This window comes from Bemisia tabaci, chromosome 10, assembly GCF_918797505.1.
Source record: "Bemisia tabaci chromosome 10, PGI_BMITA_v3".
Taxonomy (NCBI): domain Eukaryota; kingdom Metazoa; phylum Arthropoda; class Insecta; order Hemiptera; family Aleyrodidae; genus Bemisia; species Bemisia tabaci.
The window spans coordinates 33,890,574-33,962,662 of NC_092802.1; the positions used below are offsets into that span (position 1 = coordinate 33,890,574).

General features: G+C 41.6%; 1 protein-coding gene across 1 annotated transcript; it reads left to right on the top strand.

Annotated features, from left to right (window-relative positions):
• Positions 1 to 329: 329 nt before the first annotated feature.
• On the top strand, positions 330 to 49,908 carry LOC109037663 (homeobox protein E60). Its single transcript, XM_072304816.1, has 3 exons — positions 330 to 378; positions 15,949 to 15,954; positions 46,621 to 49,908. Exons 1-3 carry the CDS (start codon positions 330 to 332, stop codon positions 46,959 to 46,961), a joined length of 396 nt encoding a protein of 131 aa, XP_072160917.1. The 3' UTR covers positions 46,962 to 49,908.
• The last annotated feature ends 22,181 nt before the right edge of the window (positions 49,909 to 72,089 follow it).

The following is a 72,089-nucleotide window of genomic DNA, read 5'->3' on the forward strand; positions in this document are numbered from 1 at the left end:
GTCTTACTTACCTCCCTTGTCCATTGCAACCACCCGCTTCCACCAATAAGATCGCCCCATTTTGCCAATGCCTTTTATATCTATCATTTTGTCTATCAATTTCAAGTATCAGTTCGCAGTACTACACCAATATTATACCGAAGAGGCAAGTGGCCTGCGCGGGCTGATTATTGAAATTGATAGACAAAACAATAGACAAATAAAACAAAATAAACAATATTTTAATTAGTAGTCCCAGGATTAGAATAAACCTATATAAATAACCTAAATTAAGTGTATAAAATAAAATAAAAACAAGTATGACTAAAGAAAAATAGACAGATGGCAAAATGGGGCGATACTATATGTGGAAGCGAGTAGTTGCAATGGACAAATTAGGTAAGTAATAGATTAACTGACGGCAACCTACGAGAGACCCTACAGTTAGTCTATCATTTCCCTTTTGTTCTATGAGGAACACCCGTTTCAACCAATATAGGATAGCTTCATACATCCTCACTAGAAAAAAAAACACATTGAATCTAGGGTCCAAACTCTTGAAAATATTGACAAGAAGAAGGACTCTTGATTCAGTCAGATTTAAGCTTAAATCAAAAGGAAATCCGCTCAAATTAAGAGGCTTGGTTCTTGATTTAAGCTTAAATCTGATTGAATCAAGAGTATTTTTTCTTGTCGATGTTTTTAAGAGTCTGGACTCTAGATCCAATGTGTTTTTTTCCCAGTGCTATGTCTTCTTTCTCTATTGCTTTGTCTATCAATTTCAATGATCAGCCCGCTGCTATTATTTCTTTTCCCCACAAAATCGAACCAGAAGGGTACGATCCAGCGGCATGCGCAATCGCACCATTTCAAAACCCACCCCAAAAGAAGAAAGAACTCTTGACGAAAGAAAGTCGTGAAAGACCTCATTCCTACGAGACTAATGTGATCCGTGGACAGCACGTCCCTGATTACCACCGATACGCACTCAAAACTCATTAATTTACTTCATTCATCCAGTGGCGAGGTGTGAATGATCGATTATTATCGATACTTCTCCATTTGAAATTATGGTAAAGAATCGATTACAACGGTGTTCGTTGCGAACACCCTGTCTATCGATCCTTTTCCATAGGATTAAATGGCAGTTCAATCGATATATCGCGAAGCACGCCACGCCACTGCATTCATCTAATGATCCCCTTACTCGGCATGTAAACAGCGCTATTGCAGCTCCGCCATGAGCGCGTCGCAATTGCGAAATGATCATAATTAAGCCTTAAACACTAATGACCCAACAAAAGGAATGCGAATATTAAAAATTATCTCGTCGCTATGGTAACGGCAGCCGACGAGTGGTATTAAAAAGGATCGCACCTGATCGGCCTCCAGATTCCGCCGATCTAGCGGTAGGTCGCGTGCTGGAATCGAGCTGTAAAAGGCTGAAACTCATCACGAAAAATATGGTTGGAGGCCTCCTCTTGCAACCTAATCATCACGTATGGATTACAATGTGCGCGGCGCTGAGCGCTGTTTAGTAGATTCCAGTTAATCATTAACTTACAGGCCTGATGCCCCTAAATGATGGTTTTATGTGTTGATTTCTGCCGTGATAGCGAAGAGAGCAGTAAGTGCAAACATGAAGTTTTGAGTCAACGGGCTCAGAAGCTCTGATTCTGATCGGAAAGTTTTTTTGAATGGAGCCTCCGTTCTGTGTCAAATTGCCATTAATCGTCCGAAAGACTCCTAGAAATCGTATGTATGATTAAAAATCGACTGATTTTATTTCAATTACATAAAAAGGGTAAGGGTCCAGCCCTACCTGCATATCGACGCCAAGCGTAAAAAATCCGTGCCCTCGCATGGATTCGAACCCGCATCGCAGAGATGGTAGACCAGCGCGGTACCACCAGGCTACGAGGCCTCGATGAATGAGGCAGCGAATTTACGCCTCTTGAGTGCAATTCCCCCTCTCGGCATATCAATGACACCTGATCATACGGGCATCAGTCCTCAACTGGCGTTCAGCGAGAAATGACGGTATTCGCTACTCCTGCGCATGCGCGCGCATGCGCAGTAACTAAAACCTCAAAACCCAGTCGGTGGCAGCGTTCGCAACTAGCTCATGGAGGTCTCGTGCCTATAATCTGTAGGGACGTGAGCTACCTCTCACTGCCCTACCTCTATTTTTCATTTTCATGCTAGGGTATTATCAGGAAAGACAGTCGTAAGTGCAATTTCAGTACTTTCATCTAAAAGATTTTGGACGAATTTTGAAGGAAACTCGATTTCGAAAAATTGTCGCTTACTGCTCTCTTCGCTATCAGGGCAGATTCGTCGGTTCTCAGATGAAAAAAGGATAACTTAAATTCACCGTTTCAAATTTTCCACTGTTCATGTTTGTTTTTTCCATTCTGTTAATTAGGGAGAATTTTGTTGAGCGTGTTGAAGTAGCAATTTTACTACCGACTGCTATATACCCTTGGAAAGAGCTCTTGTAGAACGAATTTCGGATAGGGGAAAAAAGGTCCAACAAATATTTTCCGTTGCAGCCTCCAAGTGCTTGCCCTGAACTTTTGAAATGTTCTGATTTATGTGCGTAAACGAAAAACTACTCAACGAAAATTCTTTAAAACTGCCGTGATTTTTCTCCTCTGTGCGAAGAAAATTCTGCAAAAACTTCAAGGAATGATGTCGATTTGTTTTCATTTAAAAAAAATGATATAGAGGCGGAGATTTTCAAACACCGCAAACGAGATACGTGGTTCCAGACTTACACCATCGAAGTGGACGTATTTCTGCCAAACGGAAGTAGGTATGCGCGTTATAACGTGAGCCCTGTTATGCATATACTCTTATGGATCTCAGGGCTCATGTCTTAGCGCACATAGTTCTATTTAGCAGAAACACGTTCAAGTCTTCACGGCTCACCCTCAATTTTTGACTGCTTGAAGTTCAATGTCTCATTGCTCCACTTTGATACTCCCTGAAAGCAAAAGCAAACCGCTAATATGCACAGCATAACAACTGCACGTGCTGTAACAGCCTCGCGCATCGGCCCGACACATGTCACTGTCACATTGTCACACGTTGTCAGGCCCAAATACACACTTCGGAAGAGAATTTGCTAGCGCCCTGAAGCCAGCTGCATCGAAATTCTTCTGCTACACTGTTAAGGAATATGTTGCCAAACTAAAAAGTCGGGAACATATGGACATAGTCCAAGCCTTGTGCTTTTTTCAGCATTACTCTTTCTACATTTTGCAATATGGAACCACACATACTGGCTTATTTTAGAAACAACATATAGACTGCTAAATTCTGAAAACACGTTACTCAATTATCACATGTCAAAATTCCTGTTCATTTAATGCATTATTTTAAGGGTAGAAGCTGTGTAAGTAACGACTATGAATACAGCCCTGTATGTCATCATGCTAGTTTTCAGAGTGTATTTCTGAAAGCATCAAATCCATCTCATTAAGTTCTAAGCCGAATCACTTAATTTCGGATCATTTGCGTTACCTCCGACTTAGGTCACCGTAAAAGTTTTTGACTTTACAATGTTATAGTAATAACAGCACGCACAGTTGATGAACTCTATTCAGAGGTACCAAGCAGTGTCATTGTAAGTTACCCCTGGATGCAACTATTCCTTCTCTGTGCACGTCCACATTGCATATCCAAACATTTACGGGTGCTTCTGATTTTTCCAAGGTGCTCTTCAATACAAATCCTTGGATGCAACTATTACTACTTGATGGATTTCCATGTTGCATACACTGAAATTTGAGGGTGGTTTTCAATACATGCCTCGATGTGACCATACATGCTCGTGTTTTTCGCGTGTTGATTTTTTACCACCAAAAGCTATGATACCTCACTATACCTTAGAGTTACCGGCTCCACCCAATCCAGACGTCCATGGTTTTAAGTACATCAAGCATTGTCAGGTCGTCTCTTTACAGCGATTAATTTCTTTTTTAAGCAATTTTTAGTTTTTCATTGATTTTTCCCCTAGTTTGAACAGAAGTTACATTTTTACCAGTTCAACAAGAGGACTAGTATTTTTTTTACTTTGACCTGTAGCCCGTCAGTTTTGCTGCCTTTACCCCCTATTGTGCTGCCTCTTCTGGAATAAGCAGAAAAAAAGTAAATAGTGATTTATTGGTGCAAGATACCCTTCGAACTCGAAGTAAAAATAATACCTCAATATTTGACGATTCCGAGCTGAAGATTGGCAACAACACGACTTAAACTCCTGGATGCTCTCTCGACTCCTAATTAGTCGGAGTGTCAAAGTTCAGGAACTGAGAGTTGGCACAGAGCTGGATTCTTCACTTCTTCAGAGGCAATCGCTTACCGAGCGATGAGATTGTTTAGGTCGAATTCAGACGCTATGCGTGCGGCGCAACCCGTGATGTCATGCTCCTGTTTTGAGGGAAAACGTCGTATGAACATTCAAACGTTGCCAATTTTTCCATAGTGAAATGTTCAACTGAGAGTAAAATTATGAATATTTTCCTGTGGGATTTTCAAATAATAAGGATCAAGTTGCGAGCAAAATCCCCTAAAAAAATCCTTGAAAAATATTCGAAGGCGTCCCTTGAAATTCATACTCTATCGATGGAAATTTGACAACGCCTGAGGGTACATACTGTGTTCTTCCTAAAAACGGCAGAGAACGATTGTTTTACGATAGGTTAGTTTTCTAAGCGCCACGGCACCTCGAAACTATTCTATTCGTGTCAGACAGACGCGTGTCGCGTAGTTTCGAGTAATCTGTCTGTCCTCTCGCGGCTATGTGTCCTTCATCGAGGGCCTTAAAAGTCCTGAGAGGGGGGGGGGGAGGGGGGCGGCAGGACCGAGAGTAAAAATAAGGTAGCAGAAAGAGGGTGGTAGACGATCTGTTTCCATCGTTGTTTGATACCTCAATCTTGATTCTTTCCCGGTAACAACGGCCCGTAGAAGTGATTTTCGTGAACTCTTGGAGAACGGTTAAAAATCATGTGTGAGGAAGGTTCAATGCAGTGGCGATTCTTACAAGTTTGCAACACTGTTTGTCCTCCATTTAAATCCATTGAATATTATATATATCCGTGGCGTGAATTGCGATCTATCGATTGTTATGTCATTTAAACCTGTGGTAAATAATCAATTATTAAGATATTCGCTGCGAACATCCCATTTATCGATACTTTTCCATAGGTTTAAATTGCCGATCAATCGATGTATCGCAAAGCACCCCATTCCACTAGTTCATAGGCTCTTCGCACGCGGGGGGCGAAAGGAGGGTTCAGGGGGCTCTCCCGAGAAAATTGTTGAAATTTGTAAGAATGTAACATGCAGTTTGAGTCAATTTTGTTACGAATGATTACCAAATTTGGCGTCCTTCCCTCTTCTTTCTTCCGTTGCTTTTCTTCTTTCTTACTTCCGTTTTTCTTCCTACTTTTTTCGGGCGTACGGGTAGGAAATACACCCCCAACAGCCCCCCTCCCCCTGAATCCGCCCTTGTTCGCAGGTTCAATCCACTGTACCTATTACACAAATTTGCTAATTTTATGAAAGCCAGCGTAGGAAGTGAAAATAGACACCGACGCTATGCGTAAAATTTCAAGGTGTGCCAACCGCTTATTGAATACAATCTTCAATCGAACTGGGTGATTTCCAACAGCGGCGATAGTAAAGACCGCAGCTTTGAAGCTCTCCGAGACGCTCATTAAGAAAGTTACTCGTTTCGGGGCCCTCTAATTACGGCTAACCCGGTAACAATAGCTACGTGATAAAGGCGCGCAACGCTAAAATTAATGATCGAGAGAAATTTTTAGCTTCAACAACTTAGCGAGAACGCAAAGCGGGAATTATTATTCCGACGTGCTGAGGAAAAACGTCGTATGAGCCCTTCGACATTGCCAAATTTCATATCAGAAAATACGAAATATTAGGGGATACTGTGAATGTTTTTCAAAGAATTTTTCAGAGAATAAAGCTCGTGATCACTTCACAAGTATTGGGAAATATAAATGTAAAATATTCATAACTTTGCTGGAAAATACAATTTTTATTGGGGGAAATTTGGAAAAAGTCGAGGGTTCATACGGCGGTTTTCCCAAGCTGCGAAGTCGGCAATTAGTCGCTTGGCTGTCAGTGAAGTTGTAAGTTGGCAGGCGTGGAGGGCGAGAGAAAGACGGGGGAGGATGAGGGTGTAAGGAAGTTTAGGGTGGCGGAGAGACACGGCGAGGATTAAGTTTAAGAGAGAGATAAGATGGAAAAGGGTTGGAAGGGGTCGAAACGGAGGGCTACGAAGATGTTCCGGGCAAAGTCGTCGACTTCCCGCCAAAAAAACGTAGACACATCTCGCGTTGAGCCTTGTCGTCCGTATAACTCAATGCTTTTCCGGGCTCATCTCGAATTGTAATCACGCGCTTTTGTTAGCCAAGCGACGGAGTGTTGTCTTGTCTTAGAGCTTAATTAAATGAAAAACGCCGACACCTCCGTGCAGAAGACCCGTCAGTTCCGGCGTCTTAACATACCGAAGTTATTAATCTTCGCTCATCATTCGAACTTGAAACTTTCGACTTTCGATATTTTACGAGCTTTCGCTCTGCTCGCACGATAATTGTGCTTTGAGCCTTCGTTTGCTTGCTTAACACCATGCGATCCGCCTCATGGTTTTGCCAAGTGTCTTATTCTCAGGGTGTCTACAATTCCGGAATTTCTGGAAATAGTACTGATTTTTTAACAACGGTCCGGAAGTGCTGAAAAAGTGCGGAAATTCCGCAAAAAGGTCCGGAATTTTTTTAACATTTTTTGTCATTTTTGTCGAATTTTCAAATTTTTTAAATTTTTCGAATATCGTCAAATGGAGGTACCGAAAAAGTACGGCATTTTTCTGTTGGAGGAGGTACTGAATTTCTTGATGAGGTACTGAAAAAGTACTGTAAAAGTACTTATTTTTGATCAGCCTGTTTTAGTAGACACCCTGTATTCTGTCGTGCTGAAGAAGAACGCCGTGTGAGCTATGAGGTATTGCCAAATATTCTTTAAAAAAATCACGAATTTGCAGCAAAATTTGTGAATATTTCTCTTTGATTTTTCAGAGGATTTCGTTCGTAATTTGATCTTAAAAGTCTGTGAATATCAAGGGAAAATACTCATAACTTTCTTCGAAAATTCTTTTTTTTGGAGAGGAAATTTGACAACATTTGAATGCTCATACGGCGTTTTTACCTAAAACGGCAGTATTGGCTCTTTGCTCTCGTAATAATGTTGCGGTGCGCTGTTAAGTTTCGAGCTTTGAAGTTGATTACAAAGACATCCTCGCTTTGATCTGTAAACGTTTGTTGTGTGAAGCACTTTATGATTGGCGATTTACACCTCAAACGAGAGCTAAGAAGAGCTAAGAACGGGAGCTGCCATCAAGCTGCTATTAATTCATACATTTCTAAACTTGAATTTTCTGTTTGGCTCATTTTGCACATCAACTGTGAATCTACCAGACCACGTAACTCGGTTTGAGGCGTTGCAGACTTCCTGTCATATTTTATTTTTAAAATGAAAAACTTCTTGACATCAATTCTTGAAAAATTTCGTAATTTTTCTTCTCAAAGAGAAAAAAACTTTGTGTAAACTTCAACGAATGATCAAGGAGTTGCTTGAGGTGAATCCAGGCTTCGAACTTCTCGATTCGGCCACCACGTCGCGCTGCTCAAAATAGCCGTATATATTTGCCGAAATAATAAAAACCGTAATACTTATTCAAGATTGGAGATCCAGGGGATATAGCAACATACTTGAGGAACACCCAGTCATAAAATCTTCTCAAAATTCCCAAAAATAAAGTCGTAACTACGGCGGAAAGTAATTCCCATTGCGGCAATGGGAGAAAGAGAGACAGAACATAAGGGATTCGGTTGCACGCTCGACCGCCGCCGCTGAGCTGAAAGTTTCAGCCGCACTTTCCCTGCGCTTGTGATTCTAACTGCCAATACTTTTCGCTCAAAAAATCAAGCAAAAAAAATCTATATCTTGTGGATCTGCTTTTTGTAATTCGAGGAAGATTATTTCAGTAATCGTCGAAGGAAAGTGAAATCCTCAGAGGTGACTGGTGGCGCTATCTCTAATCTTGAATTATCCCTAATCGAACCCTGGATTCACCTTGGGGAACGACTACGTCTACGACCCTGAGCGTTGACTTTCGATAGCAGCTTTTACACTACAGGGTGCGGGGTTCCTAAAATATACAGAGTTATTCAAAAATCACGCACCACTGGCCATAACTTTAATTCTGATTATGATATCGATTTGCGGTTTAAGACGTTTTTCCTTAAATCGCGGGGGAAACTTTCTTAGGTACTGACCAGTTTTTGATTCCCCCAGGGGGAGGGGGGCGGGGGGCAACTAAAAAATTTCAAATGGCCACCCCCTCATGGCCAGTGGTGCGTGACTTTTGAATAACCCTGTATATTATTGCTGCATTCGTTGAATTCCTTTTTTTTGGGCGATTCAACAGAGAATTTGGCAACGAGGCCTCTAAATACTTGTTATATCTGAACAGAAGCCAGATCGGGGCTCATTAGGCGACAGTCAGACAACCCTCCCGCACGGGGGGCGGGGGGTGAGGGAGTCGTCGGGCCGACAAACACCTCGCAAGGCCGGAGCGAGTTGAGCATGGACGTGGAGCAAGACATGGAACACTCTCAACCTGGGCAGTCGCTGATAACTCAAATGACCCAGCTCCCAGGATCAGGAGTCGGGAATCAGGACTCGATCGCCCGACACCTGTCCGCGCCTCCGACGTAAGGGCGTATCTCGCTTTTCACATGAGCCCTGGAAAGCATTGAGTCATATGGGAAACAAGGCTCACGTGGAAATTGAGATACGCCCTTACGTCAAAGGAGCGACGACCTGTCCGCGCCTCGTTGTCCGCTCCCGGGTCCGGACTGATTCCTTCCTTGATAAGCCGCGACCGAACCTCCGTTTTCCTCGCCCGACGCGTCGTCAGCCCGCTTGACGCCTCCCGAACGGGTTCTCCAAGGGATTTGTCCAGGTAACTCGCAAGGGAAAGGAGCCCAGTCTTAGTCGGTCCACCAGTTGCGGAACCTGACCTCTAAATTTGAGCAATTCGGAATTTTTTAGCCAACGTGCGTTTAAAATTCAGCATGAAGTTGAAAATCACAATACAGAGGGAAAAAGCTCCCAATGACCACCTAAAAACCTATGGTACGAGGCAAGAGGGGAAGGGTAAATGATTTAATTCCCCAATGTAACGCTACCCTTCGGAAAATACACACATGCCGCGGTAAATGCGCGGACTACAAAAAGAACCGTCCCCTACTTGCCGGCAACCCCACGGAAAGCGGCAGGATTTTTTGGACTACGTTTTGTAATTAGAAATTACAATTTCTGGCTCATCCGTAGAAATACTATTGTGCATAGGTAAAATAATGGTGCGTAGTTTCTAAACTGATCTAGATATTGCAATTACCAATAAATTGCAAAACGTAGCCCATTTGTGGTGGTGCTTCACGGGCTATGTGAGCAACACAGCCGAAGACATGATCGGACCCTGTGTTTAATTCCGAATCCGGACGCCTCAGTGAAATAAACATCGCGAGTTCACGCCTCGCGCCCAGCGCGCCTTCAATTTTGCTGATACTACACAGACATCCATCAAGCACGAATAGTTGTATCACTGCGCCGTCATCAGCTCACGTCCTCTTTAGTTATATTTCCATGTTGCGTTGGTTTCGTTTGTCTTACTTGCAGTGATGCTTCAAGGGGAGCTACCTGAGCAACCCAGCCGAAGACTGAAGTGACGTAATCGGGCATTCTTTTTTAACTTTTCTCCCGAATATGAGCGACACCGTATTGCCAGTATAGAGCGAAGCATTGCGAGTTCACGCCTCGCGCCCAGCGCGCCTTCAATTTTGCTGATACAACACGGACATCCATCAAGCACGAATAGTTGTATCACTGCGCCGTCATCAACTCGAGTCCTTTTTAGTTATATTTCCATGTTGCGTTGGTTTCGTTTGTCTTACTTGCAGTGATGCTTCAAGAGGGGCTACCTGAACAACCCAGCCGTAGACTGAAGTGACGTAATCGGGCCTCCTTTTTTAACTTTTCTCCTGAATATGAGCGACACCGTAGTGCCAGTATAGAGCGAAGCATTGTGAGTTCACGCCTCGCACCATCGCGCCTTCAATTTTGCTGATACAACACGGACATCCATCAAGCACGAATAGTTGTATCACTGCGCCGTCGTCAACGCGCGTCTTTTCCCGTGCTCTTTTCCCACAAATTCCACATCGTTTGTTTCCGCATATCTTATTTGCAGTGGCAACGGCTTTGTGACCAACACCAACACATCCGCAGTTAGGAGAGACGCAATCGGGTCTCGTTTTTTAACTTTTCTCTCGAATCTGCAGAGCGACGCTGTATTGGCAGCATAGAGCAGCGCATTGAGGGTTTAGTGTTCATTCCTCGCATTATCATCGCCCCTTCAATTTTTTAGACGCAATACGGACATCCATCAAGTACGAATAGTTGTATTCTTTCGCCGTTATCAACGCGCGTCCTTTCCCTTGCTCTGTTCCTATATGTATTGTGTTGGCTCCGTTTGGATTATTTTCAGTGGGTGCTGCAAGTGTCTTACCTTAAAATTCTGTCTTCCTGAGCATTTCTAATTTTGCTCTGCGTTAATTGACGAATTACACCTTTTCATAGAAAGGTTAAAGATTGGTTTCGGGGAAGATAAGCAGCGAAAAGGGTGTAAAAAGGTATGAGAAGGCTAGAGTGAATAATTGATGCGTTGGGTGCAGGAAGGGTACTTCTTGGTTGCCGTGTTTCAGAATCTCTGCTGCTGATTTATATTTTAGAGAGGAAACTTTTGGGTGAAGTTTCTGAATTTTTTTGTTTTAAGCGGTGTGAAATCACATAGAAAATTCAATACAAATTCAAAAAATTCCATACACGTCCTTAATTATAAAGGGATGAAATGTTAGTAGAAATTCTGAGACTCCGCAACCGAAGGACGCTCTTTTTGCACTCACCACTTCAATGGAGAATTTGCACGCAAATTTTGTATTGCTTCATCTGAAGGTGCTTCAAGAGCTGATTTCGCGGAATTTTTTATAATTTTTTTTTTTTTTTTTTTTGATGGGAAATAGGCTAAAAATTATTTTAAAAGTGAGGAAATGCACCGCCTTGTGACGTCATCTGGCGGCATTTCCCATTAAATCGCATACATGTATTTTAGCAAATTAGATATTTTCGTCACATCTCCTTCAACAATTGCTCGATTGATAAGCCAATGGTATCCTCCCGCTTAGTTCACTCAGTAGTTCCCACTTCAACAGGAAATTCTTCAAATTTCAGACACCTGTTGAGCAATTTTTTTGACCCTAAAAAAATTTACTGAAATTTTAAGGAAAAAATTCCGCCGAAACGGCTCACATGATACTTGAGCTGCACGTGCCACACACGTCCTATCCTACATAATTTCTCGGAAATCAAGACGAGCGACAATAAGATGCAAAACTGCGCTGCTTAAGATCGGCTTGCAAACTTTCGAGAATGTTTTCACACTATGAGATCATGCTGGATCCGAATGAAAGACAATGTTCGCGTCAAATCCTTGCATCATAAATCCGATCCGGAGAGACCACCAAGGGATTCTCGGAGCTACAAGCCAAGCGGGGGGGGGGGAGCAGGGTGGGGGGGGGGAGCGTGGAGAAGAGTAGTTCCGGGTATGTCCACGTCGGGAAAGCGGAGCGATCCAAGTGTCGGTTCTCGGTTGATGCCTTTAAATTCTCATTTCGTTTGGCCTATAAAACTCTTGTGACCTATAAAATTCAACCGCGAGATTTATATCGGGGCGAAAACATTGTTGCGGATGCAGTATTGCAAACGAGTACCCTGCCGTCCACAGGAAGAGCACCGTAACTCCAATCGAGACTTTGCATTTTTCTTCAACACATACTGTTCTATTACGAGGAGCCCTCATCATAATCCTTCATTTTTTAAATTTGAATTCTCAATGGTATGTCGCGGTTATGTTTAAATTAAGAAGGATGAATAGTCCTTTCCCGGACGAGGAAACGTAACTCTATTTTGAGGTTGCAAAGTAATTGACTAAAGAAATTCAATTTTTTACAAGAATATACCCGTGTAATTTCCGTCTATAAAATTTGTCTGATTCTTGCATGAGTCCTTCGTCGAAAACATACAAAATTTTGCAAGATATCAAAACTTGACAATCTGTCGAGTAGTGTAGAGGCATTTGATAAAATGCTTGATTTGACAGTTTGCCTGCGCCATAGTTACGATCTTTCAGCCATCATACGAATTCCTGCAGACTCACAAAGCTGCAAGACTTCGCAGTAAAATCTTTAACATACTTTACCTTCAGTTACCATACATTATTAGCGTTATAAAATAAACCATGGCTTTACGCATAGCTTAGCATTACTGCGCCAAGTTTGAATTTTTCAAGATTTATCGATTAGCCCACGAGAGAAGCGAGGCTCTGAGAAATGGACTCTTCGTGCAAAAATGTCCTTCTGGACAAATGAGCCGATAATCGGAGTGTGAGTTGTTGCGGCGACGCAAGCAACGCGACAAAAGAGCGTATCCCATTCCCCTTTGAGCCGTAAAAAACATTGAGACATACGGGCGACGGAGCTCATCTCCGAAAACAGTTACGCTGTTACGTCGTTACGAGGCATGACTCATAGCCGGCGACCACCACGGGTTTATCGAGACATCTCCCGCGTTTATAATGAATGAAAAATCGGGGAGGTAAATTGGGGGGGGGGGAAGGGGGCGATGGAGACGAAGAAATTTGAGACTGCCGTCGAAGGCCCAAGGTATCACTTCGCATGTACCGCGATACATCGCGGCTCAAAGTCGGATTGAATCGAAACTGCACCCTGCCCCGCTAAGGGAAAAACGCCGTGTGAACACAGGAACGTTGCCTTTCTTTTGATGAAATACGAGTCTCTTCTGAAACTTGAGAGAGGAGTCTTTCAATTTTCCATCCGCGATTCCGTTTGTTTCTGAAAATCTCCAGAAAAGTGAGTGTCCTGCTCTGAAAACTGTCCAACTTGGAGAAATGAAAGTTATGTCTTTTTGTGGAAGATCACGCGCATCTTTTTCCAAGTAATTGTTTAAAAATGTTTTTTTCAATTCAAATTGAAAAGTTGAACGCGACTTTCACGTGCTTCGCAACAAGTCCAAATATAAAGTTTAGGAACGTTAACATTAAACCATCAAAGGACCTGAACGTTTCATATTTTAGGCTATGCTCCTCTTGCTAGTGGCGTATAAATATAGGGCCTCAGAGCCCACAATGCGAGAGAAGCCCATGGCTTTAAGGGGCCCAGTCGTCCGCTTGAACTTTTAAAATTTGTTTTAAATTTAATCCCATAGTCGAGCGCAGGGAGTATGAGGGGTGGGGCTGAATTACAGTCTGGGGGGTGGGTTGCGCTCACGAGCTACGCCATTGCCTCTTTCAGGGAACTGATTTTCAGCAACACACGCTGCAGACAGTTTTCCTTTCTACGAAAATTTCCCCCGACTACATTTTTTCGTTTGTCTTCAGGATATTTCCTCCCGGAAATTCTTCTCCAGGAAATTTCGCAACATCGGGCCGTTCATACGGCGTTCTTCATCAAGGCTTAAAAACCCCCATCCGTCCCCAGGGCACGGGGGGGGGGGCATAGCTCGAGGGGGCAGCGAGAAAGCTATGTCAATAAAACCAGCGAGGAACGCGAAAAGAGAAAAAAAAATAATACAAAATAAAATCAAATGGACGTATTTCTGCCAAAGGTAACCATACCCGTTAAGACATGAGCCCTGAGACCCATAAGAATATATGCATAGCAGGGCTCACGCCACGATGCACTTAGTGCCGTTCGGCAGAAATACGACCAAATGTGAGCGTACGAGTACTTAGTTTTGCGTAGGTCCCGGTTGAGCGCGGTGTGTGGTCCGGGGTGTGTAATAGAGACATCAGATCCTTACGACCTACCGCAGATGCCTGTCACAATCCCCCTCCGCCCCCGCCCTGCAGCCCCCCCGTGCCCCCCGAGCCCCCCTCTGACGCAATCTCCCCCCCCCCAGCTCCGGCGCACGGAGGGGACATCGACGAGCCGTTTTGACAACCTCCTCAGGACCTCATCATCCACCCCCCCCCCCCCGCGACCCTGAAGGTCTGGTCCTCCATCATCACGTTCCGCTGATATCTCAATCCGTGCCCCGGTGGGGGGGGGGGGAGGGGGCACTCGCGGGCCTACCGTTCGGGGCCCTCGTCGCTTTTATTTTTTTAACAAGTGTGAATAGGCCCCCCGACAACTTAATCTGGGCCCATTATCGTTTTATGGCCGGAGTGCTGCCTTGTTAACAGCCCCCCGCGCCGCCGTGAACGTGCGTTGCCCCCCTCCCCCTCGGATTCTCACTTTTCGAAACCCCCCCCCCCCCCCCCCCGGCTCGGGCGGTTTATAACTATAATTATTGTAAAACATCGAATCTCTGATTGGATGAATGCCGCCCTCGTGCGAAAAGTTGCCGGTCCAGTCGAATGTCGTTCTCCGGACGAAGGAGCGTAACTCCATTCCGAGGTTGCAAAATTGGCTCGAACAATGGAGATATTGCATATGTGAGGAATTTGCGATTTGACTGTTGATTCTTATGTGAAAGTTCACGAGAAACACGATGGTCCCACTGGTTTTCTCTGAAATCAACTCCCAAGCTCAAAAAAAGCTCTCAAGTCGAGGCCAAAATGGAGGGGATATCCCACGCAATCCTGAGAGTCCACCTCTACATCAAATCAAACTTTCCATGCAAAGATAGGGAGCAAAGACATTAGCAGGGTTGCCGTTTATTCAGTTTTAGAGTCCCCAAATAAAGTGGCAGCTCTGTCAATGTATTTGCTCCCTATCTTTGCATGGAGAGTTTGTTTTGATGTAGAGGTGGACTCTTAAGATAGCGTGGGATATTCTCTCCAGTTTGGTCTCACTTTGAGAGCTTTTTTGAGCTTGGGAGATGATTTCAGAGAAAACCAATGGCACCATCGTGTTTTTCGCAAACTTTTACATAAGAATCAATGATCAAATCGCAAATCCCTCGCCAATGCAACATCTCCATTCAATTTTTTAAAAGAATGTACCTGTGCGATTTTGGTCCGAAATGTTTCTGATTTTAGCATGGAATCAGAGGAAAAATCAGTGAAATTATCAGGTAGTAATGCCCAAGATTCTCCTGATAAAAATGAAATTTGCGAAGGGAAATTAGGCAACATTACAATTTAGTTACGTTCTTTCATGAAGGAAACGACGAACTGCGGGGAGTTTACCGGAGAGCCCGGTCCCCGTTAAAGGGTTGAAATACTCCTTTATTCAATAGTCAACCTTTTAGGAAGAATACAGAGCGATAATGTTGAATAAATTCAGATCTTAATTCTTCAGTATAATATGAAATAATTGTCAGTGCTATCAATAAGCTAGATATTCCTCTCCTCTCTTCAAGAATTTCAAGATATCTTCGGCATCCTTGTCCCAAATTGCCTCACCGGACGTGGATCAGATGCCTCTGTTTTTAGTTGGACGACGTGATGATCTTTTTTGCTGAAGTTATGTTCTGCTATTTTTGTGCGCTACTACTTGTCAATTTACGTGACGGACAATTGCGCTGTCACACTCTTTTTTTTCACACGGGAAAAGAATAACAGTCTTAGTCATAGTCCTCACGGTTTTCTCCTAAAATGGTGGAAGGATCTGTGTTGTCAGTAAACGCATTTTCAAAGTTCATAATGTTTATTTTTTTTTGCAAAACTTTACCTTGTAAAAATGTGTGTAATGTTTTCATTTTATGATAGTGTGTTTTTGGTGAAAAACGATGCAATCACTGCAGTGAGAAGTTTTCTGTGTGAGCTTAAAACCTAATTTTGTCTTTTTTGTCTGATTTCAGGAAGAAGTAAGTACATCCAGATGAAGACTTTATTTCGTGAGATACCTTAATTTTTTATCATTTGATCAATGCCAATTACATCCGTATCTTAGTTTTCGTATTTTCTATATCACTCTACGACAGTTGGGGTGCACAGAGATACATTGAGGCGTATAATCGATTGGACTATATATTTTACAATAAGGAACTTTTATCTCTGGCTCAACCATAAAAGCACATATCTGCCTAAGAACACATATATTGTTCCTGAAATGAGCCATCATTGCGAAATGTAGCCCAAATTTCTGCTTGAAAAGCACTGACAAAAATTGAAACATTTGGAAATAAATGCGGGATCTCGAAAATACAGGGTGATCCAGGGTTAAACGGCCAGACTGCAGGAGCCGAAACACCCTCAAACCCCCTCTTTAAATTGAGATTTCGATTTTTTTTAGATCAATTATGAATTTAGTGCATAAAAGTCCAGGAAAGTACAAATTTTTATGAGATTTGGTTCACAGTCGTTGCCAAAATTCAGGAAAAACGATTTACTTTCCGAAATTTTCGGGCCGTAGCGTAGACTGGGGACACTTTTTGAAAAAACTTATTATACAGCAAAAAAGTCATATTTTGATCCACAGAACACGCTCCTGCAGTCTGGCCGTTTAACCCTCTTGATAAACCTGTACAGTAGTGCCTCTATAAAAAAGTAAAAATACAAGGGAAATAATTTCGTAGGTTTTGAAAATTTCATACACAATAGCTTCGCACCTACCTTAAGGTTTGTCCAAATCATAGAATTTTTTCTTCTGCATTCAGTTCCTCAATGCAACTACAGGTGATATAATAAACTTACCCTTGCGACGACCTCGGTTAAAATGATGCAAGAGTTCTTGAACGAAAATGGTTTCCGTTTTTTATACCTTTGCGTTTAAGTCTCCAGGATTTTTTTCTCAAAATCAGTTTTTCAACGGATTGGTATTTAACTTTTCATTGCCATTTTGTACTCATAAGAATAAAAAATCCATGACAAAAAACGTTAAAGTTAGTCCGAATCAGAGAATATTTTCTTCTGTATTCACTTTTTCATGAACTTACCCTTGCGACGAACTTGGTTAGAGAGAAGATTTACTTTCCGAAATTTTGGGGGGCCGTAGTTCCGACTGAAAGCACTTTTTGAAAAACTTTCAACCACAAAAAAGTCTTATTTTGACCCATAGAATACGCTCCTGCAGTCTGGCCGTTTAACATTGGATCACCCACTGGGAAAAAAAACACATTGGATCTAGAGTCCAGACTCTTAAAAACATCGACAAGAAAAAGTACTCTTGATTCAAACAGAATCTAGCTTAAATCAAGAGCCAAGCCTCTTAATTTGAGCGGATTTCGTTTTGATTCAAGCAAAAATCCGATTGAATCAAGAGTATTTCTTTTCGTCAAATGTTTTCAAGAGTCTGGACTCTAGATCCAATGTGTTTTTTTCCAGTGACGCATTCAGTTTTTCATGGACTTACCCTTGCGACGAACTTGGTTGGAAAGAAGATTTACTTTCCGAAATTTTGGGGGGCCGTAGTTCCAACTGGGAGCACTTTTGGAAAAACAAAAAAGTCTTATTTTGACCCACAGACCACGCTCCTGCAGTCTGACCGTTTAACACTGGATCACGCTGTATATCTTTTCTGTTTGCCACCCTGTGCGAAATTTCCCGTTGACAGTTGGGCTTGGGCCAGGCGAGCCGTGGGTACGTTTGATATCTATTTCATGGAGGATTGCGCGATAAGCGGTCATCAAAATCGTTCCTTTGACGTTCCCGGCGCGGCGCGCGGCGATTCTTGCGGACCTCGGTGCGCGAGTCCATCAGATGAAGAGGGATTCGCGAGCGAGGCCGCGCCGCCTGCCGAGGAAGAGAAGGCAAAGGCAATAAAAGCCCAGCGAGATAAGGCTCATTTTTGAAATCGTAAACATTCTTGGCAAGATATTTAATTTAATTTAATGTCGTCATTATGTCCACCGCACAGCAATTAAACCAGTATCAACAATATCTAAACGGTCGCCGGGCTGACCGCGTGTGCGTTCGACTGCGCGAGTCGCTGTGCGAGCGCAGTGCGCGCTCTTTAACGTTATTTGCGCCTCAGTGGTGTGGCGTGCTTTGCGATTTATCGATTGATCGGCCATTTTAACCTATGGAAAAGTATCGATAAACAGGAGGTTCGCAGCGAACACCTTAATAATCGATCATTTACCACAGCTTCAAATGAGGAAATATCGATAGATCGCAAAGCACGCCACGCCACTGTTGCGCCTGACCCAAGACTCATAAAGTCTCGTTGGGATCAAGTAGCTATGCATGTTCGGCTCCAAAAATGAAAAATTCAATTATTTGAAAAATATTCGGGAAATCCCGATTTTCAAAAACACCTCTACAGTGTTTAAAAAAAAATTAAATATATTTCAAGGGCTAAAGAACAGTAGTGCCTAACCAACAATTTTGGTAAAAATTAGTTAGCGACTTTGCCGCATTCTACAGTGGAACATACGCAAGCTGATGATTTTAGTTTTTTTTCCAAATTTGTAGGGGGGGGGGGGTGGCTATAATGATCCTGTGATGTAAGAAAAAATTGCAGATCCAACCTCAAAATTACAAAAATAGCGAAGTTATCTTTTCGTTCTGTAAAATTGTCAGCGGTATTGTTCCTCGGCTATCGTCTTAAAAATGTTTCTAAGAAATCTTTAACATAATTGAAAAATGACATTAAGAATTATGATGTCTTGTAATGACTCCAAAATATTTCAAAATAATGAAAAGCGACTAAAAAACATCACCGAAAAAAAAGTGAAGTCAATTTAACATTTTGGATGCAGGGCCGGATTAAGGGGGTGGCCACATGGGCCGCGGCCCATGGCGGCAAAATTAGGGGGCGGCAAATTTTGCAATTTTTTTAAATGCAGGTACAAAAAAATCGGATTCAGAAAAAAATTACAAACAAGAAAAGGTGACAAAATCTCTCATTTCCTGAGAGTTCATTTATTTCTAATTTTGTCGTATTTCGGTGATACAAAAGACTGCGCACCTTTAATTAATTGCGTTAAGAGAGAAATGATGACGAGGACTTGAGTTGATAAGGAGAAGCCCTCGACGCGGCGGTCGGCATGTAACACATATTAGCGCCTACGAGACTGCATGAATACCTCACGCATTGCGTCAAACACAGTACGGTCAACAGCGGTCGGCGCGGCGCGAAACGCACAGTGCCTACAAGACTACATGAAGACTTCACGCATCGCGCCAAACACAGTGTGGTCAGTGCGGCCACGGCGGCGGAAGTTAAGATTATTAAACCACATTTATGTTTGTTCTTTCTTAATTTTTTAGTTCATTTCTTACAAATGAAAGGCCTTGTCCCCACAGCGATAGGTTTACGGAACTGAACTTTCGCGCAAAGTTCCGTGAACTTTTGCTGGTAGTGCTGACAGGGCTTACGCAAAAAATGTGCCCAACACGAGTGAACGCGTCTTATGCACCCTTCTCCCTCCGGCACGTTCACTTGATGGTTTTTATTGATGTTTCAAAATGAATGAGAAGAGGGCGGCAAAATTCAGGCGGCCCATGGGCAGCAAGTTGCAAGTAGGTAAATCCGGCCATGTTTGGATGTATAAAAAGTGTGCGAGAACTTATGAAATACTGAATTACCCGCCCCCGCAGGAAGTTTTACATCTTGGCATTGCTAAAGTAACTGCTCTAGCGGGTAATTTAGCATTTTATAATTTTCGCATGCACAATTTGTTTACATCCAGAATGTTAAAATGTGCACTTTTTTCGGCGATTAAAAATGCACGCATGTCATCATGAATTATCTCTCTAAAAGTTCCAAAGTAGTTTTGAAATATTTCAATTACCTTCCCGCGCATTTTGAAGAAACACCTGTGAAACATTTCATTATTTCTGGAACTATTTTAGAAACACCTTCCTAGCGATATCATGCAATCAGGGCTCCGTCGACGCAATTGGAATCGCCTGGAAATTCCCACGGGGTGAAAGATAAAGAACAAAACGGAAATGAGCGTCGATTAAGACGCATGCACATCATGGAGGAATGCAAGAGAGGAAGCGAGTGCATCGCGCGGTGAAAAACCTGCAGCGCCGAAAGAATATGGGGCATCCGCCACGCACTCCCGCGGCGAATTCTAAAAAGTGCCCCAGAGCGAAGAGGAGGTTCCACCCTGGAATTGGTCGTAAAAGCGGCTCATAGCCGTCTGGGCAAAGCTTGTATTAAGGATCGATCGATCGCGCTCCGATCTATACTTGCACGCTAATTCAAAGTATTCAAAGTAGAGCAGGTACCTCGTTTGTCCCGTTCAAACATCCCGAACAGCGCAATGACGCGCTTAAGAATGTATTTGAAATCGCTCTAATAGTGTGTCTACAAGTCCAACATTTCCGGAAAGTCCGGAAATAGTACAGATTTTTTAAGGGCGGTCCGTAAGTACTAAAAAGATACGGAAATTCCGCAAAAAGGTTCGGAATTTTTTTAAATTTTATGTCATTTTTGTCGCAATTTCAAATTTTTGAAATTTTTCGAATTTCGTCAAATGGATGTACTGAAAAAGTACGGAATTTTTCTGTTGGAGGAGGTACTGAATTTCTTGATAAGGTACTAAAAAAGTAGTGTAAAAGTACTTATTTCTGATCAGCCTGTTTTAGTAGACACCCTGCCTAAGAATAACAATTGAACCGATTATTTTCCAAATCACTTAATCGCCGAATTTGCGAAGATGCAAGAAACTAAGAAAAACTGTTTTATTAGCTTCGTGACGACCCTCGAATTCCGAAAAATGTATGTTCTTTTAGAATGATTATACTAGAGAAACCAAGAAAAAACAACCCCCCCCCCCCATCGCCAAAACAGAGATTCTTGAAAACTTCCTTGATTTTTCTTCTCTGTTAGCGGATAGTCGGTTTAAAACTCAAGCTATAAAATTAGCTTGTTTCTTCTTGAAAAAATTAAAAAGGAGCGAAAATTTCGACACACCGCAATGGACGTACGTGGTTCCGCACTTTAGCCATCGATATATGGACGTATTTCTGTCAAAAGAAACTATGTGCTTTATGACGTGAGCCCTGTTATGCATGTATTCTTATGGGTCTCAGGGCTCTGGGCAAAAATACGTCCATATTATCTCTAGGTACGAGACAGTTGGTAGAGGCCTTGAGCACTCGACGCTTAGAAGAATCGATCAATCGCTTGTATGTGCTTCTGGGTCGAAGTTGCCAGTTTATGATGAAAAAACTGCCATGTTTCTAATTTACTTAGTGTAAATCGGTGATATTTAACATGAATATGGCAACGGTGTCGGGGGCATTCCGCACGCAACTCACGAGCGCCGAGCTACGAAAGGTTATGAAACTATAAAACGTAAGTGCAAAATAATTTTAAAACCTGGAAGCGGGGTAATTGCCGCTAACTGGAATCGCAGAGACCTTTCATCTTTCCTGCTTCCTTAAAAATAGAGTTCGAAACCCCCGCAAGCAAGTAATTACCGGTAAATGAAACCGCGCTGCAAAAAAAAGAGAAAAAAATGGAAAAAATGCAGGCACCGTGCGATGGGCTGTGAGAACGCCGACTTCGCGTAAAGGGTCATTCCATGGGAAAAGGGAATTCCAAAAAATGTCTCATTTTTCTTTCCAAAACTAAGCTGTTCAAAAGTAAATAAAAAAAAAAACGGGAAAATGTCGTGTGTCAAGCATTCCATGACTTTAACACAAAAAAAGTGTTCAACGAAGGATTTCAAAAATCGAGGACTTCTTTGGTGAAAGGGTATAATGAGTCTCCCGCAATTCTGCTAAGATTATGCAACGTAGTTCTTTAAACACAAGTACACTGGAAAAAAAAACACATTGGATCTACAGTCCAGACTCTTAAAAACATCTACAAGAAAAAGTACTTTTAATTCAATCAGAATCTAGCTTAAATCAAGAACCAAGCCTCTTAATTTAAGCGGATTACGTTTTGATAAAAGCAAAAATCCGATTGAATCCAGAGTATTTTTTCTTGTCAATGTTTTCAAGAGTCTGGACTCTAGATCCAATGTGTTTTTTTTCCAATGTAACCTCCATTATCTCTGCCATGCATTTTCTCTTCAAATCTATGCTCCACATTTTTCCTCTGTATTGTGTGGAAGTAAGCTGTCTGTGAATGAGTTTCATTTGCTGCAAACGCTATGAAACATTGCCCAATTTCAGCAGCACTAAAATCCTGATACGTCCTTTTGCCGTTTACAAGGGTAATTCCAGTGCCTACAAGACTACATGAAGACTTCACGCATTGCGCCAAACACAGTGAGGTCAGCGCGGCACGGCGGCGGAAGTTAAAATTATTGAACCACATTTATGTTTGTTCTTTCTTAATTTTTTAGTTCATTTCCTACAAATGAAAGGCCTTTTACACACAGAGATAGGTTTACGGAACTGAACATTAGCGCGAAGTTCCGTGAACTTTTGCTAGTTGTGTTGACAGAGCTTACGCAAAAAATGTGTCCAACACGAGTGAATGCGTCTTATGCACCCTTCTCCCACCGGCACGTCCACTTGATGGTTCTTATTGATGTCTCAAAATTAATGAGAAGAGGGCGGCAAAATACAGGCGGCCCATGGGCGGCAAGTAGGTAAATCCGGCCATGTTGAAATGTTCTTTTTTACTCTTGGCTTTTTAACAAAACTGAATACAATTACTTCGTGAGCAGCAGCACTTTGAATTTTTGAATGCGTTTTTCTCGAAAGCCTAAATTTTCTCATAGGCATTTTTACGAAAGAACGCCTCAAATAATCACTTAATCGAAGTGAAGACTGCTTGGCAACGATGACGGTGGGTCCGCTGGGCTGTGTCCGCGAACTAATAGCTATCACAAGCGCGGTCCATTGTTCAACTAACAGTCTGTGCCCCCAGCATCAATCACTGAAAGCTGATTTTATACGAAAGCATGGAGATGCTCCCACAGGGTGCCCAGAAAGTTCTTTGACCGGTGGCTTGTGATTGTGTCAGGTACGCGCGCTGAAAAAAAGAAGCATTTTCATGGTTTTTGCTGCAGAACCACTCTTGAAATGAAAAACCACATAAATTAGTCATAGAAATTAGCCTAATGGATCTCTAGCGGAGTATCGCATGAAAATTTGGGGCGTCAAGGAGCTTATGTACATGATGATGGTAGGCCTCTGAAGTTTTGTCCAAAAAAAGGCAAGAATACAGGGTGCTCCAAAAGTCCTGCACCAGCAGCACCAGATATCACCCTCGTAACTTTTGAGAAGTAAACTGTTGGGCCCTATGTAAAAAAAAGACTTTTCGGACTCCTCAAAAGTTGCGGAAATTTTGGATCACCCTGCTGTTTACACCTACTCAGAAAGTTCGGCTCGAATTGGTGTACAATCAAAATAGTATGTGAATGAAAGTTCGAGTCGGAATCAACCTTCGGAGCGATCCTCAATAGGACGTATTTCTATCAAACAGAACTATGTGCATTAAGACATGAGCTCTGATATCCATAAGAATACACGCATTACAGGGCTCACGTCATAATGCACATAGTTCCGTTTGATAGAAATACGTCCAATTGTCTTCACGAAGGGGTTTTTTGGGCACCCGGTAAATCATAGGATCATACTACGGTGAGAGGGGGGGGGGGTTTCTATCCTTGCCGTCACTGGCCCTATGCGGCTTTGCGCATGACCTGGGGCACTGAATTTGCGGAGGACCTACCGTAGCTTACTGTTGCCAGCCTGTTCAAGAAACACCGAATTTTACTTGGGATCACACACGAGGAATAAGGGTTTCAGACCGACTTGGCAGTGCGGGTTATTTGCCTCCCAGCGGAGTTGTCACGTTTCTCAAAAATGATGGACATTTTCCCTGCTGAGGGCGATATTTTCGGGTCGATTTGGCAGCGGGACGATCGAATACTGGGGCGCCTACCGCCCAAACGGTAAAAAACACACATCGCGAGCGAGGTAATTGTCTAACATTTTAATCACTGCGAGTATTCTCGAGTAAACTGGTAGTAAGTATACCATTCATCTCTCCTTCTTCTTCTTCCCCTCTGCTTCATCTTTTGCCATCGCGTCGCATATTTAGGGCATGAGCGGTGTATCTGCATGCAACGCGAGATTGATGTTGGTCTCATGGCTGATATTGACGTCTGTTGTCTGTCCTGATTTTGATGCTCTCCCGCCTTATGATGCGGAGAAACAAGCCGATCTTGAGTCTATCAGAAGGGGTCCAATTTAGTCCAGCGTCTAAAATTATGAAAAAATTAAACACTAAAATTATGGTAGCTCATTGTCAAAAAGTTCAATATGTGGTGGAAAAATCACTTGATTTTGACAAATTTTGAAGTAGGTTGGTGAGGTGAGGATGAGGTAGACTCGATTTAAATGAATCGATCGAAAAATAAAAATTTGAACTTATCGATGTGATCCGATCGATTCATCGATTTTTTGATCGACTCACGGGGGTTTCAGACCATAATTCAAGGTTTGTCGATTGATCCAGAAATTTCTCGATCGATTCATAGGTTTGTCGATCGATTCATAGGTTTGTCGATCTACTCACTGTTGTCAATCGAATCGGCGTCGATCGAATCTCGTCAGTCGATTCACGTTTTTATTTTCCGATCGATTCATGCCGATTTTTAATCATTTGTTGATCGAATCGGTGTCAATCGGTCCACGTTTTCATTTTTCGACCGGTTCATGGTCGATCGAATCTATACTCTTCGGAAAAGTATTTGCAAAAATCACTCAAAGGCGGGAAAATTGGATCCGGTGGCGAGGCGTGAACGATCGATTATATTATCGATATTTCGCCATTTGAAGCTATGGTAAAGAATCGGTTATTAGGGTGTTCGTTGCGAATATCCTATTTATCGATCCTTTTCCATAGGTTTAAATGGCAGATCAATCTATACATCGCAAAGCATGTCGCGCCACAGAATCAGACGGTGGCAGTCGGAAAACGGGTAGTGGCGTGGCGTGCTTTGCGATGTATCGATCGATCCGCCATTTAAACCTATGAAAAAAGATCGATTAACAGGGTGTTCGTAACGAACACCTTAATAATCGATCCTTTCCCATAGCTTCAAATGGGAAAATATCGATAATCGATCAGTCACGCCTTGCCACTACCCGTCGTCTGACTGCCACCGTCTGATTCAGTGGCGCGACATGCTTTGCGGTATATCGATTCATCTTCCATTTAAATCTTTGGAAAAGGATCGATAAATAGGATATTCGTAACGAACACCTTAATAATCGTTTTTTTACCATAGCTTCAAATGGGGAAATATCGATAATCGATCATTCGCGCCTCGCCACTGACGGCGGGGAGCGGGACAGCTCTACGACGCATGAAAGTCGTCGTCAGTCGTATCGTAACAAGGAGCGAAGGAGCGAAAAAGATGTTTATGACATCGTACGACACGGACATACAGCTGTAACTGGGAGCGAAAATGCCAGCCTGTCGGGAAAAAATCGTTATTCCACCAGCGCACGCTCGGTTTACGCAGCGCAAAGGCAACGTGTTGAGGAGGGGGAGAGCGGGTGCTTACGTTTATGACGACCACGCATTGTGGATAATTACCTGCCGACAATTAGCGCACCTAACGACCCATGAAAATAAATTTAATTATATATCACGCCCGGCGTTGCCAAACCTGGCCTTTTAGCCTCCATTTTTGGGCGGTATTCGGAGGCGCGATCCGAGATTCGGCGACCATGATCAAGGAGCATGTTCCCTGCTGTTGGGGGTGTCGCTACGGTTCCATTTTGTAACGTGGATTAAGGCTTTTTTGCGGTAAAACGTCACTGTTAAAAATCAATGATTGATTTTGATTTTGATTGAAGGTGCTGCTGGTGCAGGAATTTAGGAGCACCCTGTATTCTTGCCTGTTTTTGGACAAAACTTCAGAGGCCTACACCATCATCATGTACATAGGCTCCTTGACGCCCCAAATTTTCATGTGACACTTCGCTAGTCAGAGATCCATTAGGCTAATTTCTATGACTAATTTATGTGGTTTTTCATTTCAAGAGTGGTTCAGCAGCAAAAACCATGAAAATGCTACTTTTTTCAGCGCGCGTAACTGACACAATTTTGGGGATGGCTTTGCCCAAAATTGTTGCGGATGGTTGAGTCCGAACACTAATCTCCATGTTCAAAAGATATTTAGAAAATACAACTTTTATTTTTGGTTATTTTCATCTCACGACCAACCACCTCCCAATATTGAGATGTTTAACCCAAAGAATCGAAAAATTGTACCGAAAAGAATACGAACTGACCAACCAAAGTTTGAGGTATTGAAATTCTGAAGTTTGATGAGCTAAGGAAACACTTTGTATGAAAATTCGATAGCTGCCAAATTACCTCTCACAAAGCATACATTTTTGAAGAAAGATTTGAATGTTTATCTTTGACGCTTTCACTCACTTTAGATCGAATTGCACAGACGATTTCCGAAAATTTGGAAGAAAAAAATTCGTTAATTTTCCTAAGAACCTAAAATTTTGCAACGCCAAAACGTTCACCCGCCGTCTATCCTTGGCATAACAGTATTACCGTTACCACTGAGACACCCTGTTATTCGGCGAGAATTTGAGACGATTGAATCACGTCGATTTTTGTCCGCAGATTTTGCAACCTTGCGTGATGTTTAGATGTCGGGGCGCTAGGATCGGTCCCCGCAGGGGTTTACATGTAAAAGGGGCACCACGTCCCCTGGTTCCCCCATCCTGACACTGTCACGCAAGGCATGACGGTCGATTTTAAGTGTTACACGTTGTTTGTTTCACAAGGGACGATGGATTTTGTTTAGTTCTAGGAGGCAGGATAATGGATGAAAATTGAGAAAATAAAGCAATCCTATTGGCGGAGGCGGATGGTTGCTATGGAGATAGGAGGTAGGTTATAGACAAACTGACGGCAGCATACGAGAGACCCCATAGTTAGCCCATCATTTTCTCCCTTAGTCGATAACAACCATCCGTTTTAACCAAAAAGATTGCTCCATTTTTCGTAAGTCCTCTTTATCTACACTGGAAAAAAATCTAGGATCTAGAGTCCAGACTCTTAAAAACATCGACAAGAAAAAATACTCTTGATTCAATCACATTTGAGTTTAAATCAAGAACCGAAACTCTTTATTTGAGCGGATTTCCTTTTGATATAAGCTTAAATCTGATTGAATCAAGAGTCCTTTTTCTTGTCAACGTTTTTAAGAGTCTGGACTCTAGATCCAATGTGTTTTTTTTCCCAGTGTATAGCTTAATCCGTGCATTTCAATAATCAACCCGCTGTCTTACGAAGGTATATTGAAGTGAGCCACTTAACAGAGTTGGAAATCAATTATGATAATGAGAAATCTTGGATTTTGTCAAACTAAGAAGTGAGTTCCTCTTTGCGCCTTCAATTAATCCGATAGGCAATCAGCGCTCCTAGAAGTTCGAATAGTTGCTGTCAGCCCCTTGCTTTGAGATGTGCAATTTCCCTCGACGAAAGTCTCTTCCATTGGCATGTGTCTTTAGAGTGCTGTAGCGGGCTGATTATTGAAATTGATAGATAAAGTGATAGACAAAGAAGATCAGGATGAAATGGACGGATCCAATTGGTGGAGGCGAGTGTTTGCAATGGACGACGAAAGCCAGAGAAAAGTAAACTGAGGAACGTCAACATGCGCAAGACCCCATTGTTAGTCCATTCTTTTCTCCCTTACAATTAGTCGAAAAAACCACTCGCTTCGACCAAAATGATCACTCCATTCTCTATTTTTCTTCTTCGTGTATAGCTTCGTCTATCAATCTCAATAATCAGCCCGCAGTATTATAACTTCGCACATTTGATCCTTTAGATTTAGTTCTTAGGTTTCCAACGACTATCTTACGAAGAGCAACGCGTTGTCTAGTCACGTGGTGTGCTTTGCGATTTATCGATTGTTCTGCCATTTAAACCCATGGAAAAGGATCGATAAACAGGGCGATCGAAACGAACATCCCAATAAACGATTCTTTACCACAGCTGAAAATGAGGGAAATATCAATAATCGATCATTCACGCCTCGCCACTAGCGTTGACTCAAGTCAGTACAAACTTGATCTGGACTAGATTTTGCAATTGAATCGTGTTGTGCGAAAACCGCTAATGTCCATTTTTCAGTCTTAAGTTTTTTTGGGTCAATAATACTTTCCAACGTGAAGAGGAACCATGAAAGTGATATTAATAAGCACTCGATTTAGGGTATCTGCACGTGGTTTTTGCAACGTGTATTTGCACCACTCTCATGGTTATATTGAAATATATTATTCACATAAAAAAACTGAAAGCTGGAAAAAGGGATATTAGCGGTTTCCACACGACATGCGATTCAATTAGGAACTACACTTTCTGGCTAATTTTAAAAACAACGTATGTGCCATTAGTTTCCCTACTCCAATAGGTGTTTTTGTCAATAAACCAGAGGTTGTAGTTCCACATTGCAAAATCCAGTCCATTTAATCGTCAGTTCGTGAAAAAGTGTTAAAAGCACTGGAAGAAAAAAACACACTGAATCAAGAGTCCAGACTCTTGAAAACATCGACAAGAAAAAATACTCTTGATTCAATCAGATTTAAGCTTAAATCAAGAACCAAGCATCTTAATTTGAGCGGATTTCCTTTTGATTTAAGCTTAAATCTGATTGAATCAAGAGTCTTTTTTCTTGTCAATGTTTTCAAGAGTCTGGACTCTAGATCCAAAGTGTGTTTTTTTTTCCAGTGTATGTGCCTTTAGTTTCCTTAGGTCGATAGGTGCCTTTATCATTGAGCCAGAAGTTGTAGTTCCACATTGCAAAATCCAGTCCATTTATCAATCAGTTTGTGTTGTCAGACCGTAAAACTTTCCGTTACCGATCCCCTACTCTCGCCCATCATCACAACATCGCAACGGTCGGGGGGAGGGCGGTGGAGGGAGGAGGGGGGCGAGGCTACCGGTTAAATAATTGCGAGCGGATGCACTCGATGGACGAGGCGCATTGGATAATGGACATTATTGACATTATGGCTGTAATTAATTAATTAGTGGGTTATGGCCGCCGGTCGCCATTATGAGTATGATCCACGCGCACGCGGCCAAGATTAGAGCCGAGCCGACTGAATGCAAAGCGCACCGCTCCACCACGCCTCCTTCGACTCGCTCCACTCCCCGCCCCGCCATAACTATTATCATCGACAAACGATTTTGTTATTGTCCTCTAAGTATACCGCTGAAATCTGCCGTGCTAAGAAAGAACGCCGCATGAACATTCAAAAGTTGCCAAATTTCCCTCACGAAAATGTCTATTTTTGAGAAAATTTATGAACATTTTTCTCCGAAATACTCAGGAACTTAGGGTGAAATTGCGAGCAAAATTATCTGAAAAATTGGAAGAAAAATATTCATAAGTTTACCGAGAAAGTCGTGGTTTATCAAAGAATATTTGCCAACGCCTGAAGGTTCATACGGCGTTTTTCCTTAGCACGGCAGAAATGTCGTGTTTAGGCTCCAATGACGTGGCGCACTTTGCGATGTATCGATGGATCTACCGTTTGAACCTATGGAATAGGATCGATGAACACGGCGTTTGCAACGAACGCCTCGGTAATCGATTCTTTACCGCGGTTTCAAATGGGGAAATATCGATGATCGAACATTCATGCCTCGTCACTCTTAAGCTTTCCGGTATAGCATTGAATTCGGAACGGGTTGCTGTGTGATTAGAGTAGCGGTCTCGAGAGGGGGAGGGGTGGATTGAAATTATCAGGGAGGACGTCCCACATATTTGAGTCTATTCAGAGACAAAGGTTACTGCCCTTGGGAAAAGGGACCTTACAATGGAGATGTTGCATGCGTGAGGAATTTGCGATTTGACTGTTGATTCCTACGTGAAAGTTCGCGAGAAACACGATGGTGCCACTGGTTTTCTCTGAAATTAACACCCAAGCTCAAAAAAGCTCTCAAGTTGAGGCCAAAATATATGGGGTATCCCACGCTATCCTGAGAGTCCACATCAACATCAAGACAAACTCTCCATGCAAAGATATAGGGAGCAAATACATATATATATATTAGCAGTGATGCCGTGTTTTCAGTTTTGGAGTCTCCAAATAAAAAGGGCAGCCCTGTCAATGTATTTGCTCCCTTGTCTTGATGTAGATGTGGACTCTCAGCATAGCATGGGATATCCCCTCCATTTTGGCCTCAATTTGAGAGCTTTTTTTGAGCTTGGGAGTTGATCTCAGAAAAACCAGTGGCACCATCATCGTGTTTCTCGCGAACTTTTACATAAGAATCAACAGTCAAATCGCAAATTCCTCGCACATGCAACATCTCCATTAGAGTATCTATGAAGGGAGAGCACGGACATGTTTGAGGTTGGGCCATGGAGTTCTTATAGCTCCATGTAAATATAGTCCCTAATAATCAAAGAAAAATCGTTTTCCGGAGATATTGTGTGACTTCAAGCGTCGTTTTTTGTCGACAATTTTTTGTTTTGTTAAATTCGTGCGGATTTAACTAAAGCCAGTTTTTCAATTAGAGGAACTCTGTTTTGCTATCGGTTTTGTAACTTAAACTTGAAAATAGCAAAACCCTGGTTTTCTAATTGAAAAGAACTGACTTTAAGTCAAAGTCACACGAATTTATCTAAGAAAAAAAAAATGTGAACAAGAAACAACGATTAAGGTCAATAGAATATATCAAGAATTTTTTTTTACATAAACTGATTGCGGTAGACGCACGGGTCGCCGTAAGACAGTAAGTTAGAATTTTTTAGCCAACGCGCGTTAATAATCAGCATAAATCTGAAAATCCCAATACAGAGGGAAGAAGCTCATACACTGAAAAAAATTCTCGGAGTTTTTACCAAGGTCCGTTGGTACCTTCACCATCTCACTTTTTTTTTTACCAATTATTGGTAATTTTACCAAGACAGACTGGTAAGCTTATCTAAAAACCGGTATTTTTACTGTTTTTTCCAGGTAAGAATACTACTTTTATTGGCAATCAATTCCAGGTAACTTTGCCATTTTATCTCGGTAATTCTACCACAGTCGATAAAAAATATTGGCGTTTTTACCAAGGTCCAGTAAAATTACCGAGATTTCTCGGTAAAATTACCAATTCCATGAATGGTAATTTGACCAAGAAAAAACTGGGATCAAATAGAACTCTGAATTCTTGGTAATTCTACCCTTTTCTTAGTAAATACACCGAGATTTTTTTTCAGTGTATGAGCACAATTTTCCCTCAAAGAGATACGCTGTTTGGTGCAACATTAGTAACGACCATTCAGGAAGGCAACTGCAGACGCGTTTTGGCCTTATAAAATTCGTTTCAGTGATCGCAAAATTTGGTCTAAATAATCCTTTCATTTTACCCTCCTTAATTACTGCATTGGGCGGGGATGACACTAAAGCCGGAATTTTTGACCTTGGAAGTGCAAAAAGGGGGGGGGGGAGGTGGTGGAGGAGGGCAGTCGAGATCGAGATGACTGGTCCAGCCTTGAGTGGAGAGGGCCGGTGCAGTGAGGACGTGGACCTCCCGCTGCGATTTAATTCGCCACCATGACCTATTCACCGGCTTTTAAGTTGTCACTTAGCCCTCCTCTACAGAACATAGTGATCGGGATATCGTATCGAGCCGTGCGGTGATCTATCTTCCGAACTGCATTCTCCACGTTCTGCGCAATATCATGACCCTGACCCCAGCAGAACGGAATCAATTTTTTTTTTTTTTGGGGGGGGGGGGGGGCGAAGATAGTTGATGAGGATCTAACATATCGTCGCTCTTTGACCTAAGGGTGCACCTCAATCTCCACATGAGTCTTACTCTATACACTGGTAAAAAAAGTGGCTTGGATCAAGAGTCTAAACTCTTAAAAACATTGACAAGAAAAAATACTCTTGATTCAAATTGAAATCCGCTTAAATCAAGAGGATTGGCTCTTCGATTCAAGGAAAAATCAGATTGAATCAAGAGTATTTTTTCTTGTCAATGTTTTTATGAGTCTGGACTTTCGATCCAAGCCACTTTCTTCTATCAGTGTATCATGGAGTATTTTAAACAAGGAAATCGGACTCAGCGGGTCATGTGCAAGGGGATTCATTTCAGGTCGATCGGAGAACTTTCAATTTTGACCCCAGAATATTAGTCTACGTATCCGCCGTCAATTTTCCTTGATTTTGGAAGGGAAACAAAATTTTCAAGATCCGTGTTGAGTCCGACGCAGTTTGAGGCGCAGAATCGATTGCGCCTGGCCTCGAGACTCTCCGGAGCCTTCTGAGTCGAGAAACGAGTGTTTTTGACCGTTTTCGAGGGTTCGCTCTCTTATTTGCTTAGTTGTGAGCTCTGATAACTTTATGCTTTCTGTGACCCAGGAGATGAAGGTACACCCTATCGTCAAAGGAGCAATAATCAGGGCCAGATTTAGGTGGTGGCCACATGGGCCGCGGCCCATGTCGGCAAATTTAGGGGGCGGCAAATTTTGCAATTTTTTTAAATGTAGCTATAAAGGAAAATCGGATTCCAAAAAAAAAAAAAATTATAAACGAGAGAAGGTGATAAAATTTCTCATTTCCTGAGGGTATATCTCTAATTTTGTCGTCTTTCTGTGATACAGTAGACAACACCTTTAATTGATTAGTCGAGTTAAGACTAAGAGAGAAACCGAACACGGAATTTGGCCTGGATCGGCGCGGCGCAGAGAGCAATGATGACGAGAACTTGAGATGAAAAGGAGAAACCTCGGCGCGGCGCGGCGGTCGGCATGTAAACCATATTAGCGCCTACAAGACTGCATGAATACTTCACGCATTGCGTCAAATTGACAGTGCGGTCGCTACGGTCAGCAGCGGGCGGCGTGAAACGCATAGCGCCTACAAGACTGCGGGAATACTTCACGCCTTGTCCACACACAGATAGGTTTACGAAACTTAACTTTCGCGCCACGTTCCGTAAACTTTTGCTAGTAGTGTTGACAGGGCTTTCGCAAAATATGTGTTCAACACGAGCAAACGTGTCTTATGCACCCCTCCCCCTCCGTTCACTTGATGGTTTTTATTGATGTTTCAAAACGAATGAGAAGGGGCGGCAACACACAGGCGGCCCATGGGCGGCAAGTAAGTAAATCCGACCCTGGCAATGATATAATTATGTCATTAATCGTTTTTGTACATTTATGGACATTGGCGGATCCAGCAAATTGGCAACATTGGATTTCCTCCATTTAAACCTATGTTGAATAATCGAGTCTTGTCGGAGCGCCCTCCAAGAATCGATACATTTCCATCTGTTTAAATGGGGGAAAAAACAAGGTTGCCAATTCGCTGGATCCGCCAATGCTTATGGACGAGCTTGAAACACGACTTTGACACTAACTTAAGACAATTTACTTTAGAGAAGAAGAACAGAAATCGCAATGAGAACGTAAAAAGGAACCTCAGCGCGAGGGAGAGACAGAGGGGGGGGGGAGAAAGAGAGCTTTCTCGAGGGGTTGGGCCGTATAGTAGCCAGGGGGTATGCCCCCTAGTTTTTTTTCTGAAACGCGACTTGGTGCATTCCTGCTAAACTCGGTCCGATTCTGCTTATTGTTAATGCGTAAACAAGTTGCACAATCCTATAGCCTCAACCGATGATGTCGGTGTTAAAAGTTGAAAATGAAAAACATGGTAAACAACATATCGAAATCCACTCGTCGGCGCGACAATAAACGTCACTAACTTTTTAAAGATGGAAAAAAAGGATAAAAAAATCGACGGACGTATCAAAGCATTTGTTCTATTCCATGTCTAGTTTTTTCAAGTGTCTTCTCCTCATAAAATTCTTCGAAATTAAATTTGTCTAAGTTTTCACATATCAGCCGCTCCAGACACAGAACATGAATTTTCTCCTGTTCCTCGAATTATAATGTTTATGGCTGTTCATGCATTATAGGCGTCACAGGCACACGATCATCGATTTTTCCTGCTTTTTTTCCCCTCTTTCCTCACAAAAGAAAAACAAAGTTCGCTTTTCTCCGAACTAATGAAATCGCATATTCAAACATAAAAACTAGTCTGGATGGCTCACCGCCTATTGTTTCAATTCTTAGGAGGCCCCACATGTTTAACATTGTTATTAAGGGAGGTTTAAAGAGATCCTTGACCTATTATCAGCGAAAATGTTTAACGAATCTTGAGTAAAATCTAACAGAGTAACTTCGGACATAGATCCTTGCAAACTCATACTCAAGTACCATTTTTAAACGGAAAAATCACGATATTTTGAAATTAAGTTGCGATTTTTTACGATTTTTTGGCGATATAATCGCCAGGGTCATCAATATCTGAATGATTATCTCGATCATCTGTCGCGATTTTATCTCAATGAAATCACATTCGATAAAAGCGAAATTTTATCTCAATTCATCCTGATTCTTGTTGCGATGGATATATTGCGATGAGATCGCCGTCAATAAAATCGCAATTGTATTACAAATTTATGTGATAAAATCGCAATTTTATTCAAAATTAGCGAACATTGTAATACAGTGTCTGAAAGGTAGTTATAGCACTGAATATATTGGTATTTGGAGTGTAGCCGAGTGCTAGAAATAATGTAAAATTTTCTTGAAAAACTTACATTTTATTAACAAACTTAACTTAGATGTAAGTTTTTTACAAGAAAATTTACATTATTTCTAGCACTCGGCTACACTCCAAATACCAGCAATTTTATTGTAAATTTATGTGATAAAATCGCACTTTTTTATCCGTTAATATCGCGACAAATCGACGCCGATACAATAGAGGTACATTCTCCGACCGAATCGCAACTTTTATCGCGATCACCGCTAATTCGGTAATGGGGTCTCTTAAGGAAAGGAGCTGTTTAAGGATGCGACCTTCAAGTGGCGAAAATTACAGCATGATGTGGCATCCCTAGTTGGACGAAAGCTCAAATTGAATAACCGCTGAAGAGAGGGTGCGACGATGGGGAGGGGCGAATTCGTCGTCCCTGCGCGGCCGCCCTGGATCCCGCGCCGCCCTCCCTAGCGTCGCGTCGAAGGGACAGCGGGACCCTCCATGGCGTCCCTGGCCATAATCCCTGTTTCATCGCAGGCTCTGATCCGGGAGGGAGTCAATTATTTCCTCTTGTTTTCGGATTGTCGCCGCATCGCATCGCATCGCACACCGCGGCCGAAAATAAACCCCCACCCTTCGCAGGCTCTTTTTCGATCCCTGTTTTAAGGGCATGTTAACACGCTGCCATTTGTCGAGCGCGACCCTGAGCTCCTTCCGCCTCTCCTGTATATTTCTCCGCCTAATCTCTGTTTCCGAATTCCCGCCTGGTTTCTGTCGCCCTTCCTTCCGAGTTTGTAGACGTGAAAGCTCTCTCCCTCGCCGATTTTATTTGAGGGTTGGCGTGGGTTTTCGCAAGTGTTTCTTCGGCGTTTCTCTTGTTTTAAGCCAACGCTATACTGCGGCGTAAGGAGAACGCCGTTTGAACATGTCGAGAGTATCAAGTTTCCTGCAAACAATGTACGATCTTTCCATGTTAAATGTATAACAATGTAAGCGCGCAGAGCGCCCTATCGCGCCGTAAAAGCGGCTTATACATCCACATCTCATAAAATGTATATCGACGGTGTCAGTCGGCAATCACATAACTCGGTTTGCGACGTCGCGTCGTAGACCTCCTGTCATACTTTATTTTTGAAACGGAAAACTACTCAACGGCAATTCTTTAAACATGCCGTGCTTTTCTTCTCTGTGCGAAGAAAATTCTGCAAAAACTTCAAGGAATGATGTTAATTTGTTCTCCTTTAAAAAAGATAACATAGAGGCGGAGATTTTCAGACACCGCAAACGAGATATGTGATTGCGGCCTTACGCCATCGATATATTAGTAAGGAAAGTTGGACCGCTTCAAGCAGAGAGGAACCAAGCCACATCAGCTATTGCCAAATTTTAATTGGGAACTTTAATTTTTTGCATGAAAAGGGTTGTTCGAATTTTTGTGCAAATTTTATTGAATTTTCTGCATGGTACGACGCAAATTTCTCAAGATTAAAAAGGAATCCGCACGAACGTTCTATTGTAAAAAAATTAAATTATTTGGTCAAATTTGGCAATATCTGATGTGGCTTGGTTCCTTTCTGCTAAGCGCGGTCCAGTTTGAATTTAATTGTAATTTTTTGCATGAAACGGATTTTTCGGATTTTGTGCAAATTTTTGTAATTTCTGCATGGTGCGACAAACATTTCTCATGGCTTGGTTCCTTTCTGCTAAACGCGGTCCAGTTATGAATATTTTCTATTGGATAATTGGACGTATCTATGCTAAAACGAATTATTTGCATAGGATTTGTGTGAGACATAGTTCCTTTTGGCACGAATACGTTTTTAGATATGACCACGAATAAAATTCTCTGGAATATTGGAGGAAAAATATTCACAAACTTCCCGAAATTCGTATTCTATTCATGAGCAATATTATTCAATATTCTATTCACATTCTATCAAAGTAAATGGTTCCTTATAGCAAAATGAAATTAAAATTTTCCATTATTTTTCTGCATCGCTTAAGCCCAACAGAGACAGACCCACACTGGAAAAAGAAACACATTGGATCTAGAGTCCAGACTCTTGAAAACATTGACAAGAAAAAGGACTCTTGATTCAATCAGATTCAAGCTTAAACCAATAGGAAACCCGCTCAAATTAAGAGGCTCGGTTCTTGATTTAAGCTTAAATCTGATTGAATCAAGAGTATTTTTTCTTGTCGATGTTTTTAAGAGTCTGGACTCTAGATCCAATGTGTTTTTTTTTCAGTGCATTAAATCTACGGTTTTCGTAGCCTCCACACTCGGAACTTACTGACCTAACGTCGTTCTTCTGACGTAAGGGCGTATCTCGATTCCCACGTGAGCCTTTCTCCCCATATAAACCCATGCTTTTCAGAGCTCACATGGAAACAGAGATACAGATACACTCTTACGTCAGGGGATCGGGCATAACGCCTCGCACTGACGGATCGGAGACTGGAAAACTGTCATTAACCCATTAGGCTCGTCCGGCCGTTGAATGCTGAAAGTTCTCGGACGTCATCTCCTCCTCAACAGTCACCAGTGTGTCAAACACTCCAACTCGGAGCCCCCTACCCCCCCCCCCCCCCCCCCCGACGATCCCGATGATGCGCGCGAGCGGCAGCGGCTCGTCTTTCATCGGACCTACATCATCTTCCGCTGGTAGTCACTTTGTTCCTTGTCGACAAATGATTTAGTGATGTCGATTTCCGCTCCTTCCTACTCTCCCACAATGCCGTTCAACTGAACTTAACGCCTTGCCAAATTGGCCTGAGAATGACGATTTTAAATTTTAGAAAACTGGTATTTTAAGTTTTTTTTAATAGTGTCCACAGTGTTCGAAACTCACCTTTGAGTTTTAGGAGCCATGAGGCGCATTAAGCCCGATTTTCATGCGCCATTGAAGGGGCCAAATTAACTTTTTGCCTATATATTACGGCGCATTTGATGAAAATATAGACGCAAGATGTTTTCGTAACAGAACTGGTAAGTAGTTGTAAATTGGGGAAGACAAAAGCACAAATGATGAAATCGTGAAGAATAGAAAAAGCTTTCACTTGTGGTGCTGAACATTTCGAATAATCACCTAATATGAAAATTCAGATTTTTGGGGGCCACGGTGGCGCAGAGCCTTCATTTTTTAGGCGCCATGACCGATTTTTGAGGCGCATTAGGCGCGTTGGTGCCTGTGAGTTTCGAACATTGGTGTTCACCAACTGAAAATTTACTGAGTGTAGAATACATAACAAACGGGAAAGCTCTAATACAAGAGGCGCTCAGCTGATTTCTATGTAGGCGCATTTTTGAGTTCTCCGGAGATGATTAGCACCGTTGAGTGAAAACACTCGCCTTGCCAAAATTTCAACTATCGATTTTGAGATAACTGCACTACCGGTAATAAAATAACTCGTAGGAAAACGATTATCATCCAATGTGCTTTGATATCAGAAGCATTCAATGAAGGCATCCAGGGCCGGATTAAGGGGGTGGCCACATGGGCCGCAGCCCAAGGCGGCAAAATGTAAGGTTCGACAAATTTTTCAATCTTTTTGAATGTAGGTATCAAAAAAAGAGAGAAAAAAATCGGATTCATAAAATAAATAACAAACGAGAAAAGACGACAAAATCTCTCATTTCCTCAGAGTAAAAGTATAGTAATTTCTAATTTGGACAACACCTTCAATTAGTCGAGTTAAGAGAGAAACCAAACAAAACACCAAACCAAACACGCAATTTGACCTGGAACGGAGCGGCGCGGCGGTCAGCATGAAACGCTTAGCGCCTACAAGACTGCATGAATACTTCACGCATTGCGTCAAACACACTGCGGTCAGCAGCAGTCGGCTGGAAACGCATAGCGCCTGCAAGACTGCATGAATACTTCACGCATTGCGTCAAACGTAATGCGGTCAGCAGCAGTCGGCGTGAAACGCATAGCGCCTACAAGACTGCATGAATACTTCACGCATTGCGCCAACACAAAAAGGTCGGCGCGGCGGTGGAAGTCAAAATGTTTAACATTTATGTTTGTTCTTTCATAATTTTTTCGTTCGTTTTTTATAAATGGAAGGCATTGTCCAAACAGGGATGGGTTTACGGAACTAAACTTTTGTTAGTGTTGACAGGGCTTTCACAAAAAATGTGTCCAACACGAGTAAATGCGTCTCATACACCCCTCCCCCACCGGCACTTTCACTTGATGGTTTCATAGATCGTAATCGACGTCCGCCCTTCCAAGTAGAAAAATGACAGAAAATCGACTATTTTCTCGCGGTTTACAAGCCGTTAACTCGGAACTCGTCGATATTCTAAGTATTTGTGTGGTGCTTTCTTGAAATGAACGGTGGTGTGCGATCTTGCGGAATGTCGAAGTTGCCACTAAATTGATCGATTATCGATATTTTCTCATTTGAAGCTATGATAAAGAATCGATTATTAAGGTGTCCGTCGCGAACACCCTGTTTATCGATCCTTTTCCTTAAGCATGAATTGCGGATCAATCAATACATCGCAAAGCACGTTTCGCCAATTTTTGACTGTACACATTTATAAAATGAAAGAATTATAAATTACTGAACAAGCTCATTAACACTTATTTCGTTAACTTTATCTTACCGATTTTTCTAAAATTGTTGGTACTTTTTACGCCAACAAAAAAAGTAAAGTGTAAAAAGGTGTAACCAACAAAAAAAGATTAAAAAGTGTTAAAAGGTGCGCTGGAAAAAAAACACTCTGGATCTAGAGTCCAGACTCTTAAAAACATCGAAAAGAAAAAGTACACTTGATTCAATCAGAATCCAGCTTAAATGAAGAACAAGGCCTCTTATTTTAGACGCATTTCGTTTTGATTGAAGCAAAAATCCGATTGAATCGAGAGTATTTTTTCTTGTCAATTTTTCAAGAGTCTGGACTCTAGATACAATGTGTTTTTTCCAGTGATGTAAAAAGTACCAACAATTTTAGAAAAATCGGTAAGAAAAAGTGTCTACAAGATTTGAAGCTCATTATTGGCAACATTGCTGGGGAAACGCCCCCTTTCAGCACCCGGTGTTCATATTCCGGCTCCTCTGGCGTAAGGGCGTATCTCAATTCCCGCGTGAGCCTTGTTCTCCATATAACTTAATTCTTTCCGCGGCTCATGTTGAAACAGAGGTACGCCTTTACGCCAGGGGGTCGACGTCATATCGCACGTCGGTGGCAGCGATACTGAGATGCTAATTGCAGGATCGAACTAACTTGATGCTCGTTTCGCCACTTCTCTTTCGACTAACATCCAGTGTTTCGCCCGCACACGAAGCAAATTAAAACGAACTTTTATGACTCGAACGCGGAATGCTGTTGAGGCGCTGCCAAGCGATTATTGGCTCAAATGATCGAAATTTCCTCGGTTCCCGCTTCCATGTCCACCTCAAACATACGACGTCGATGTCATATTCCCACGTTCAACCGTCGTCGAGTAGGATTTTCAGTCGGCTCATTATTGAATCTGATAGACAAAGCGATAGACAAAGAAGCGATTATTGGCTCGTGGGATTTTTAGCGGGCTCATTATTGAATCTGATAGACAAAGCGATGGACAAAGAAGCGATTATTGGCTCAAAATGATCGAAATTTCCCCGGTTCCCGCTTCCATGTCCACCTCCGAGTCAAACATACGACGTCGATGTCATATTCCCACGTTCAACCGTCGTTGAGTGGGATTTTCAGCGGGCTCATTATTGAATCTGATAGACAAAGCGATAGACAAAGAAGCGATTATTGGCTCAAATGATCGAAATTTCCCCGGTTCCCACTTCCATGTCCACCTCCGAGTCAAACATACGACGTCGATGTCATATTCCCACGTTCAACCGTCGTTGAGTGGGATTTTCAGCGGGATCATTATTGAATTTGATAGACAAAGCGATAGACAAAGAAGACATCATACATATAAGCTCCGAGACCTCCTAAATTGGCGTATCTGGTAACGCTTAGTTCCAGCGTTCTACCGGGCCGATCCGCGATAAGTTCCGCGAACCGCGCTCGTGTTGGCAAGGCCTTGTTTCATTCTTGTGGATCAGATAAAAATAAGACGATCTGTCCAAACGGCGACTTTCCAGGTTCAATATTACGCAAGAAATCGCCCTTTGAAAATTTTGGTTTATGACGTCATCCACCGCGGTAGCGACACCATGGTTTCTTCCACCTCCCCCCTCTTCCGTCAGAGGAATAAAGTGAATTTTCAGTCAGAAATGCCCCCAGTAGATTCTCCTTGTAAAAAATGCATTTTGCGAGCTGAAAACCAACACTGAAATACAGTTACGTCTTTCGCAGGGAGGACGACGATACAAGAGAAAGGTCATTCATAACCGCGCAGTTGACCAATCCGGAATAAAACAACCATAACGATAAGCTCCCGCGATTAGCACGAACCCCATCCAGCCAGTGGCGTGGCGTGCTTCGAGATGTATCGATATTTCCCCATTTGAGGCTATGGCAAAGAATCGATTACCAAGGTTTTCGTTGCGAACACCCTGTCTATCGATCCTTCCCCGTAGGTTTAAATGGCAGATCAATCGATACACCGCAAAGCACGCCACGCCGCTGACCCCATCCACCGGGTTTCCATCGAACTGGAAGCGGGAACGCTACCTCGAGTCTGCCGTGCTAAGGAAAAACGCCGTATGAACCTGCAGGCGTTGCCAAATTTCCTTCGATAAAAACCGAATTTACCGGGAAAATTGCGAATATTATTTCCCAAAATTTTCAGACAATTTTGTACGCAATTTAATCGAAAATATCTGAAAATTTCAATGAAAAATATGCATGAATGTTGTTAAAAATACATGTTTTATCAAGGGAGGTTTGGCAACTCTCGAATGTTCATACGGCGTTCTTCCTTAGCACTGCAGAAGTGCGCTGATTGCTCTTGTAACCGCGCTCTTTCAAAGGCGGGGAGGTCGTTACGATCGAAGAGGGGGAGGGGGGGCCAGTCCGATTTGAATGGGGAAACAATTCACTTTTATCCGCGTCCCTGTGGCTTTCCGCCCCCTCCCCTCCCCCACCCTGCGCACGATTATTTCCCGGTGGATACGATTGGTACGATGCACGCGGAGCAGCGGGGACTTTTATGGCATGCTGCTCCGCGGCCTTATAAGGGGGCTCCTAATGGAGACTCAACATTCAACATTCAACGCTCGGTATTCAACGCTCAACGCTCCGCGGCTACATATATATTCGCGCCGCACGCCCTTGTTCGACGGGATTTTTTCGAGCTTTCCCGGGCCGACCAATGGAAACGTCCATGCTAACCACCACTCACGAAGCCGCGCCCGGGATCCCGGTTCTTGGCTTGGCTCTGCGTTGCACGTGGCACTGCGGGTCGGGTGGGTTCACCGTTGCATTTTGATGCCGTGTTCCCGGCGATAATAGGCGAATTTCCGCCACTGGATTCGGTTGAAGTTGTGGATAGATGATAGATGGCTGCTGTATAGCCGTTAGAATTTGGACAAAGTAGAATCGAGTATATATTGGACCACCAGATAAGGTACGAATTTCAGCATTCTGACACATGCTACTTAACCAAAATTTCACGTGGAACACGATGCGCACAACGAAAATTACCGATATTACCTCCTTTCAAAGATATTTAATGATTCTTGATGCGTGAATTCAAACCACCCGCTCATGAAAACTCAATGCACTACGTGATTCACATCGCGCGCTAAACGTTATCATGACAGTCTCTAGGATATACAAATCTGGCAACCTCAATGTTAACGCTTTGGCCCAGCTCTAGCAAATTGCTTATAGTTTGAACAAAACTTGGTGGGACATGAAAATTGCTCGACTGAGAAGCTTGCTGAAACCGTTGTAGTGCGCGATTTGATTCACGTAGAGCTTTGAGTTTCTTGTGAGCGGGCAGTTCAAATTCCTCGTAACCAATGTGAAATAAAAACGTTAATCTCTTCGTTAGGAGTTGGTTTAAGTAATTTTTGTCGTGCGAATCGTGTTCTACGTGAAATTCTGTCAGGAAACATGTATCAGAATGCTTAAATTCGTACCTTGTCTAGTGGTCCATTTTTAACCACATCCTGAACAAGTTGTCCTAGTGGCTAAGGAAGAACTCCGTATGAACCCTCAGGCGTTTTCAAATTTCTCTCGGTAAATCACGAATTTTCGGGAAATTTTTTAAACATTTTCCTTCCAATTCTTCAGATGATTTTGTTCGCAATTTTACCTTAAACCCTACCGAAAAAATATTCATAAATTTCCTCAGAGATAAATATTTTATCGAAGGAAATTTGACAACTCGCCGAACTTTGAAAAAATGCCGATAACGATCCGACAGAACAATTTTCTCCGTGATAAGTACCAGATTGAAATAATGAGGAACCGTCAAGGGCTCCTTAGGGCACCGAATAAACGGATGGTTTTTTGTCTTTCTTTTTTCTTTTTTTAATCAAATCCCAATTTGATTTGAATACAAAGAGTCAAAACGCTTTTTTTGACACGCGTAGATAGACCTACTCTCCCCAACCGTCATCGTCAAAGTCATCATCACTACAAAGGACGAAGGCGATGATTGAGATAAGAATAAGACAAGCGGCACCGCGCTCCGAAACGCGTCGCCCTGTCACCGAAATCGTCCCCAAAAAGGGAAAAGGGTTACCACAGCCCCAAAAGTCACCGTCACCCTGGCCCGGGAGGAGGGGTGGGGGGTGGTGTAGAGAATTATGAGTGTGCGGTCGGCCGCACCTCGGTAAACAAGCGCGCGGATTTTGCTTTCATTCGCGACAAAACTGAATGGGCGCATGTTAAAACCTCACTTGATGAGCCCTGAATATAGGGAGTTTCATACTGCCGTGCTAAGGGAGAACGTCGTATGAACCTTCAGACGCTGCCAAATTTCGTCAGATAAAATGCGAAGTTTCAAGACAACTTGTGGAGATTTTCCTTTCAATTTTTCCGAAAATGTACTTAGAAATTTAATTTACAGTATTTGAAAATTTCAAGGTAAAATATTTATAACTTTCCACGAAAATTGATGTTTTTCATTTGGAAGTTAGGTAACATCTAGATGTTCATACGGTGTTTATCCTAGGCACGACAGTATAGAGCCCAGGGCTCAATATGAGATCTGCCGCGCTAAGGAAGATCGGCGTATATAAATTCGAGAGTTGCCAAATTTCCTCCGATAAAAGTGTCATTTTTGAGGAAGTTTACGAATATTTTACCTTAAAATTTTCTGATGATTTAGACCTGGCTGCGAATGAAATTATCCTAAAAAGCGGAGGGGAAATATTCACAAATTTCTCTGTAAATTCGTATTTTATCAAAGGAAATTTGGCAACGTCTGAAGGCTCTTACGGCGTTTTTCCTTATAGAGATAGACTTATTAGGTTTCGGATTGAACAGGGATGGAGGGTGAATCCGAGTTAGCGCATCATCAACCCCCGAAGAGTGCGATATTTTGACAAACATAAGTCATAACGTTTACGGATCACCCTCCGCGGTCATTGTGATTTTAATCGTCTTCGGAGTCATCCCTTTGTCGACGGGATCCCTTCGAGAACGTGCTCCCTCGGGGACCACCCCTCCCGGCGGCGGACAATTATGTGTCTAAATTCGCTCGGATGTTCCGGTAAACGGTTCGCCGTCCCTCTGTTCTCCGTTGGCATAATAGAGTCATTTTTAATAAATACATTAGATTTGTGATGGCGCGGTCTTTGTCGAGATTCGTCCGGCTGCCGTGATTCTGCAGAACTGCCGTGTGTTCGATCGGCTTAGCGTGGATTTTTCCCTGCCAGGGATCGTCTAATTTGTGACGCTTGATCAAATTGATCTTCGTAGTCTGCCGTGCCAAGGAAGAACGTCGTATGGACATTCGAGAGTTGCCAGATTTCCTTCACTAAAATGTTTATTTTTGCGGTAGGTTATGAATATTTTTCCTTGAAATTTTTAGGAACTTCAGGTAAAATTGTGAACAGAATTATCTGAAAAATTGGAAGAAAAATAGTCATAAGTTTACCAGGAAATTCGTGTTTTATCAACGGAAATTTGGCAACGCCTGAAGGTTCGTGCGGCGTTTTTCCGTAGCATGGCAGTAGTGTACCCTTTTTTTCTTCGGATGACTGGAATTTGATCCAAAAATTATTGCATCTAGCAGATTCAGTCTCGGTTAAAGAAATAATACACACAAACGAATGAGTAGGCAACCAAGGCTAACAATTTAGAAGATCACAAGGCCGGTTTTTTAATTCTCTAAATTTTTGAACTGTAAGTTTATAGTAGCTACGTGCTATTACCTAAAATTTGTGAAAAAAACAGCCTCTGGGCTGGAAAATAGTTGAAACAAAATGAAAATTTTAAACGGTTCTGCGACTCCACGTGAAACTCTGATTGTCACCGTCATACATCGAAAGCTTTCATGGTTAGAAACAAGCGTTTCGACTTTTTGGATTCAAATCGAAGTGCGGGATTTGATTAAAAAAAGAAAAAAGGATGAAGAGAACTATCTATATTTACTCGGTGCTCTAAGGACCTCTTGACAGTTCCTTATTATTTTAATTTGTTACTTGTCACGGAGAGCATTGTTCTGCCGGATCGATATCGGCGTTTTTTCATATCGAGGGTCGTCCCTAAATCGCGGATTGCAATTTTTCGGCATTTTTGACACCTCCCTCCCCCCTGTAACTCTTCAGAGACATAGATCCCGATACTTTAAAACGTAAAAAAATGACGTACTGCTCTCTTCGCCCCCTCTCCCCCCCTCCCCGAGCGTTAGGTAATTTAGGGACGACCCCCTCCCCCCCCCCCGTCGCTTTCATCGTATCATCATGATGTATAACCCGTGCGTCAATAGTAGATCGCCAATCAACTAAATGATATCTACTTTGGATAGTAATTCTTATGAAATTCGTTTTACTTTCTATTGTTTCTACAAAGACTATAAAATGGTAGCAGTAAAACTGACAACATCCGATGGGGTTGTTCACTGTCCACCTGATTATTCCGTCTAAGTGTCCTCTTTCAGATACTCGTGGCGGACTAACAAATTTAATGATGTATCTACTGACATAAACCGTGTCTCCGCGAAATACGAAATGGCGGAATCGAGTTTTCATCACTTATTTTGCGTCGGTGAGCATCTGCTTTCTTGGCGCGTACTACCGCGTTCGCGGTTCTCAGGATGCGTGGTTTAGATTCGAGCCCAACTCGATCCAAATTTGGGTCTGATTAGAATCAGGACTGGTGAATTTGATCAAATATTAATGACGTCAACCGAACGGGTCCGCCCGAGATCCATCAAAGCCAGTCACGAATCTTGCTGAGTTCTGAGACTCACTCGATTTGACCATTGTTGCCCGGTAGTGCTGAAAACTCAGCACTTTCCCCCATATTTTCAATGTAAAATAGCCAAAATTTACTGCACACTCTGGCAACTTTGGATTTGATAAAGGGTTATCACAGTCTACATCGGAGCTTTGATCCTTACGCGCGGAGAAAAAAAACTTCGTGCATGGGACCCGAAGTTAAGGTCATATGGGTCTCTGAAGTTTTCTGATCACGCATCCGAAAACTTGAGGTCGAGCTGCTGAAGTTCGGGTCAGACATGGAGGCACGTCAGTATGTACCAGAGAACTTCAGATGTGTGACCCGAAACTTCAGCAGCTGGACCTCAAGTTTTTAGATACGTGATCCGAAAACTTCAGAGATCCATATGACTTATTGTTAGTTTTTTTCTCAATGCGCAGTGGCAAAAGCAATAGTTTTCCCCATGTAGGAGGTAGGTAACCTGAGAGCTTAGGAATGGGGGCAACATTTGAACTAAACGGTAAATGTTGAATCTTGGTCTGCATGTTAGTAGGGTCAGTGAATTGAATGTATGTTCCTTTCCATTTCCAGTTCCTTTCCAGCCGTTCATCTGTCGATGCCGGCCTAAGAGAGCGCGAAGCGCCTCCTGGGGGTTGGGCCGCGTAGCGGCCACGGGGCATAGCCCCCTAGTATTCGTATATTCGAGCTTTGTTTTTTTGCTTCATCGATAGTTGACATATTTGGAAAATGACTAATTTTGAATGATGATCCGTTGCAGGTCCGCGGACACGGCGCCCGAAACGGAAAGACAAAACGGCGGAAGAGAAGCGACCCCGGACGGCGTTCAGCCTGGAGCAGCTCTCGCGGCTCAAGACGGAGTTCACGGAGAACAAGTACCTGACGGAGAAACGCCGGCAGGAGCTGGCCAACGAGCTGGGGCTCAACGAGGCGCAAATCAAAATCTGGTTCCAGAACAAGCGGGCCAAAATCAAGAAGGCCCGGGGCACGCGCAACCCCCTGGCCCTCCAGCTCATGGCCCAGGGGCTGTACAACCACAGCACGGTCCAACTCTCCAAAGAGGAGGAGGAGCACTTGGCCGCCCAGGAGATGGAAATGTGAAACTCTAGCCAAAGATTATGTTTCGTCTTCGATTATTGAAGTGCTTGTCGAGCCCGAACCAGTGGCGATTCGTCACAGTTGGCAACACTGTTTTTCCTCCATTTGAACACTGGAAAAAAAAAACACATTGGATCTAGAGCCCAGACTCTTGAAAACATCTACAAGAAAAAATACTCTTGATTCAATCGGATTTTTGCTTAAATCAAGAACCAAACCTCTTAATTTGAGTAGATTTCCTTTTGATTCAAGCAAAAATCTGATTGAATCAAGAGTATTTTTTCTTGTCACTGTTTTCAAGAGTCTGGACTCTTGATCCAATGTGTTTTTTTTTCCAGTGAATATATGTAAACAATCGATTCTCGGTGCGGCAGCCTGTCTCGCACCCAGGGTTAGGCCAGGTCGGAAAAATGAAATTTTTCCCGGAAATGAATCATGTTGAAAAAAAGTTATATTAGCATGTCAGAATAACGTATACAAAATTTGGAGCGCCTAAGTCAACTCTAGACCCCTCCACCTTCGCAACTAAGGCGTAAATTTTAAAAATGCATTTGAAAGGACGAAAAAAGGTCCTTTCCGGTGGATTTTCCCGAGTTGCTATCCTATAGGGCGAAAATTTTACGCGTTTTGACGTATTTTAAGTGGTTGAACGGGGGTGGCAAGATTTCATGAAAAATAAAATCTTGTAATTTCACGTGAAATATCTCATGGAATTTCAGTGATTCATGAAAGATATTGAAAATACCTTTTTCTTTTCATGTTTCACAAAATTTTAAAAATTGTGACTCTTCTATTTTTTGTGTTTGAGTGTGAGTTGCATACTCTTGCCCCTGACAAATATGAAATATTGCACAGCCTTGTGAATTTTCATAAAATATTCCACTGAAATTTCCAATCGTTCATGTCTTTCTTACGTTTCATGCCACCCTGTCGCACCTAGAATCGAAAAATTAAATGGATTTGAACGGAGTATGATCAGTGACGTCGACTTGCTGGAAACGCCACTGGCCCTATAAGAGGGTTCTTTGTGTATGATGCTGTCGTTGTTTGGTGCGCTGATTTTTGCGATTGATGGACATGGACAAAATCCGAATTATCGTATATGTATACGACATGTATGAGCTTACAGAACTTTCATGTTTAAGAAGCTCGCAGTCAAGAAGCTAATCGGTTCCTCGTGTAAAATTAAACTTTTCTTGCTTAGTATTTTCTGCGCATGCATGTAAATTCTTTTTTATGTCATTCCGTAATATAGAGCTCAAAAACATAACGTACCCCTTAAATATGTCTTGGATCTAAATGTACGTGAGGAAGAATATTAATACCTCTCTTAAAATGTGTGCATTCGTATTTTTGCTTGTATGCCAAAGCGACGGCGAACGCATTGGGATAGAATTTCTATAAAAAAGTATTTAAGAACATAGGGGTTGGTAAGATCTCTTCCCTGCAGAAAAGCCAGTACTAGATAAGATGTTTCTGAAATGAGTGATAAAAACTGGGTCTTTTTCATGTGCACCAGCTGATTAAAAAGCGAGATGTACAAAAACAATGCCTGAGTAATATTTTTGTTATTCCAACTTCAATAAGTTTGAAGTTGCAGGATGACCTTAGGCTTCATGACCTGAAAAGAATTAAAACTAGTGTTGTGAAACGGAACACTGAATTCTCCAGTTCTATTTTTTACAAATGGTACTTCAAGATTCCTGATACTTGAACGAATAAATTACTCAATTTGCCAAAAATATCCCTTTACAATTTTACATGTTCATGAACTGCGCCTTTCGAGTACTTATAAGACACTGTCTCCCCACACGTGAAAGTGGTTTTGAAAATCCTAAAATTAAAATCATCGAAAAGAATGAAAATCCCTCTATGTTGGAAGAAATTAACATTAACATGTCAGAATGATACATAGATATTTTTTTATCTACGCTACTCGTCCGTGTAACTGTAAAGGGTTCTTTCCATTAGCAAGATCATTTTCGTACACATGGGGTTCATTGAAAAAGAAAAACTTCATTAAAAAGATATAAAAAAACTCGGATATTTTACTGTATCACATTAACTCCTAACGTAATTCCATCCTTCCCAGATCGCGACATAGAAAGCCGTCTTTTTCGTTCACAAAATCTAGTCAGATTTATTAAGTTAAAACATGAAGCTTTCACTTTTATTGTAGCATTAAATTTTACGAAACTGAAAAAAAAGAAAAATTTAAGACGCACCATGTGATCAATCTTCGTGTAGATTTCTATTTAAAATTTTACATACCATGCTCCCAAAGATGAATTAGTTATTCGGCCCAAATTATCAAACGTATGTATGCTCTACGATTATTGAAATCAAATTGTAAAGTATGTGAAAAAATGGGTTTAAAAACGAAAGAAGCGCTTAATAATTTCATTTTGATATTTCTGCCCAGGACCATTACCGATAGGAAATTCACAATGGTCCTTGTCAAAGATCGACCGCTAAAGTTACAAAATGTGAATCGTCAATCGTGATGTTGTAAATATCCACAAGAGTTTCGTTCTTTTTAGAAGGTAACCAACAAACAGTTTCTCTTGAAACTTTATGTAAATGTCACGACTCACTAAAATGTATTCAAGGAATTTCCAGTTACTCTTCTTTCAAAGAAATTAAACATAATTGAGGATTTTTAAACTTGCGAAAGAGATACGTATTTTTGGACTCTTATCGTCGATGTGACAAATCAGTGTTAAAATTTTCACTGGGTGTACATACGTATAAATAGTTCCCTAAAATATTTGTTGTTGCGAGTATCATTCATTCCTTTCACTTGTTATACTATGTGACTTTTAACTGATTAATTAAGCTTATTTAACTCGCCTATTACTTTGGCGAGGCTGATTTGTATAATTTTTCGTATTTTATGTATTTATGTAATGTAATTTTGATAGCTGTTGAAAGAATAAAATATTCAATCGGATATTCCAGCTTGAGTTTTTTTTACTATTTGCTATCCCTCACATTTTACATGAAAATAAAATTAAACAAATAAAAGGAATGAAAAAGTGAACAAGAGCATAAAAGAAAAGACGCTGATGGCACGTACACCTTTTACAGGGTTGTCACAGTCAGGGAATACCAGGAAAACCGGAAAATGTAAGGGAATTTTAAAAAGTCGGGGAAAATCAGGAAATGTCAGGAAAAATCTCTTTAATCACCTTCATTTGCTTTCTACAATGGGTTTGAGGTTTCGAACAAGAAATTTTGCCTGAAAACTAGTTTTAATTATGCCTTCTTAGCCATCCGTTACATCTTCAATTGTCGGGAAATTTTACCAAAATGTGTCAGGGAAATCAGGGAAATGTCAGGGAATTTCATTTTTCAAATTCTATGGCAACCCTGCTTTTACCATTTTGTTTATTTGTGTCTGAAAAGTGCATTTTGAACAATCTTCTACACTTCCATCATCTTCTATATTTCAATCGTGAATATTGATCATCCTCATTATTTCCTTAAAAAGGAATACAATTTTATAATGAATAAATGAATAAATAAATCAATCAGTCAATAAATAAATAAATAAATAAATAAATAAAAAAACTATTTTTCGTAAAGCGAGATCCCGAAAAATTGAACATTTTCACGCGGTTAATTATTTTACACTATAGGAGGTTCATACTCTCGATTTAATAAGGTTTCATTCAAAGAGAGAAAAAAGAGAAATGATGCGGACGCTTTAAAACTGCAAAGGAACCATACTGCCGCGTGTGCCAAGGAAGAACGCCGTATGAACATTCGAGAGTTGCGAAATTTCCTTCGATATAGTGTTTATTCTTGAGGGAAGCTAAGGATATTTTCCCTTGAAATTTTCAGGAACTTTAGGTGAACTTGCGAACAAAATCATCTAAAAAATTGGAAGAAAAATATTTACAAATGTTCTAAAAATTTCGTGATTTACTACGCTGGAAAAAAACACATTGGATCTAGAGTCCAGACTCTTAAAAACATCGACAAGAAAAAGTACTCTTGATTCAATCAGAATCTGGCTTAAATTAAATTTAAACTGATTTCGTTTTGATTCAAGCAAAAATCCGATTGAATCAAGAGTATTTTTTCTTGTCAATGTTTTCAAGAGTCTAGTCTCTAGATCCAATGTGTTATTTTTCTCAGTGTATAGGGAATTTGGCAGCGCTTGGAGACTCATACGGCGTTCTTCCTCAGCACGGGAGCATAGCGCAAGTGGGCAATTGGGTTGCCCGCGCTGGAAAATGAAGAGAGATTTGCGATACTGCACCCGAGCCGCAACCTAGGCCGCGGGGAATGAATGGGAATGGGTTTAAGAATAATACGGAATCGTTTGGAGTGGGCGTCACACAATGAGCAATTAACGGAAGCCGCGCTCGACTTTGCGGCCCCGTTACGCATACGCCATGCCGCACAGCGGGCTGATTATTCATATTCCTAGACAAAGCGATAGACAAAGAAGACAAAGGGAAAATTTAACGAGCCTTTCGGTTGAAACGGGTGGTTCACTGGAAAAAAAAAACAATCTAGAGTCCAGACTCTTAAAAACGTCGACAAGAAAAAATACTCTCGATTCAATTAGATTTAAGCTTAAATCAAGAACCAAGCTTAATTTGAGCGGATATCCTTTTGATTTAAGCTTAAATCTGATTGAATTGAGAGTCCTTTTCTTGTCAATGTTTCCAAGAGTCTGGACTCTAGATCCAATGTGTTTTTTCCCCAGTGTTCCTATAGACTGAGGGAGGAAATGATGGACTAACTAAATGTTCTCTCATGGGTTGCCTTTAGTTAGCCTGTTACATACCTCCTTTGTCAATTACAACCACTCGTTTCCACCAATAACATCCCTCCGTATCCCTCTTGTCCTCTTTGTCTATAGCTTTGTATACCACTTTCTGCCACGATTCCTTTTCCGCTTTCTGATCTTGCCGGACAAAGCGATAGACAAGGAGGACAAAGGAAAAATGGAATGAGCCTAGACTAACTATGGGGACTCTCGTGAGTTGCCGTTAGTTGGTCTGTATTTGCCTTCTTTGTCCATTACAATCATCCGCTTCCACCAAGAGGATTGGTCCATTTTCGATTTGTCTTCTTTGTCTATCCATTTCAATAATCAGCCCGCTGTATTGCACGGCTGCACACCGTTGAGGTGTGAAAAAGCAAAAGATGACAACGGATCAGGGCTCTTGGACTCACACGGCGCTTTGATACCACTATTCGTGCTTTATGGATGTGCTTGAAGTATCATCAAAATTGAAAGCGAAACGAGACACTTAATTTTGATTCCGACTTTACGCTGCGCTGAACTTGACCATTTGAGACGGTATCTTGGGCAAACTGAATCTCAGTTTTTCGCAATTTCACGAGACTATTGAATCGAGACGCTTGCGTAAACAATACTGTTGAGATGCGAAAAAACAAGGGATGATAACAGATTGACACACAGGACACAGGGGAAGGACACACGGCTCTTCGACACCACTATTCGTGCTTCATCGATATGCTTGAAGTATCATCAAAATTGAAGGCGAAACGAGACACTCGGTCTTGACTCCGACTTTGTGCTGCGCTTAAGGACGACTTTTTTCTATCAAAAAATAATCAGTTCGCAGTGGCTCCAAAAGTAGATAAAAATATGTGCTCAGAGAAAAAAAAACACCCGGGAAAATATCCCTACAGGCATAATGACGTTTAAAATATGTTTTATGTACGTGCGTATCAATCGCCAATGTAAAAGTGGGAATAAAACATAAAAGAGAACTATGACCAGATCCTTGAAAAGTGCCCTTATTTTCAGGGGAGTCCTCCAACTTTTGCTGTCTCCAATTTTTTGCAAACGCTTAAACCACGGTTTCTATAAAAATCTGAAAATTACTGTCCTGGACCCTCAGGACTATAATATCTCTTTCAATTCGTGAAATATTAGTGTCAAAGCTGCGTTGCAAGGAGAGGTGTTAATAATAGCCGTTTTTGGGCTAACTTGACTTAAATCTCTCAACTCTACGATTTTTCGCCCATTAAAGATCTATATTTGGACGTATTTCTGACAAACGGAACTATGTGCATTAAGACATGAGCGAATAAAACTATATGCATAACAGGGCTCACGTCATAATGCACATAATTCCATTTGGCATAAATAGTCCATTTTACAGAATGCATCATACGAATGAATCCCTGTTATCGCAATTGTAGACCGTTGTTTTTCTTACTTTTGCGTTAAAGTCTCCGCGGGTTTTTTTTTTGTTTTTAAACAAAGAGAAATCGATAAGGGCCGATTTTCAGCTCACACCAGCTACCACCCTTAGTTCCTCAACTCTACGATTTTTCGCTCATTAATTGAAGGTCTATATTTTACGGAATGCATCATGATCTAGTCATTTCTGGTCTCTTTCTAGGTCTAATAATGACCTAAACCTGGGCAGGGCCGGACTCAGGGAGTGGCCACATGGGCCACAGCCCATGGCGGCAAATCTATAGGGGGCGGCATATTTTGCAATTTTTTTAAATGTAGGTATAAAAAAAAAAAAAAAAAATCGGATTTAGAAAAAAAAAATACAAACGAGAGAAGGCGACAAAATCTCTGACTTCCTGAGAGTATAATAATTTCTAATTTTGTTGTCTTTCAGAGATACAAGAGACAGCACCTTCGATTATTCAAGTTAAGAGAGAAACGAAATAGTTACAACACGCAATTTGGCCCAGAATGGCGCGACTTAGAGAGAAACGATGACTAGGACTTGAGATGAAAAGGAGAAGCCCTCGGCGCGGCGATCGGCATGTAACACATATTGAGCGCCTACAAGACTGCACGAATACTTCACGCATTGCATCAAACAGAGTGCGGTCATTGCGGTGAGCGTAAAATGGATAGCGCCTTCAAGACTGCGTGAGTACTTCCTGCATTGCGTCCAACACAGTGCGTTCAGCAGCGGTCGGCGTGAAACTCACAGCGCCTACAAGACTGTTGGAATACTTCACGCATTGCGCCAAACACGGTGCGGTCAGCGCGGCGCGGCGGCGGAAGTTTTGACGAACATGAATGGTAGCACTGCACAGATCCAATCTCAAATATTGAAACCATCGCTATTATTCACTTTTCGTTCCCGTTTGTCCGTGTCCACTGAGCGACGGCCGTTTCTGATGCCAATGCGCTGCTCCGCGCTTCAAGCTCCAAGTTCCCTGTCCCCCATTTCGTCGCTTCTCTGGCGTAAGGGCGTATCTCAATTGACACGGGAGCTCTGGAACACATTGAGTCATACGGAGAATAGAGCTCACGTTGAAATTGAGATACTTTCCTACGACAGAGGAGCGACAATTTAACCCCACTACACCATGGGGGCGGAGAAACAGGAAAGGAGCACTACGAACAGAGTCTAATATCGAGTAGTACACACCTCCTTCCCACCACCCCACCCACATACTGCGTTCCGCCAATTTTCATGGACCTCTACTTTTAATGTTTAACACGGAAAAAAAAATTGCTGATTCAACAATTCAATTGCTAAAAACAGTGAGTGCAATGTTTCAACGCAGATTTTAAAACAAAAAAATGCTACTTTAATCACCCCCGTGGTTAAATTAGTTTACAATGTGGTTAAAGTAGCATTTTTTTGTTGTAAAATCTGCGTTGAAACATTGCACTCACTGTTTTTAGCAATTGAATTGTTGAATCAGCAATTTTTTTTCCGTGAATTGTTACCGATTGAGAAGCGATAGATGTTAATATCGTCACCTTCCGCGGCCAAATTGTCACAGTCACCACGCGACGTTTCAAAATCCCCCACAATAGAGAATTTGCAGGTGTCTGAAATTTGATGAATTTCGTGTTTAAGTAGAAACTGCTGAGTGAGCTGAACGCGAGGATACCCTTGGTTCATGAATTGAACAATTATTGGAGAAGATATGACAAAATGATCTAATCTGCTAAAATACACGTGTTTAAATGGGTAATGCCTCCAGATAACGTCACTAAGCGATGAATTTTCTCACTTTTAAATCTATTTTTATACTATTCCCCATATCAGAAACAAATTATAAAAAGTACTGTGAAATCAGCTCTTTAATTAAGGACTTCCAGATGAAGTAATAAAAAACTTGCATGCAAATTCTCCATATAATTGTTTACGGAAAAATTTTTGGTTGAATCTGTTTGAAAATTTCACTGAATTTTATCGGCAGCACAGAGACAATTCAGTGAAACTTTCGGACAGCTTCGTTGAACAATTTCTCTGTAAAAAATAAAATGACGGCGGAAATTTTTAAACGTCGCATGGCTCTTGTGATACTCGTACTTTGGCCGGAAGGTGACGATATGCTAAGTAACGAAGACACGCGTTTTATGATGGTAGGCACTCAATGTTTTATTCTACCTGTAAATCAAACTTTATTCTTCAATAATTGATCTCGTGGCGGTAATGACTCCACAGCGGTATCGTGTTTAGTTTAGTGATTTCATCGTTCCCTAGATGAATTAACGTGACTCCATTCTGACTCCATTTCATGATGACTGGTGAATGTCGGGTTGAACACCATGGTGGGCGAGTTTTTGCGAATTAAGTTAGGGATCCTTAACCAATTACTTAACTCTTTGGTCATGAGTCATCATCAAGCGAATTCTATAATAATCGATTCTGTACCATAGCTTCATATAGGAAGATATCGATAATTGGTCATTTTACGTCCCGCCACTAAAACGAATTTGATCGCAAACTTTCGAAAAAAACTAAAACACAATAGAGAAGATAAAGGAGTGGGGTCTCTAATATACAAACGCAAATATTTTCATAATCAGTTTTCAGAATCTAAATGAGGCTTCTAGTTCCTTTACGTTCCCCCAAAATTCCTTTGTTCAGGGGTTCATTCCTCCATAACAAAAAACCGGACCAGAAAACCCGTTTTGTATAGATTGTGACATCAGTTATGAATGTTTACGCATCAAAATTGACATTTATCAATTCTTTAACACGCTGAGCACAACTCTGATCCCCCAAAAACAAAAATTAGATTTTGGTGGGAGAAGGGGGGGGGGGATTTTTCGGGAAAACGTCGCAGAGCAAGAAAGTCTTATTTTGATCCCAAAAATCAACTAAGAAATTCACATCTAACTTGGGGACACCCTGTATGCCGTCTTTGTAATCACTTTACTTGCGTCTAAAAGCTGGTCGGGGAATTTGCACACCATCCGATTTGGTGGCGCGATCGCGAAGTTGTGAATCAACAAGGGGCAGCGAAGAACCGGAGACAGTGCCGCCGGATCGTGCAGGAAACCCTACAATATCCCACCGAAACACCATCCGTTCGCCATTATTTCGGCAACAACGGCGCGAGAAGAGCCGGTTGACAAGACGAGCTGGGAGCCTTCGAGCCGCATCGCTGCAGTGATGAAAGAAATCGTTGCCCCAGCCCGCGGCCCGCCTGGGTGGTCTAGCCAGTCACTCTACTAACCGGTCGGAAAACATTACGCTCCTTAGATATGTATATATAATATATATATATATCCCCGCTCGCCCGGGTACCCCTTTATGTCTCTATTTCTGTAATTAATATCCGAGCTCCGCATAATTAATTGATTAGACATTTCCTTTTTCTGCGGTCGGAACGCACGCGCGCGCAAACTCGCCGCGGATGAATTTGATTTTCGATCCGATTTTGATGGAACGCCCGCTGACCCAGTTCCGACTTTGACTTTGAGATGCCTTTGGGTCGAATTTTGACGGCAAGCGGCATGACGTCATGACGTCCGCGACCTGCCTTTTCTAATTCTACCAGCCTCGCGGCTCTCAACCGGATTGGATTTTGCATAAAGGAACCAAGAACATTCCAATGTAACTAAGACTGTGTAACCTACATTCTTTGAAATAAAATTTCTGAAATAATGCAAAAAGTTAAATTTATAAAGGTAATTTTCGTCTTAAATTTATTTATTATTGGGAGTAAATATGAAACTTGTTCAGCTGATGACCAGTTTATATTTGCAAGGTAAAACAATTTGCACAATCTTAGCAACATTGGAATGCTCTTGGTGCCTTTTTGCAAAATGCAATCCAACCTGTCGTTTCCTTCACGAAAGAACGTAACTACAGTTCAAGGTTGCCGAATTTCCCATCGCAAATTGCATCTTTATCAGTAGAACCTCGAGTGTTTTAGTGAGTATTTCACTTATTTTTTGCCCGATCTCATGCAAAAATAAAAATAAAAAAAAAAAAAAAAAAAAATTGGAAAAAAATTGCACAGATACATTATTGTGAAAAGTTGGATTGTTTAAGTCAATTTTGCAACATTGGAATAGAGTTACGTTCCTTCGTCCGAAAGAAGGACTGCTGACTCAGTTTGCTTTGATGAGGTTTGATCCGGGTTTAGGTCTGAATTGTTGCAAATGCATGCATGATTCCGTGCAATCATATCTGGCCTAGATTTGAAATTGAATTAGGTTAACTTTATTAAAAGATACAAACTGATCGTCAGAATCCTTGTTTCCTAACACGAGGAAAATTTTTCCTTCATTTGAGTCCATGAGCAGATGAACACTAGTAAACATTGTTTCGGCGATATTAGCAGCCCGAAAAACTTGGTACCTGGAGCCGAGATTTTTGGTTCCATATGACAAGACTCGACAGAATTGCCAAAATCTCAGCACACTTGGATGGAGTTTTGATACTTCCTCTGAATTGTGGCGGCCGGAGTCGAAAATTTCAGCTCAAAGTAACAAGTTTTTCGGCGTGCGGATATCGCGGAAATTTTTTTTCACCGTGTACGAGGCGGGACAGAAGGCCTGCCCCCTACCCCCCCCCCCCCAAACCTACTGGACTCTTCCTAAAAATTTTGGGGGATTCTGCAAAGTAAGTGCGTGCCACCTCCTTAATCTTTGAAATTTTAATTCGACCAATTTTCCGGCGCGAACAGCTTGAAATTGCTCCTGAGACAACTCAATTTTTCAAAACCTCCCCCTATAGAAAGGCCCACTAAATCCTCCTTTGGAGCTGGGGAAATCCCTCGACCTCTTCTTTAAAACCCAGGGAGTCTCAAAGATTACCTCCTTGGTGGGGTTTCATAATACCCTCAGATCCCTTTTATACTGAAGTGCCCCTCTGGCTGCCCCAATCGAAAGTTCCAAGTTCCCAAACTAATTGAGTCAAATGAGAACAAATTTTGCTTGTGCGATTTTTTTACGTATTTTAAAGGGAAATTCCCATTTTGGAGGAATACATAATAAATCAGTAAATTTTGCATCTCTGATTGTGAGTTATAATATATCCTAAGGAAAAAGTATGATGACGTGTCCGAGAGATCGTGGGCGTCAAAGAGACAACTGCACACGATATCATGACCAAGCAGTCGGTATGATGTCGGCAAGTGCAGATGATACCAGGGCATACCAGCGCATATCAGGGCATACCAGGAGCATACCAGGGGCATACCAGGAGCATACCAGGGGCATACCACGTTGCCGAAAAAGGTTTTAAAGTGGTTCCCCTGGTAAAAATTGGCAGTAGTAACTGTGTTCAAAAATAGTATAGGCCTAAAGCCGGCTGTAAGATTTCCAATAGCTTCTGTAGCCGGCTGTACAATTTCTTATAGCCTTTTATAGCCAATGGCGACTAAGCAACAGCCAGACGATAAAGTTTATGCTAAACGTTACTAATTACGGATACTAGGACTTAGTTAGTTTTTGGACTACCGCTCCCTTTTTGTGCCGTAGTATCTTGTTTTACTTTGCGAGGAAAGTTCCGTACTTTTGAAGGATGCCTGTCATTCTTAACATATTGGAGCGCCTTCAATTTTGTTATGATACTGTGCAAATACCTCTGGTGTGAAATAGTTGCTTTAGACGCCGTGGCACGCTGCGGCGCGGCGGGTGGGCAGAGAGCGCGAAACGCGCATTGGCGCCTTCAAACCTCACAGGGATACTTCACGCATTGCGCAATGCGTGAAGTATCCCAGTTAGGTTTGTAGGCGCCAGTGGGTCGCCGCTCCGCTTTGTGTTAGGCTCTAATAATTAATCTGGCGGAGTCAGCGTTTTTCAACTCATGATTTTGAAATGTTTGCACACTCTGTATGGACTATTTTCATTTTAATTGATGAAAAATAAATATGTTTTAAAGGAAAATATAATGTGTGTTTTATAAATATTAAGGTAGTTCCGTATCAAACTTAATGATTTCCAAAGCACACGAATTTCTACACAATTTCTTATAGCCTTTTATAGCCAATGACGATAAAGTGTAAAGCCCGGCGATAGGAACTATAGCCCGACTGTATACTTTTTTATAGCTTCGTATAGCCCGGCTATATGATTTGCTCCGCTTTCTACAGTCAGCTATATGATATTCAATAGCCTTCTTTAGTCGGCTATAAGAACTCCTATGGTATTTTGAAACGCAGCTCCTATCGCCAATTTTTACCAGGGTCCTCTTGGTAGGTGTCGGAGAGCCGACGTCCAGCTAATAGATGAATAAAATGCATCCAAAAAGAGATGGAGAGATGCCACCTTCCGCAAGATCTCTTCCATGACAGACTCCTGTGGTTGGTTGCTAAGCGTCGCAGAGCGTCCCAGTGCACAGTGAAAGCGACTTATACATGGATTCCATTTTGCAAAAAGGAACTAAGAGCATTCCAATGTTGCTAAGATTGTTCAACTTACGTGGTTGCAATAAAATTACTAAAATTATGGAAAAAATAAAATTTACAACGAAAACTTTTATATTCAATTTATTGTTTAACTAGGGCTCATGGGCTGCTTCGCAGCCCCTTATTTTTCATGTCCACCTTTCCCTTTCACATGTCTTTTTTTCTTTTTTTTTTTTATTTATTTTTATTTAATTTTCTGGTTTATCTTTGAATTGGTCCTAATTTTTTCTTTGAAGTGTAAAATATAACAAATTTTTTTCAAAAATTGTAATTTTATTTTGTAAACTTTAAATTAAATTTTTTTTAAACCTTCATACAAACTTCTTTTTAAGCTTTTACCTTTGTTTTCAAACTAAGTTTTAAGTATCGGTTTTTTTATCTTCTAATTACTTTACTTTGTTTTCCTTTTAATTGTTGCTTCTTCTTTTTCGATTTCTGCCCTGATTTTTTTCCAATTTCTCCTTCAACTCTTCTCTTTTTCGTTCTTCCTTTTTTCTTTTCTTCTTTTTTTCTTCTTCATTGTCTGCTACCTCTTTATCTTCATCCAATTCTTCCGCTTTTCTTCTTCATGTTCCTGTTCCTTCTTCTTTCCGTTTTCCGTATTCGGAAAAAAATTCCTCCGAAAAATTGGAGGTTATTGACTTGATGAGGAAAAATTGGAAATAGGAAAAAGATGGAGCCAATCACGATTTGGGGGTAAAATTGGAAAAGGAAAAACGGGGGAAGATAATATGACAAAGCGTAAAAAAACGTAAAAAAAACGCGGGAGAAGAAAAATGTAAGTTGATGGCAGTTGAGTGTTGGAGGTAACCTCATTTAATGATGATTGTTGAATGAAAACAGCTGATAAAAAGACAGCAAACAGTAAAGTAAGATGCGTAGCAACAAAACTTTTCCGAAAAACAAAAAACAAAAAACCCCCACTTCCCCTCATCCAATTTATGAGTTTTTAGGGATTTAAAAATCGGGGACGGACCCCAGAAAATAATTTATAGTTTTCCCGAAGCATTGAGAACAACACCTTTCAAATGAACCAACGCCCCTCGCAATTAGTACAGTGGTTGATTCGCAATTTCATTCTATTTTTCAAATTAGATATTAAGATTGCGAGTATAGAGATAAAACTTGTTTAGATAATCAGTTTATATTTGCAAGGTAAAAAAAGTTGCACGATCTCAGCAACTTTGGAATGCTCTTGGTTCCTTTTTGCAAAATACATTCCACGCGCATAAAAAATATGACGTCACCACATTTCCATAATTGGATTGCATTTTGGAAAAAGGAACCAGGAGCATTGCAATGTTGCTGAGATTGTGCAACTTTTTTTGGTCTTTGAATAAAAACCTGATTATCCATTAACAGTTTCTATTTTACTCGCTAAAAACTGTAAATTTAAGTCAAAATTACAATGTAAATTTCATATATTTTCAGAGTTTCAGTAATCTTATTGCAAAGCATAAAGTTGCACTATCTTAGCATCATCGCAATTCTTCCGGTTCCTTTTTGCAAAATGCAATCCAATTATGATTTAAATTAATTTTTGGCGGCAGCGCGGCAACCGGGGACGGAATTCAGTCAAAGCACGGAGGTCGGATGTGGACGACAAATTTATGGGCCCAGTGTCAAACAAACTTAAAGAGGTTTAAAATATGCATTACAAACAGTGTATACGCTGTAAAGAGTGTCGTTGCTAATTATGCCCACGAAGGAGGCGTGTCGTCATGATATTTTACTTTGATCCCCTGTTCGCTTCTTATTCGGCTGGTGCTCCGTTCCCATGCCCGCGATTAAGCCCCCGTTTCGGGCCTGTTCAGTGTTCGGCAAAATATCGTTATTTATAGGACACTTCGTCGCTCCCCTGACGTAAGGGCGTATCTGGATTTTAACGTGAGCCCTGTGCTCCGTATATATCTATACTTCTGGAGCTCATGCTGGGATAGAGATACGCCCTTACGTCAGAGGAATGACGACTTTTCGCGTTCGCATTCATTGTCCCACCCGCGCTAGCCGTGTTAACGAGGAGAGCAATAAGCGTGGTGGCATGAAACGCAGGAAATGCATGAAAGATTGAAAATACTTACAGTAGTACTGTAAGTATTAGAAGAAGTAAGTACTTGAAGAATAATCAATGAAAACTTCAAGGAGGGATATTGGTTTGTTTTCCTTTACAAAAATCAAATGGAAACGGAGATGTTTAACCACCGCAAACGAGATACGTATGGTCTGCGGGCTGATTATTGAATTGATAGACAAGCGATAGACAAGAGACATAGGAGTATGGAAAATCCTACATGATTTGTGTGGTTCCAATTGACAGGGAAAAGGAGGCAGACACTGCGGTCCTCGGAGTCTGCCGTTGTTAGTCACTAGCGCTTGTCTTGCAACCACCGCTCCACGGAATAGAAGCCCCATTACATTTGGCTCTGCCAAAGCTTGCTATCAAGTTCATAACGCACCTGGTCAGTGCACGGCGATTTGTCTATAGATTTGTCTATCAAATTCAATAATCAGCCCGCACGGCCGACGAGTCTGCCGGTTGTCCAGGGCTGTTGATCCCGACGGAATGAAGCCATTAAATGTCTCGCCAAAAGAAGTGGAACCACCTTCAGTGCAGCGATTTGTCTATAGATTTGTCTATAAATATCAATAATCAGCCCGCATGGCCGGCGAGTCTGCCGGTTGTCCAGGGCTGTTGATCCCGACGGAATGAAGCCATTAAACGGCTCGCAAAAAGAAGAAGTGGAACCACCTTAAGTGAACCGAGTAGAGTTCACAATCGATCAATCAAAAAACCACCATGCCGATTTCGAGATGAACCCTACATCACACAAGGACACTCGCAATGAAGAGTTCAACCGGAAACTACGGAAGGAGGATTCAAGGATGCGAGTCGCAAACAGAGACGTCGCGGCCATCGACGGAGTGATCTGGTTCGTCGTCGTTCGTCGAGTGTGTTGTGATGTCTGATGTCGCGGGCGCATGGCTCATGGCTCATTTTTTATAATCGCGGAGTTCCGGAACGAAAATTGATGACCAAATCCAGCGTGACGAGGCTCGCGCGCACGCCAAACGCGGCGTGGTCGAGCGCGGTGCGGTGCGGATCATCCCGAGCGAACGACGGTGACTGGTTGAGGTTGTACCCCGATTCGGGACTTCGGCGAGGCCGTTGTCGGCTTGCGCGAAAATCGTGACAGACGAGGATATTGGAAGGGTATCGCACTCATTGGAAACTCGTCCTTTAGAGACATACAGTGGAGTCAGTAGCCATGCTTGCAGACGAGGAACTCATGAAGTTTCAAGTGAGGGGGGGTGGTGACTTTTTTTTGATGGGCAGTTAGTGTAAATCCGCTAAAGTGTTTCCTCTTTTCCTTCGCGGGAAAAACAAAGCCATAAAGTTCCAAAAAATGTTCAATTGTAGAGTCAAAAATACCTGAGCGGAACACTCTCCTCCCTCAGGCTTGTACTGGTACTCATTAAAGCTCAATAATGTTGACTCTAATGGAAAAATTTTTGGAACTTTTTGGCATTGTTCTCCCCGCGAAATGGTGTGGACCTAGCACCATTTCACCACCTTCTTGCATACAGTTCGGGACATTTCTCAGTGGTTTTTCAACTCGCTTAATGTTTGCAAAAGAACCCTTCTCTCATGCCATTCACTTTGCTCAAAAGTATCATAAATATAGTCCACGGCTCGACTTTGCAACAAGGGTTCACGAGTGCAAAATGCATGATTAATGATGGAAGCGCTTGCATGCTGCGTGTGTTTTCTCCGAACCTCCGCGAAATCATATTCACGCTCTTTAACCTCACTTCATTGCCGTGCTGGGATTCCGATGAATCGAATCGGGAAGAGTTCGCTTACCTCGCGCTGCCTCAAAATTTGACTCCGTTCGGCTTCAGGCCTGGACAACCGGCAGACTTGTCGGCCGTGCGGGCTGATTACTGAATTTGATAGACAAATCTATAGACAAATCGCCGGAGCAACTACCGGACCACGTATCTCGTTTGCGGCGGTTAAAAATCTCCGTTTCCATTTGATTTTTGTAAAGGAAAACAAACCAATATCCCTCCTTGAAGTTTTCATTGATTATTCTTCACTCAAAGAAGAAACATCACGGAAATTGTCAAGAATTGACGTTGAATAGTTTTCCATCTAAGAAATCAAGTATGACAGGAAGTCTGCGACGTCGCGAACCGAGATACGTGGTCTGGTAGTTTCGCCGTCGAAATCTATAGACAAAGAAGACATGGAGTGCGCAGGGATCATAATGGTTGAAACGGGTGGTTCTTATAGACTATGGGAGAAAATGGTGGACAAGTGGTCTCTTATCGGTTGCCGTTAGTCAGTCTATTTCTTATATCATTTTGCCATTGCAAACACTCGCTTCCACCAATAGGATCCCTCCATATCCCTTTTGTCCTCTTCGTCTATAGCTTTGTCTATCAATTTTAATAATCTACCCGCTATTCAATGGCGAGGCGTGAATGATCGATTATCGATATTTCTCCCATTATAAATTTTAGTAAAAAATCGGTTATACGGTGATCGTTGCGAATACCCTGTTTACCGATCATTTCCATAGGTTCACATATCAGACCAATCGACACATCGCAATGTACGCCACACTACTAGCCCTGGCACTTGGCAATGTATTCGAGCATGATGGATGCTGTTTTGCCTATCCACTAAATTGAAGGAGAACTGCACGTGAGTGACCCAGTCTCTCAAATCACCCACCTAAGGGACTGCTAGCCAACGCTGAGGATAGTGAACTCATCAGGCGCGATACAACTATTCGAGCATGAAGGATGCTGTTTTGCCTACCCATTAACTTGAAGGAGAACTGCGCGTGAGTGACCCAGTCTTCCAAATCACCCTCTTGAGTTACTGCTAACCAAAGCTGAGGATGGTGAACGCATCATCAGGCGTGATACCATTATTCGACCATGGAGGATGCTGTTTTGCCTACCCTCTAAATTGCAGGAAAACTGCGCGTGAGTGACCCAATCTTTCGAATTACCCACTTGAGGGACTGCTAGCCAACGATATAGGATGGTGAACGTACCAGGCGTGATACCACTATTCGAGCATGAAGGATGCTGTTTTGCCTACCCACTAAATTAAAGGGTAACTGCTCATGAGTGACCCAGCCTTGAAAATCTCTCATCTGATCCAAAATCCACCAGCTGCAAACGCAAATCTTCGCTACAGCTGCCGATCTTTTCGGGGGTGCGAATATTGTCAGAATTTTGTTTCACGGTGGAAGAGACAGACTTTGGAATTTAATTAGTTGTTTTTATGGTTTTTGCAATCGAGATGTCACGGAATATATTAAGTTTTGGGGATTAAAAGTAAAACTTGTCTGTGAACACAGAAAATAAAACCGCTATGATAGTGCACCGTCAAAATGGAATCTTACCGGTCACATTTTTTTCAACATCTCTCACATCACTAACGGCAACACAGTTGGGAAAGAACGCCGAATAATTAGAGGCAAATGCCACGCCGACGGTCCCTGGGAGAGGGCCACAATTAAAATTCTTAACGAAAATAATTAACAATACACGCGTATCTAACATTTAGTATCAGATATTTTATTATTAAGAGCAAATAAATTGCTCCCGGGAAGGGGGTAGGGGGAAGGGGGAAGGGGGAAGGGGGAGGGGATCCCCTGGAAAAAAGGAGGGGTTCCCCTCGGCCCCGCCTGCTTCTGGCACGGTGCTGGAAAGCGTCGAAATCCTAATTACCCTGAAATTACGGCGCGATTTCACGCAGGCTGCAAAAACCCAGAGCAAAGCGATGTTGCCGAATCAGGAATCTTTCATTTCTTTATTCCAATTTATTCATCTATTTATTTAAGAAGAAGAAAAAAAATTAACCAAGTCTTTCGGCGTGTCTTGATCGGTGGAAAATTAAAGAGAAAAAAAATAAATAACTAGATTGGACAAATTGTAGGTTGGAAAGAAAACTTTCTCACTCTTTGGCGTCATCCAGCAAAACGGACCCATCCACAAAAATTGACACTTAAATTTGAAATTTGAACCGCGTATGATGAAAGAATAATAGATCATTCGCGCGCAGTTTTCCTTCAATTTAGAGGGTAGGCAAAACAGCATCCTTCGAGCTCGAATAGTGGTATCACGCCTGATGCATTCACCATCCTTCAGCGTTGGTTTGCAGACACTCAAGTGACAGATTTGAAAGGATGGGTCACTCATTCGCAGTTCTCCTTCAATTTAGAGGGTAGGCAAAACAGCATCCCTCATGCTCGAATAGTGGTATCACACCTGATGCGTTCACCATCCTGTAGCGTTGGCTAGCTGACCCCCAAGTGAGTGATTTGAAAGGATAGGTCACTCACGCGGAGTTTTCCTACAATTTAGAGGGCAGGCAAAACAGCATCCTTCATGCTCGAATTGTAAAAACACGCCAAGTGCATTCATTGACCTTTTTATATCGTGTCCGGTACAGCTTGATAACAGTGATGTTTCCCGAGGAATCACTCGATTCATTTTAAATTTGAATGGAGGAATTTTGTAGGGAATTAAATGCCATAGATTCTGTTCTTCCTGCTCTACTCAATGACATAACAACTATCTCACCTAAATCATCATTTTTCACAGGAAGTAACGTAATCTTTTCGAAGAATGCAAAATGACTTAAACAACCGATTTCTTTACCTATGGATTGCCTTCTCAATCATTATGCTACAGAAAAATGTGCCTCTCTCTGATTGGTCGACAAGTTTCAGTCGTTCCTGGTTGCTCCTTTGCTCTTAGCATCTCTGAATGTAAACGAAGAAGATGGCTATAGAGTTCTGGGTGTAATACATTTTTTTTCTGATATCCAACGTCTGAATCGGGGCTATAAGTAAAATTTAGTTGGTATTCTTGCCGAAAATCACACTTTCAGTGTGAGTTCGATTCCTTTTTACACAGGATAGTACGAATTCCTCTTGATCAGGTCTATTTACATTGGGCCCAAGAGCCTCGTGAGAGGCCTAAAACTGAGGAACCAATCAGAGAGGGGCACAGACATGGCAATACTCTCCTTGTACGGACACTCCAGACGGACCTGCCTCCTTGCAGCACACCCAAAAGCGAGAAATCGGCAGCACCGCCCGGTCGGCTAATGATATAGCGCGCGGGTAATTAGGCTAAGCGTGTAACTCTCGTTCGCGCTACGCTTTTGCGCGATATTGATAAGCCGGGCTCCGGCGCGCTAATAAGCGCGATAATATATCACGCTCGCGGGGCGCTTAATTGATAATTAAGTGAGCGCGCTCCGCGCAGAGGAATCAAAGGAGCTGAGAAAATATTTTGGCAAGCGACGAAGGGAATGAGAGATGGGCCTCCCTCTCCCCTCCTCCTGTCGCACCCCGCCCCCCCATTACCTTCTTTCGCGGGAGCTCTCATAACTGGACGTATTTATGTCAAAAGGAACTATGTTCCACGCAAACCCTATGCACTTAGTTCCTTTTGGCATAAATACGTCCACTGTTGTGCTTCTTTGACCCGGAGTTCAAGAAGTCGCGACCCACCTCAGTGTTTGGTTCCATGGGCGGGAGGGGGGTCTAGGGGGGTCAGGGGGAGGGGGGTCAGTCTCTAATCAAACGACCGCCGGCGCTGAGGACCACTTTGTGACGCTAACGAGACTTATCGAAGCAGATGCAATAACAGATTATTTCCTGCGGGCAAATGTTTTGATATATAAGCTCCTCCTTCTCTACTTCTAGTGGCATGCACTGGCTACGTAAAAATGTGTCAAAAAAAAAAAAAAAAAAAAAAAAAAAAAAAAAAAACTGAGAGGAAACTCTTGAAATATCCATGATAGGAAGCCTTTCATGGGCTTTTAACCTTTTATGGCATGAATTGCGATTTTGGAATTCTAGCTGCGTAAATAGAACTTTTTTTTTTAAAAAAAATCCGAGGGGAAACTCTTAAAATATCCACGGTAGGAAACGTTTTATGGGCTTTTAACCCTCTATGACATGAATTTATTTTGGAAATTAGATTCTAACACTAGTAGGGACACTAATCTATTTTGTAACTTGCATAAAAAAATAATAACAATTTTTTTTTCAAAATTTTAAAGTTAGGGGAATCAATTTGTCAAAAAAGAAAAAAAACTAATGAAATATTGCAAAATCATGGCACAGGGGAGAGAATCAATTTTTAAAAACCCCGAAAATACGTTGATACGAATTCGTAACGCCATGCCATGGAGGGTTAATTTGAAAATTTTACCATGCACAGTCACAAGATTCTTATCACTTTATATGGATCGTATTCGATAGTGGCTCGATGTATCGTTTGGTTCTAAACAATAGGACATAACCACAAACAGAAATTTTAGGAATTAAGGTGGAAAAGCTGAAAATGAGAAAATTCCTGACGATTTCACTTTTCATTGCCATTTGGTACTCGATGGAGTAAAAGTTCAATCACAAAAGACCCGCTACCTCTGTGTTTACATATTGAAACAAGCAGGGATATCAGTATAATCTCACCTGTGTGATCGATCGAATACGATCTATAAAAACCATCATGTGAACGCGTCAGTGGGGGAGGGTGCATGAGACGCGTTTACTCGTGTTGGGCATATTTTTTGTGAAAGCCCTGTCAACACTAACAAAAGTTCACGGAACCTTGCACGAAAGTTAAGTTCCGTAAACCCATCCCTTGTTTGGACAAGATCTTCCATTTATAAGAAACGAACGAAAAAATTATGAAAGAACAAACATAAATAAATGTGGTTAATAATTTTAACTTCCGCGTCCGCGCCGACCGCAATGTGTTTGGCGCAATGCGTGAAGTATTCATGCAGTCTTGTAGGCGCTATGCGTTTCACGCCGACCGCCGCCGCGCGCGCGGTCGGTTGCAAAAAAAAAAAGAAAAAAAAAATGTACCTCGATATTGTAAAATACTTTTAATTGCATTAAAAACCACTCAGTGGATCGAAGTTTTTTGTCAGGTTTCAGTTATTATATTTTATATTATAATGCATGAAGCTATTATATCAGAAAACTTGCAATACATTTGGCTTTTGATGTAAATACAGTAAAAATTCCACACAATGATGCTAGGAATGCTAGATTATGATTTTTTTTTCCCACTTTTCACTTCAAATATCCGTTGAGGGATAACCTTCCGCTTTACTGCCCCTAAAGTTCGATCCCCCTCCGTCCCTATTTCTACTGGGGATTATCATTTTTGCTTACTATTTTTACTAAATTCTACTGACTATAACGCGCAGTATTATAGTACTCTTTCTTATTGAAATTACTTAAAATAAGTTGATATGAAAAAAGGCAACGTTGACGGATACCCTTGCTACCCGGTACATTTCCCCTTTTATGTTTTTTGGCTCAAATGAATGTGTTTTTTCTTCAAATGGCCGCAAAGTGTTGCTCGGAGGGTGAATGAGGCGGTGGGGAGTGAAAATAGTTGTATGATGATATTTAATTAAACGGATCATTCCCTCTTGCAGATTCGCCGCACCACCAAGAATAATCCAATTAGTGGATCTTGTTAAAAGTGCACTCAACACGTAGTTGCCAAGTTTTGCTTTTAAATTCCTAGAAACCCCGATACCCTGACTGAGGATGTTAAACAGTAAGTGTTTAAATGAATTGGAATCCACTGAAAGGAATTTAAAGAATCTTTCCTTCCTATACATTGCTTCAAATTTCTATTTTCGGATTAGATTCTTAATTCTTGAAGATTTTCTCAATTCGTCTAAATTTCCCGTGTATTCATAAAGTTTTTCTCGATTTCAATTTTGAGGTAAAACATTTAATTCTTCCTTACAGTATTAAAACCTTTCAGCATTCTAAAATATTAATGGAATCAATATTTATATTTTATTACCTCATGATAAAAACAAATGTGTAGAGACTAAGGCAGTCTGTAAATGTCTATAAAAATTTGTTCAATTGTATGTTTACAAAACCAAAACCAAAACCAAAAAAAAAAAATAAAATAAAAGGAATGCACCTTTTTTGAAAAAATTGAGTAGCCGTACACAATTTCTTTCAAAACCAAATGCTTACATCTATTAGTTCAATTGTAAGTTTACATAAAAAAATAATAAAAAAAATATAGATAAATAAAAAACTGAAAGGAACTCACCATTTTCGAAAAAACTGAGTAACCTTCCAAAATTCCAGACTTCCCGTTGTGCAATTCAATTCCTTTGTGGAAGTTTGAAGAGGAAACATGCTTTGTAGTAATTTAATCCTTACTTTGTCTACACTCTACAGTCCTATATTCAAATAAATGTTCATCGGTATTTTTTTTAAAGAAAATAACTCGCAAAAAATAAGTCCATCTTAGCAAATAATTTCCCTGATTCATCGTCGGACGCTTTTTCGATTCAACTCAATCTCCTCAAATGCACTTTGAACAAAGTTACTTACCGTTCAATCCTGCCGTGCTGAGGAAAAACGCCGTATGAAGCTTCAGGCGTTTCCAAATTTCCTTAGATAAAATACGAATTTTTAAAAGAATATGTGAATATTTTCCCTCCAAATTTTCGGACAATTTTGTACGCAATTTAATCTAAATCATCTGAAAATTTCAAGGGATATTATGCGCATAATATTCCTCAAAAATACATATTCTATCCGGTGAAATTTGGCAACTCTCGAATGTTCATACGGCGTTTTTCCATAGCACGGCAGAATCGACTTCGTGTAGCGAGACGGCAAAGAGGGGCGCTCTCGTGCAAAAGAATACGCGAGATTGACTCGGAAAAAAAAGCTCTTAAATCTTGTCTCTTTATTTCGTTGGATCGACGTTCAAAAGCTCGGCGCCAATAAAACGACGAACGAGAGCATAAGCAAATTGTTCCTTGTCTAACGGTTCCGAATTGACTCTTAAATCTGATTGGTATCGATTCGGGAGCCCATTTGGGCATGTTCGTGTTCCCTGTGTCACCGTGTGTGTTATCCACCTGTAAACGGTGCCGTTTTCCACCTCTACACGAAATGGTACAACCTATGTTGCCTCTTAGAAAAAGAAAAGGTTCAATTCGTTGTTTCCCTTATGAAAGAACTAGAGTCCCTTTATACTAAGAATAGAGACATTGCGAATCCATTTCTGATTGGTTCCCGTATTTTAGGCCTTCACACACTGAAAAAAAAATCTCGGTGTATTTACTAAGAAAAGGGTAATATTACCAAGAATTCAGGGTTCTATTTGATCCCAGTTTTTTCTTGGTAAAATTACCATTTATGGAATTGGTAATTTTACCGAGAAATCTAGGTAAAATTATTGAATTTTCTCGGTAATTTTACTGGACCCCGGTACAAACGCCAATATTTTTTATCGACTGTGGTAGGATTACCGAGATAAAATGGCAAAGTTACCGGGAATTGATTACCAATAAAAGTGGTATTCTTACCTGAAAAAAAAAACAGTAAAAGTACCGGTTTTAGTAAGTTTGCCGTCTGTCTTGTAAAATTACCAATAATTGGTAGAAAAAGTGAGATGGTGAAGGTACCAACGGACCTTGGAAAAACGCCGAGAATTTTTTTTCAGTGAAGGAACTAGAGTCCCTTTATACTGAGAGTAAAGACAATGCGAATTCATTTCTGACTGGTTCCCGGATTTTAGGCTTTCGCAGTTTCACAAACGGGAATTAAGATTTCAGTTTCACCAATTTCAAAGATTATAAACTGGAATGGACCAGGGAATGGGAGGTACGGCAAGGAACAAATGAAATGAGAGCGGGAACGGAGACAGGAATTCGGGAATGGGTTGATCAAAGATTACAGCAAACGTCTGATTTGTGTAATCTTTATTCCCGTTTGTGACATTCATAAGCCGCGTTGTCTCAACTCTCTCTATGGGACTGTAGAAATAACGTAATTACATTTCAATGCTGCCAGATTCCCCTTCGCAAATTTCATTTTTAACAGGAGAATCTTGGGCATTTCTAACTGATAAACATTTCAGTATTCGCATAACACACAGTTTATTTCTTTGAAGGTACACAATTTGTACACATAAAATTTAAATTGACAATAATCCGTTTAGAGTGCAAACATTTCAAAATCATGAGTTGAAAAACGCGAGGGAGTTGAAAAAGAGCCAAACCCAGTGCGGTCAGCGTGATGCGTGTATTAACGCCTGCAAGACTGCATGGATACTTCACGCATTGCGCGTCGTGCACGGCCAGCGCGGCACGCGTACCAGCGCCTACAAGCTGCATGGATACTCACGCATTGCGCGTGCAGCCCGAATTATGGGACCGTGCGCGTAGGTATTATGTTCGCATCGTTGAATAGTTTGTCTTTCTCCACACGTAAGAACTTAACTCTGTTTCAATGAAGTAAAATTCCATCTCAAAAATTGCAATTTTACCAGGAGTATCTTGAGCATTGCCAACTGAAAATTTCACTGACTTTTTTTCTGATCTTCAGCAAAAATCAGAAAATTTTGGACCAAAAATTGCACAGATACATTCTTGTAAAAATGTAAATATTTGAGTCAATGTTGCAATCC

What these genes read in the sequence shown, in the direction of transcription:
- LOC109037663 (XM_072304816.1), top strand. Translation starts at nt 330, where the DNA reads ATGGGGCGATACTATATGTGGAAGCGAGTAGTTGCAATGGACAAATTA.